The sequence below is a fragment of the Pholis gunnellus genome, assembly GCF_910591455.1.
Source record: "Pholis gunnellus genome assembly, chromosome: 18".
Taxonomy (NCBI): domain Eukaryota; kingdom Metazoa; phylum Chordata; class Actinopteri; order Perciformes; family Pholidae; genus Pholis; species Pholis gunnellus.
This window is the reverse complement of record NC_136545.1, coordinates 14179037-14234755: the sequence shown is the minus strand read 5'-3', so window position 1 is coordinate 14234755 and position 55719 is coordinate 14179037. Positions and strand designations below refer to the sequence as shown.

Here is a 55719-nt window from a genome sequence, read left to right as displayed (position 1 = left end):
TAATAAAATGCAGTTCTACAAAATCACAATCATAACTTTAGATCTATGTTTAATATATTCTGGGTTGACCAGATAAGACAATGCTATGACAGGGGCAGCAGCACTAATGTTGCACGGAAAAAGAAAAAGAAAAAAGTCCGGTGGGAGGGGTACAAAAGTAAATCTGCACCGCCCAGGCAGCCCAAAGTTTGGAAAGTCCAGACATCGTTACATCGGCCACATCCTCGCCCGTGGATTATAAAGCCTACTTTATTCAAGAAAGCCACCCGACCTAAAAAGTAAGTTTAGAGGTTCGTGACTTTGTTTTAAGTCTGCCTTATTTCCACAGGGATGTGTGGTCCATTTCATTTCCGTGGTAGCCTAGAGGGCAGTAATGAAGCCATGCTCTGTCTTTTAATCCTCGGCCAGTCCGTGTCTGTTTTGCGATGATTAGCCGATGCTTAGGTCAAATAACGAACTGCTTAGTATTAGATTTGTTTTGGCCAACATGTCGATACTCGTATAAGGGATCTACTTTCACATCACTGTTTTGCCTCGTTAATTCCATCCGTAGCAGTTTAAAAGTGTTTATTGGTGGACTCTTTTTTTTGTTGTTTTTGTTTCACCAGTTCAGCCTATTTATGGATTTGTAAAGGACACTTTTAGTGATTATGCCGCTAGTCAAAGACAGTTTTCTCCTGCAGTAAGAAGTGCGGGGAAATAACGGGACTGTTTTCCTTTGGAAGTGCATAAACAGTTTACACAGGCTCTTCCTTTCCCTCTATATGAATCATATAACAAGAGCAGTCTCCTCCTTATCTGATCTCGGCATTGTGATATTATTTAAAGAAAGCGATGCCGTAGTGCTTCCTGCAACAGTGGTTCCAGAAGTTAGTGACCACCAGATAACCCTTGGGTTCAGACCCTCATTGTGCACCAGGAAGGCGTAAAAGAATTATTGTGGGATTGTCTCAGGAGGAAAATCCTGTCATCTCACTGGAGGAATTTCAAACATTTAAGCAACACTTCCTCCACTGTCAGTGTTGTATAAATGACCGATGCCCTGTGTGCTCTCAATTACGTTGTTGCATGACACTAATAAAATATGTTTATTGATGGTAAAACTGCACGTTTTATATTCATGTTCAATACTTTTGCCCACATGTGTGGCTAATCTGCAACAGGGGACATATGTGTGTTGGATAACAGGAGATAGATGTGCTTACACTGCTTGTTTTCACATTGTATGCTGAGTAAGAAAGTGACATAAGATTGGCAGCTGGTGACATCCTTGTCAACCTTCATATCTCCTCATTGAATTCCGGCCTCTTTTTTTTTTGTTGCCTGACCTCTCTGCCTTTTAAAGACTGGAGTTGTCTGCTCTTCCGCCGCCACAGTCACTGCTGCTCTGCCACTAGACGAGGACTCTTCAGCCTCTGCCCGAGAAGCTTCACACCCCAGAGACCCAGACTCCGCTTCTGCCGACACCTCGAACTTAAACTTAACAGAGATGGAAGGTCACGTGGCGCGGTTTGCACTTCTTCTGTGCATCACGGCTGCAGCCTCTGGTAAGTGCACCAGCTGATGTTCAGCATTTAGATCTTATGTCACTGAGTTATAAAATGTGCATTTATTGAAAAGGGCATTACCTCAGACAACAGACCACAGGCCGCTGGGTTTAGTGGCTATTGAGCCTCCGGGGCATATTTCTGTCGAGCCAAAGTTCAAAGGCAGATATTAATCTTGTCCCGTCCTCTGTTCTTCCATAATTTCATACTGAAGACTATTATTTTTCTTCTTGTTTTAACTTGCACAATAAATCAGGATTTTACTGCCGATCTGCAGAGAGAGGTTATGTGCAAAATAGTTGTTGTGAAGTCTTTTGGCTTGAATGATGGTTTATCCTTACAACAGCTCAGAGATTATATAGTGCACAATGTTTTTGATAGAGTAGGGAAATAAATCCGATGATACTCAGACTATTGAACCTCTGATTCATCTTGGGGAGCAATTGTTTGTGTATAGTTGTTCAGGTTTTAGTGATGAAGAATATGTTATTGATAGACGGCCCGGGCCCAAGGCACAAGGCACAAGGAAGCATGTGGGGAGCTTACACGTTTCATAGGATCCTCCTCTGCTGGCCCCCTCTAACACTCCCTCCACGGGCTGCCTGTGGCTATCCATATCGAATTCAAACCTGTAATCCCTATACGGTGGCAAAGAGATCTGAAACTATCCCTGTGCCCTCAGGCCATAATCCAGCCTCTCACTGTTAACAGTGCTCTGCACTGCAGCCTCGGGGTGTTTGGGTCTCACTTCCCTGCAGTAATCTGGCATCTGGGGTGGTCGCATGGATTCAATAAATAAAACAATGCTAATTAATGTATTTTATTACTACCCTTTTGTGCAAATATCTTCAATATATACAAGTAATGTATGGTATATAATGTTTTTTGTTAAACATTTTAAATACATTTTAAGCTATTCAAGATATTCGAGATGAACTGGTCTTTTCGACCCTATATGTCTTATGCTATATAGGTTTAGACAAACTGCACCACCATCTGAGAGTGACAATTATGAAACAAGTATCAATAAAGATGTACACTCTCTGTTCTCAGCAGCTTTTTTTATTTTGAATGTTTAGAAAAAAGATCCCCTCACACTCTAAGTGCCATAAAAGAAAGCATAATGCACACCGCTGTTATGTAGTAGTACTGACACGGACTGTCAGCAAAATAAGATTGTCCGCATTCATTTTCCAATGATGCACTCCAAGCTGGCACAAACACTTCAGTGCCAAATAACCTTTTTTTACACCCTGTCTCTATAAACTAAAATAATAAACTGGCATTTCCAACTTACTTTTAAGTGAGGCAAATTGGCCCTGGCAGGCATACATCACTGTTATGATCGTGTGCCAGAAACAACATGCCTGTCCGCTAAATCTGTCTTCAGCGCTGACCTACTGCATGTCAAATCACAATATTGCCACAAGTGTTAAAACACCCCCTCAGCATGGGGTGCTAATGGCAGGGATACAGAGGTATACTTTTGGCCAACTGGCAGACCTGCGGAGAGTTGACCTCATGAAGCTTCCACCGCAGGGGATCAGTCTCCCTGTCTGCTGGTGGAGTCGTCAAGGAGATGTTCAGTTTAGCCTTTAATTGCCTGCGACACATAGACCTGAAATCGCAATCGTTTTCTCTATTTTTTGAAAGAGGTTCCAAGGATTTTTCCTTTTTCCTCTATTCATTTTCTCTTAATTCTTTTTCCGGCAACATCATCTTTAGAAGAAGACCCAGACACTGTTCTCAGACAGCAGTGTCCTCTGACCCTGTGCACTGAATGTTGAAGCGTTAATCAAAACATTGCTGTGACATGCATTCATTCCCCTATCTCAGGCTTTGTGTATTTGTCATTATAAAGTTCAGTATTGTCACATTCATTTGTAATTTTCTCTGACATTGTCTCCTGGGCTCAGTACTATTGTTGTTGTTGAACAAATGACGCACAAACATCAGGTGTGACTCACTACGGCCAAGAGTATACTCCATACGAAATCAAATGTGCACGCTCCCAGACTGAGTAAGGTGCTGTGAAAATTCACTGAGATTTGAGGTTTGTTTATTTAACAGCATCCTCGCCAGTTGCGAATCAGTGTGGGAGCAGACAAGATGTGAAAGGTTTTTTTTTTTGTAAAAAGAAGAAGTCAACACAGAAAAAGTAAATCAAAAATAGCCTGCAGCTTGCAACAAATCCCATGTCTCTCTTGGCCAGTTGCAGGCAATGGTATGGTGTCTTACTTGAGCTTTAGCTTTGTTTCTTCTGTCAGCTCCTTGATATCAAGCTTATTAAATCCTTTTGTGATGTCTGAAGCACGGTTTGAATGTACAGCAGCTACTGCGCTCACGATTTAAGAAACCTGAACACTTATCTACTTTATCTGTTAATATCCTAGATACATAACGTGTGTGTGTATATATATATATATATATATATATATATATATAAATACCTTGCCAAGTGACTAAGTAAAGCCAGAGGACCATGTCTAAGTCTGAGACTTGTATACTTACTTATCTGCTTAATTTCCTGAAACTGGAACCTTGATTCTCCGTTAGAGCAGCCCACTGCCCTGTGTTCTGCTGTCATGCATTTATTTATATTTTTGGAGAGATGCCGTATCATGACTGGCCGATTAATGAGGGAATTGGTGTTGTGCAGTTTAAACACTATCAGATCACTTGGCAATAGTTTTACAGACTTTTTGCTTCATTTGAAATGTTCTGGGGTACATTGTTAAGTTGTTCTAATATCAGCCAGTGGAAGTATCAGTACTGTTGCAGCAGCCCGAGATAAGGTATCTTACAGAAAATCATTCTGACCAATTTTGCAAAATGTAGAAACTGTAGTTGATGGAAATTGCTGGATGGTTCACAGCCTTCTCCAGCGATTATCGGAGTAAAACTGCGGTTATGTGATTAAGTCCACCAGATCAACTTCTTAAGTTCCAACACTCATTTTCTGTCTGCCTTTCTAAAAGCGCAGGCAAAAGAACCCAGATACAGCTCTTAATTCTACCCTGGAATTTGACATGAGATCCTGTTTTTCATCAGCTCTGGATTATTTATAAAATCGCCCACTGCCTATTTCTTTTAAACCTAGAAAAGCTCATCCTTGCTTACACCTTACACCTTGATTATTAAAATCCCTGATGTGCTGGGATCAGTCAGGCCTCTCTTTCTTGTCTACAGCTCATCCATAATCTCTGGACAGTCCTCTGTTAGGCGCCAATAAAACAGACAACGTCACAGCAGTCTTAGTTTCACTACACTGCCTCCCTGTGAGGTTAATTGTGTTAAAAATGGAGCTGCTTGTTTTGAAGTTCCTACATGGTCCAGCCTACGGGTTTATCTCTGAGTGCCTATGGTACCACAATTCGTCTAAATCCCGTTAGTCATTTAACTTTGGTATTTGTTTGTGGCGAGATCATGCAGGTGGCGATGCCTTTTGAAATAGTGACGTTAATTCTCCCTGCATGTTTTGTCCTTGCTTTGTGATAAAACATTAACGGCTTAGCTTTTCTACCAGGCTCCTATCTGTGCCTCTTTCAATTTTGAGTTTGGACATTAGTCTTTTGTTAATCTTTCTTTTTGCAACTGTGTTGTTTAAAGAATGTATTTAATTCGCCACCTTTCCTGGTGGATGTTATAACATCTGCCTCAGACAGGACAATGCACATCATTTTTACACACCTCTTAAGAGGGTTACTGCTGAAATGTAGTATTTGTCGTGCATCAAGTTGGGGGATAGATTGAAAAAGAGAGCACAGGCCAAGATATTCCGAGTTATAGTTGGTTTTATGGTGCAAGACACAACACTACAGTGACTCACTATTGCCTCTAGAGGTACAAGTGGTATTGCAAGACTGGACAGGCCGGGGCTAGCCGGTCTGCACGCTCATTTCAGTAGATAACTCTGCAACACAATAGCCTTCAACATAATGTAAATACTGTTACCACTTCACATTCATTTTCTTTTTTTAATGTTTTAAACAAAACTTCTGGTCATATCTTACAGTACATATTACACCTTTTTTTTAAAGAACATTACGAGAGATTCTGTCTGGCCTAGCTGCTTATTACATGGGAGTTAGTTATATAAGATGTTTTTCAATTTTATATTCCCAGGCCGTTTTAGAATTGCAAGCACAATAACCGCTACCACTTAAGCTGCCTGTAGCAGTCGGACACAAACAATTATCTATGCATCTGACTGAAGTCTTTGTATTTTGTGATTTTTATCCACTGTGTGCCCGGCGTTTCCTGGTGGGGAAGTAGTGTTGAACATGCCCCTTTCTGCAACAACTTTCCCAGCGGGAGCCAGGCTTCATGATGTTAACTTCCAGACCTCCTGCTGCAGTTCTGCCTACCCCAGAGTCTCCCTCCACGGGCTAAAGGAAAAGCACAAAAGTGATTAGCGAGCCGCTGGAGAAGGAGGGAGGGCCGTCTGAAAATGAATCATAAAGAGGGAAAGAGAGCGAGACAGACAGACAGACAGACGGAGATAACAGAATTCATAAAGACTGATTCATGGAGACAGTAAGGGAGTGGGGGGTCAAATTTCTGTGACTGTCAAAGAGCAGATAAGTGGTTCAGAGGAAAGATGTGGGGAAAGAGAAGTAAGTAGCTAGGGGATTAAAAAAAAACACAGATAGGAGAAAGGACAAGACGGAGATAAAGACCGGGAGATATGGAGACCCAGTTAAATGATAAGTTAGAAAAAGTGAGGATAAAAGACTAAGTTGTTCAACAAAAGATGTCGAAAAATACGAAACAAATAACGCATGTGTTAGTTGACAGAAAGGAAGTGTGTTGGATTTTTAAAAAAACGATGACAAAAGTTTCTCAGAAGGCAGGCAATACTGGAATAGGCTTGAAGAAAAAAGGAAAAAAAGTCATGTTAAATATGGCGTTGAAAGTCAAAACAGTCCACTTCCCCCGTTTTACTGTAGTTAGCCAGCTCTGCCTGCCGTCAGACTGGGTGGCAGGGAGACGCGACCACTTGTCGCTGCCTCTAGACCGATTTCAATCTCCTCGAATGTTATGCCCCTCCCAAATAACAATCCATTTCTGACTGCCTAGCTTTTCCTCTGTTTGAAAATACAGTGAAGGAGAGCCTCACTAACGCTATGTTCCACTCTGCTGTTCGCTCCCGCAGGCTTTTCACCAGCTAACACTGTTACTCAAGATGGCTCTAGCGTGCAATGTGGCATGATAGTAATGATATTTGTGGGATTAAAAAAAACACAACTAAATGGCATTGCATGTATAAGTGACAACATGGATGATAAATTATACTCTTTTTGATTTAAATTCTCTTTAGATTTGGTAGGAAAACTCAGAAATTCTTCTTTTATTTTGAATAACAGAAAAAGGTGAAAATCAGATAAGAATAATTAACCCTGCTTGTTCATTATTATTATTATACTATACACATTTTAATATTATATATTAAACATATTAATTATTATTGTTCTAAAAAAAATAAAAAAGCTGAAAACCATAATCCTTATTTACTGTATATAGTATATAGTCTTAACCGCCACTTTCTGTTACAGGACTGGATCCCTCTTATTCTAAATGGCACTCCAGCATTGCTTTAATAGTCATGCCTGCTTTTAAATAATTTAAGTAACGGAAATAGTTTAGTGTGAATGAGGAGGTTAGGAATCTATGCTCATCATTATAGCTCTTTAAGGCTTTTTGCTGTGTTACTGTGCGACTACAAGGTCTCGCGCCGCCTGGTCCGACGCTTTTCCTCATGCAGTCGCATGAGCACTGAATGGCTCATTAGTGGTGGGCGAGATAAACGCCTCGTCAGCATGGCGACCACTTGTTCATATCAACATGCCTGCGGTCTGTCCAGATAAGGCATGGCATAATGTACTCTTATCTCTGGGTCTGTCTACCCATGGTCAGTCCTGGGGTCTGCACAAACGCAGGAAATGTACCTGGATAGAAAACTCTCGGTGGCTCAGCTGTCTCACCTCTCACTAACGGTCAAAGTTGGGAAGGCTTCGGGAATGGGGGGGGGGAGCATTTTACATCATATGTCTTCATTTCTTTCAAACTTTATTCACCAGTGACTTTCATTAATGAGTACCCTGAGCTGGGCAGAATCAGCCCCTTAATCGGTTCCCAAATGGCTATGAACAAAATGTTCTTAGCTAAAATGTCAGCTCAAATGCTTCATGTCATGTTTTAGCCCGAATGAAGGGCCTTTGCTGTTAACCTTTTCTTTTGGCCTAAAGGAAATTCTGACAAAACCCCAAAATAGCATTTTAGTACATGGCATTTTTTTGTTCGAAAGTATACTATATTTCTGCAGACCCTAAAGTGGTCATCACTGTCCAGTGTGTCGTATAACCTCTGATTCAAGCACCGGGTGGGTAGTTTTCCTGTTGATTCAGGTGCCACACCGGTCAATCTGTATTTAGAGTGTGTGTGTGTGTGTGTGTGTGTGTGTGTGTGTGTGTGTGTGTGTGTGTGTGTGTGTGTGTGTGTGTGTGTGTGTGTGTGTGTGTGTGTGTGTGTGTGTGTGTGTGTGTGTGTGTGTGTGCTGTGATGGGAGAATCCTCACTGGATTTGGACATTTGCTCATATTTCTGCAATATGTTAGAAAGCAGACTATGTGACTCAAAGCAAAAGCCTCGAGACATCTGACAGATTATTTTAATCTGCTCATATACTATAACTACAACACATTTTACAGTCAAACCCCGGATACTTAATCTTTTCACAGACGCTGGAGGGAATAAAGTTACACTCGTTCAACAACTCTCCCCAGTTCAGACACTTCCATTAGTTATATTGTGAAAATTATATCATAAACTTGAAGTGTTCTCAGAGCTTGCTTAGATAATTCAGAACCTTTATGTTCTTTGAGGCCCAATAGCATTTGTGTGACCAAAATATAAGAAATACAAAAGAAACGGGCTTCTCTGACGTTAACATATTTTAACATCAGAAAACAATATTTGGTGATTGTTTACCCTGGGATCATGGATTGCACTTTTAACTTCCCTCACTTTCAATATGTACAAAAAAATAACAGAGCCTTCATTACTATGCCACCCTCGTATCGGAAAGCATTAATATTTTCTGGCAAAAATCAGTCAAGAATAACGAGCTAATCTCTGTTGGTTCTCCACGAAGCATATGTTGTGCAAAGCTACATCAATCTTGAATGATTGGGGGCAACCACTGTGCAATGAATCTCCAAAGCTTCAATCTGCTCTGGTTGCACGCAGTTAGCATGAAACTTGCTAAATTAGTCTGTCTATCCACCAATTAACACTCGGATGATTAATTGTGTTTTGCTAGTGCTTTTTCTGTGTATGGGGGGGGGGGGGGGGGGGGACTAACTATATATGTGAATGCAAAAGACGTGCTCTTCCCAGTAACTGATGGTGTCTGGAATATAACAGATCACCTGAGAGTATATTGGAAAATCAACATAAAACTGATGGCATATATTTAATGTCCGCAGCTGCTGCATGCTTAGAATAACCACAATCCAGACCATCAGATTCATCTCCATCAAAGAATAAGGAATGCCTAATTACTGGCAGCAGACAGGGCTTTGAGTGAGTGAGTGAACAACGGAGGAAGTGAGCCGTAGACCTTCCATACGCCACTGTCGGACTTGTTGTTCCGCTGGCTTCCGACATCGACCAGACAACGGACGAATGGCTCCCAGAGGTGTAAACAGAGCTAGTGTGAAGACAGGCTGTCTCCAGACCCGCTATCACATCCTCCAGCAAACATTGGACGCAGGGACTTGGCACACACCAAAAGTATTTTGCCATTATGCTGACGAGACTAATCAGCACATTTTTGGGATTGAATTTCAGGACTTATGAGGGAGATGAGATGGTCAGGAAGCGTGTGTGTGTGTCGTATGGAGTGTGTAACGTGTAGTATGCAGGGGTGAGAGGCCAGGGGACAGTGCAGGCCCCTGCAGAGCACTGATAAGGGGTTGTTTACCTTCCTGTGGATGGTCAGGCCTCGATCAGCAGTTGCGGAAACGCCGGGACAATAGGTGTGTGTGTGTGTGTGTGTGTGGCCTTGAAGCTCTCCTTTCCCTCTCCCGACAAATTCTGATAGGACCGCTGACCCCTCCCTCCCCCTTCCCCATCACAACCGACCCTGGACACAAACAGTTTACCCTACCCCGAGGGACCAAGGGAGACAGTTCGTCTTGACGTTGTCTGCCGGCAGGGTAACCCCCCCCCCCCCCCCCCCCAGCCGTGCACTGTAGCCTCAAGTACTATTAGTCCTCCATCTAAACTCTCAAGTAGCTGGTGCTCTTTTACACAGTGACTTACAATCAGGGAAGGCATAATAGACAGGGCTTGAAATCAAGTCTGTCTGCTTGCTTGCCCGAGGTAAGTGAAAAGCCAGCTTGTTATTGGGCCGCAAGTACTCAATCCCTTGAATCTAAATCAACATTTAGTTGTGATAAAAATTCAAGGCCTCGCCACTGCCTGTCAGTACTCTGCAATGTCGGCACAGCATGGGCGCTCAAAGTTGATGCAACAGTGTTACACACAGGCAGGCAGAGCTTTAATTTACAGGCAGAAGCAGCTACAACACTGGCAGTAGCACTGACAACGAGCCATTTCCACCAAATCCACCATTTCTAAGTCAATATAGAAAACATAACCGCAAAAACATCTCAGCAGAAATCTGCTAGCTGACCATTTATCTGAATCCATTAAATCAAATGTCAAAAGACATTTGATTTTTCTTTTCAAGAAGAGACTTTCCTCTGGCTGTTACCTCGATTACCATAGTTCTATTATTTCTAAATTAAGATAAGGTCAATTTTAAATGATACTGAACTGACATCTAGATATACAGTCCCAGTGAAAAATGAAGAATGAAGCTTTTTCATTTTTTTGTGCAGAAGTTAAGTCAGGCGCCACAGTGCCATTTCCAAGAAATGCAGCATTTTGTCATATATAAATTGCTTGTATGGTGAAATAGTGTTCATGTAAATAAGTGGAGCGACAACAATTTCATCTCATTTACAATTTGCCACTCCACTCGTTGCCACTCTAGGTTTTTCTACTTGCGTCGCTCCACTTTCTCTCCTCTCGCAGTAAGAGAAAACACATTCCAGTTTGGTTGGATGGGTTGTAACAGATTGATTTTTTTCTAATCAACATAATGTTAACATAGTGTGCAAGTGTGGTGAATGCTACCCTAAAGTTGTATTATGGCTGTCAGCATAATGTAATGCTTGTGGGCTGGAGCCGTGAGTGCACTGCTCACATACCCTGCAATGCCCTTTCGGCCTCGCCAATGCCTCGATGACCGCCCACATTATGACAACTTATTTCCCGGAGCAGTTATAACAATATAATGTAATTTGGTCCACCCAACTTTGACATATACATGTTCTTTTTAGCATTCAAGAATGCTACTTAACGTTTGTTGCACATTTTCTAATGATTGCAATGTCAGTGAGTCATTGTGTTCCTCAAAAAGAAGTTGTGCATGCTAGCAAAGTGGCGTATGCGCTGCCATTGGCATGTCATGACAGTTGCTGTTATCGGGACTTAAAGCGTTCGTGTTCAAACACTTCTGAGAAAAGGCAGAAGAAGATGAAGAAATACTGATTCGGGCTACTTTGACACCTAATAATGATGAGTCAGCTCAAAGTCTCCTGGAGCGCCCATAGCACAGCCACGTAGAAAGTGAAACTGGAGGTTCAGGTTGACATTTTGAATTAATTGCCTTTTTAAGCGCCGTGCCAAGTCAATTGTCGCACAAGCAGTAGCCCGGCTGTTCACACCAGAAGCGCATTTCTCCACACCAGTCAACAAGCGTTTCTGCTCCTCTGTTATTTTCTATAGAGCTAATCTCTCACTCACTCACTCTGTCACTCTGTCTGTCTGCTTGTACGCGTATGTGTGCCTGCTCACGTCGCTCGCTCTCTGGTTTGAGAGTCGGTTGTATCTGAAATGTATGTCATTTAAAAACCACAATCACAACCAGCAGTTTCACTATTTTCTGATAAATATAGTAGTTTATCAGTGTTTTCTTCCCAGATTAGCTCGAGGATGGTGGCGCTTCTACATTCAGTGTGAACCCGGCGTAAGACTCAGCTGCACTTCAGATTCTATACTGTGCACAGTTCACACTTCACAACACATGCGTCTGAAGCGCAACGTTAACTCGAACTGGCTTACCTACAGCTAAAGCTGCCAGACTAAAGGTAAAACTGATAAAGTACAACTGAATCTGACAACGTACAGCAACCTGACGCAACGCAGCTTGTTGAGCTAAACTTAACAAAGTCAGCCTTCAGACCGATGGAAACAGAACAAGTTAATGTCAAGCTAATCCTGAGATGTCCCAAAATGGTCACAGTAGTGGTGCTGTCTTAATGGTACTATGCACAATTGAACACATGGAAAACGGATGTAGGTAATTTGTGAACTGGTCTCCTATCTTTTTCTGGAATACCCCTGGAGGCTAGGGAGCAGAGAGCAGTGAGGCCCTGTACACGGGGAGCTACTAGATGGGAGTTTTTGTTGTCCTGCAAACTTTTATTCTATATTCTTGTTGGTTGTGGCTCCAGGGTGCTGCAGACAAACCACGGGAATGCTGATAGTATTTTAAAGTGCATCATATTGTAGGTTTATTCATCGCTCCCAGATATTGGCACATTCCAACAAAATGTGCTTTCTCCAAAGGCTGCTGCGCTATCAGCAAATTGGCCATCATCGATTTTGGCTGCACACTCGTTGGTCTTCATTTTATAAGCATTCGATCAGTTTGCTATGATAATGTTTCCAGTTAAATGTGTTTAATACGCATCAAGTCTGTTAATTTGGCCATATAGTGTTGTTATTATGGTAATTGGCAGCAGTCTATTGAGGCAGACACATTCATTGATATCTATTTAATGGAATTTGCATCAAGAATTAACGCAAAATTAAGGTCAAATGTGATTATAAGCACTTTTCATGAAATTAGGCCATTTCCTGTCCTCCCTAATGCTCCCTAATGGTTTTCCACTCACATCTCCCCCTCATACCTAACATCTAAATGGAAATCATCAACATCCATAAACATGTCTGCTCATGGAATGGGAAACGGGGGGGACTGATATAAGTAGATGAAGAGGACAGGGAATGGAATGGTTCTTCTATACCTCATTTACCAGCAAACCGCTTAGCGAGGCCATTGGCATTTCCGGGGTCAAGAGGGCAAAATGAATGTTCTTCATATCCTATGGTGACTTGTAAAAAATGAGACCAGTGTGGCATGTACGTACGCACACTCACGTGCACAGCCTTACGCAGTCAGTGTGATTTATACCAAGACTGCTTGGGCAACAGTCATGGGCCGTTGACTCTGTCACAGCAGAACAAGAGTGAAATAACTTTATGGATGCGGATATTGAGCAACAGACATTAACACAGAGGGCCAGAATAACAGGAAACCAGCCTTGACCTCTAGGGTGATGGGGGGAGATGACAGGGGGGGGGGGGGGGGGGTGGCAAGGGATCATGGATGGCTCTCCATCTTGATTAGCTAAAAAAGCTGCAGTCCAAAGCTGAGCGGACTAAGAAACGGTGAAGAAGTTGTTCCAGGAGTGATGCAGCCCCCCTAAATCCCTGGATAGTGCCAAATGTGTACTTGATTTGACCCTAAAATAAAGAGCAGTGGTATGATGTATTACTCCCCCAGACAATAGGAGAAAAATAAGATTTTCATGGGACACAAACAAAAGGTGTATCATTTCCAAAATGTTCAACAAAAAGAAGCCTCTCAGATTAGCTATTTCTAAAAATGACATAATGTGATCAAATTAAAATGATATCTCATCAGCGGCTCTTTTCCCATCAGTGGTATTATGGGTCAGAGATGTTATGAACAAATGAATGGATTGAACAAATGACTAAGAGTCTATAATACCAACCTCATTTCAATGTGGGTGAAACAAAAAAACAGGAGAAAGAGCTGAATATGTTACATGTTCTAGCTCCCTTTTGTTCTGGCTGTTTTTCATTGCATTTATCACTTTCTATCCCATTTTATTTCCATCTCCGTCCTCCGTCCGTTCTCCTCCACCGCTGGGGATGACATTGCCTCGACCAGGGTCTTTGATTAGCGCTGCTTCTAAATAAGGCACATCCTGTTGACCTTCCGAACGTTGCAATTTTCTTTTCACCCTTTTCCCACTCGATTCCCTTTTCTTTCTCATCTCACTTGCTTTACTCCTCGTCTCCTCTGAGGGATTGAGGCTTGCTGGGTTAACAGACCAAATACATCATAAAAGTCAGTGGAGCGCTATGTCATGCAGCATTTGCTTACTAAATTAGTTGTATCTGTTATGATATATATATATATATATATATATATATATATATATATATATATATATATATATATATATATATATATATATATATATATCAGTCTTGCTCGCTTTCATGCTTCAGCGGCAACTGTTTTGGGGATGATTGAGGCATACAGAGTCGATGCTCAGACATATATTGCTTGTATTCATCTTACTGAAGATGTGCTTATCTAATGCTTAGGCGCAGGACAGAGTAGTGCTGACTGATCCACTCCATCGGGAAGTTTGGTGGCTTTAAGGCCTTGTCCTGACGAGTAAATCCAAATTGGAGACTGTGTCAGCCATTGTGGTCGCCACCAAGACTACAATGCCACAGGACTCCCATAATGCCCCAACCAGACCATTCTATCTCTAAATCGGCTAAAGGAGGGAGATGAGCCAGTAGAAAGACGAGTTGGAAAAGAAATCTGAGCCCCGACACTCTGTTCTCTACCTTTCTTCTAGAAGAAAGACGAAGTTTGCTGGAGTATATTTTGTACCTGCCTGATTGGGACAAGTTAGAGTGAGCGTGTACACACACAATATAACACACACACACACACACATAGCACAGGTCAAACACCAGGCATTTATACCCACCCTCATCCCTGACCGCACAGCCTCGGCTTGATTAATTCGGCTTCCAGAGACACGGATGCCCAGGTTAAACAGCAGGCTCATAGCAGAGAGCAGAGTGAGCAGGCTTGATGAATGACTGCAGACCGGTATCCTGACACGCCTGATAAACGTGAACCGGCAGATTTTGTTCTTAAACAATGTGGTCCTACCCACACATTTAACATCCATACTCGGAGACCAGGGAAAAGCTTTCAGAATGACTAATAACAAATTTAGCCTCTTTCCGGCAAGGAATCTGTTACATTGCTTCGTTCATCTATCTTTTAAATAGTGGTCTTGATTCATGTGCTGTTCCCGTCCAAATATGACAGGATTGTGCTGTGGATAGAGCCATAATCTCGCAACTTGGCATTTGACATACAGGACTGGATAATGCAGGAATTTGCGTATTAATGTTGGAGGCAATTATTTGGTGGAACCTGATTGAATGCTGCTGACACGGCTTAACCATTTGTATTTGATTTCTTTCAGCCTCAAGTCAGACGTGTGATCCAATGGAGGTTAATGACAACCCATGGGTCTACGTGAGTGACATTCTAATTGGCTGTTGGACCAGCTTCATCAGAGAGGACAAGGCAGAGGTCCACATCCTTAACCTGAACTTTACCACCACGGTAAGCATGTCAAGGTTATACAAATGAGGTGCTGAGTGCTAATTATATAAATGTAAAGCGGGGGGGAAATCCGCTTGGCAGTGAGTGAAATGTTAGAGGCTATGCTAGTAAAATAGCATTATTATAATGGGAAAAAGATACTCTAATTGACCTAATTTGTATACTAGCAGTACAAATTCAGTAGGCAAACAAAACCTGCTCTGTAGACCAGATGCCAATTGAAAAGCTTCACTGCAAGAGGGCGTCAAAATTTCAAAGGCTACACAAATCAACACCATAGCTATCTGTCAAGCTGACAACACAGCTGCCTTGTCATTGAAGTCCAATACCGTGGCCCGTCCTGGGTATGTTATCATCCACTAATAATCATCCTTTAGTGTGGACAGTCCAATTTGTCAAGTCCAGTCACACACTAAAAGGCAGAAGCATTGTGCCGGTCCAAGCATTGCACACGTCCGTCATCGTTACAAACGCAAGTAATCAGTTAGAATTCACAGTGATGAACGTATAGGTGTAAATAGAAATAATAATGGCTGAATTCCATTTAGCTTCTTTGGTCTCAGGATGATGGCATTGTGCATGCTTGTTCACTGTAACGCTGTCATGGTTAATGTTGTTGTTGTACAAACTCTAACCCTTGGATAAATAAGCCCCAAAATGTTCTTCCCACACTATAAAATGTAAACACACACACTCCATGTCCACATTTTATCAGCCAAATAACTAACTAACCCTTAACGGATGCCAGACATGTCGGACAGATAGGGTTTCCCCAACATGCTGCTTTTTTTTTTTTTTTACACTAAACAGACTTCAATAACAACCCGGCTCTGCTTGTTGTTCAAAGAATTTTCTTTTTCAGTTAAACGATCATACGCCATGATTTCAGATGGTGTATTATGTCATTTTTCTTTACTTTTAGCTTTAGGGAATGACACCGGAAAGAAACTTGTGCAAACTTTTAATCTATATGTTGTTATTGCTGTGCCAGACTCCCATTTTTCACTGTCCAACATTGTCGGTCAGCTCACATTAGTCATTTCTTTATCAGTGTGCTCCGTTTGTTTGCTTCTTCTGTTGGTTCTCAGAGTTCTTTATGTTGTACTTTCACATAACTTGTGTTAAGCAACTGCAGTTTGTTTGTTGTCTGTTTTTATTTTACACTCTGTTGGCCATGCTGTCTCATTTGGTGGCGAGTAGGAGAAGGGAAGCAGATGTGCTACAGTATGTGCAGGCAATACAATACTGCCTGAATCCATAACCTCTATACAAATTAATAAAAGCACTCAAGGTCCTTTCCGTCAGTTGCTTTTAGGAAAGCTGGAGAGAATCCTGTCATCATTTTTCTCTTAAGGGACACCTTCACCAGTAAGATAAGCTGATTTATTCAGTATAAGTGCAGAATTATTTTTTTTCTGAATTGATTTTTTGGGATCTTACGATTGATACAAAGTTAGTAGTTTTCATGTTACACAATCCATTAATACAAGTATCTCATCAATGTAGCTAGTTAGCCTCACAGATGCCTGTAAGAGATATGTTTCCCTACTCAGTGTTGTTTTGTAGGTGTGCTAACATTGTGCAAGAAGAAAACAGTCTTTGCCTCAGTGACAGGGTTATTGGCATAAATGCTGCTGAACTATTTTGGCAAGTATTTAGTCCCAGTTAATGGACTGCAGTGTTGCAGCATATTCAACGTACTGGAAATCTGAACAAAAAGCTTGTTTGATGACAAAACAGATTTAAAGCATAACGGGAGGGAAATAATTCCCCGTCTCCTCAATAAGCCCGAAGAGTAAAACCAGACAAATCATGTTGTGTGGGCGAGTAAGAAAAGTCAAATTTCATTGCAAAAAGTAGTTTGTACAAATAATGGTGCAATTGGTCTTAAAATAGTATGAATTCATGTGGCGTTTGTGGGAGGTCACAAAAGGAATTCGGCTCGGGATTTCTGTGATGCAATGGACGTTTCGCACAGTTTGCATAGCTCTTGTGGGACTACCAGTTTTTTCAAATGAAAGAAGAAAGTGGACACAAGATCTACTAACACAGACCCCTTATCTGCTCTCGACTGCCTGTTTAGAACAGATTCTTCTTGTAAACACGGAGGATGGCGGACGTCTTCATCTCTTGCCAAACTGTCCATTCAGATGGGAGGTTTGCTCTTGCCTCCCATTTCTTTGTGCTTTCATTATTCTTATCACCTTCTTCCCCATCTCTTTTGTGTTTCATACTGATTTACAACCTGCCAGGGACAGTTGACTCTCACAGTGTGACCGCACAGAGAATTATGGAGGGAGCATCAAGGGTCCGCACGGGCCAGGCTAATTCATAGGGAGGAGCTGCTTGCACAGGGCCCATTGATGTCACACACTGGCTTGGGTAGTCAGGGTCTTGGCACGAGGCCGAGACTACACCGACGGAGCCAATTCAAGTTAAGGGAGTGAGCCAAAAGAATAACTGGAAACGGCATCAGAAAAAGCCCTTCGAAAATGCTCTCTCTCGAAAAAAAAAAGAAAAGTCTGAAAAGGAAAACAATTGTATCTTGAAAGCGCAGGAAGAAAAGTAGAAAGGTGAGTGATCAGGGTCAGCAACAGTTATGATTCAGAGTTCAAAATAAAAGAATAGAAGTCACAAAAGGATGAAGGGGGGGGGACTAGACAGAGAGACAATGAGGCTCATTAGAAAGGGGGTATTTAAGGAAAGCACCGCTGAGTTATCTCTGTATGAAGCACAATGAACTCCACAGGAAAGGCCATTCATTCATCTCTCTGTGTACGTGCCACGTGATTCAGGTAAAAGGAACGTGCTTTTTTCTTGGGAAGACATTGTGTTACTACAATTCAAAGTCTCTGACTCTATCTGTGATAAGTGATATAATTACCGTCCGCTTATGTATGTTCCTTTAGTCTTCAAAGCGATCAGGGTATATTATTTTTGTGATAAGACTTTCCATCTTCAGTGCCTTTTATTAATCAACATTGCTAATCCTCCCCCCACCGTAAGATAGAACTTGTGTTTTGCCCGGTCGTGTCAATCCTGTCATGTCACCAAATGTATTAAGTTCTGTCTTGTCTAGTCTATCTAGGTATCTTTTTTACAGATTATCCTGGCCCCTGGTCCATTCAGAAACAAATGTCACCTCGTTTTCACCTGGGATTCCAGGTGAAAAAAGAAAAAAACCTGTTTTTGTTTGTGTGTGAGATGACAGATCCCTCTATCCACTGCACCATGTGAGCCGCTCTTTCAAATGTGTTTTGCTCATAGGAAATTTGTTGATGGTCTCAGACCTAATTTGTTATGTACGGGTCTAAAACTGTCCATAGCTGAAGCCTGAGCTCATCACAATTCCTTTGGATCCAGCTCTGGCAACATCAGCTAGCAAGTGAATGAATTTAATATTAGGGATTCACACTGTTTCCCCAGCATGCTCATTGTCTTCCCAGCATGCCCAGCTCTCAAAACAATCCACCTTCAAATAAACAGAATAAAATATTTGGTGTCAAAAGTTATCACAGATGGAGAAAAGCAGACAATTGTATTTATAAATATTAAATTCCCACAAAAGCCTCTCACCGGAGAGATCTTTCCAAGCTTTTTTAAAGCTGTTGTTCATTTCTAATGCATTGAGTCATAAAATTGCACTGATTTCAAATCCATGACTCTTTCCCTTTTCTAAACCCAATTGTCTCAGGGCCATAATAGAAGTGAAGGTAATTAGAACCACGATTTATTGGAATTAAGTCAGTCTTGGGGAAAAAACCCTCTAAATTCAGACTTATTATTCCACGGAGAAAAGGTTTACTCACCACCACTTACGTCCATAAAACTCAGCAGTAGCAGCTTTACCCTATGCACATGTGGAGCATGGTAATTAAGGCTGATTCATAGAGTGACTGTGGGGGTGATTAGCGAATCACATCGCCGTTGTGTTACCCTCAGCTGAAAATATGGGTAATGAGGTATTACATGATGTGTTACATTATGTTAATGAGGTTTTATATACAGTATATAACTACCACAGAATCAGCCACGTGTGGGAGGACACGAGGTTATAAGTTATAAGAAATACACAAATTGAAAATAAGACTACTGTACAATCATTTTGAGTGACACAGTAGGTATCATTATTATTAATGGCATTACTCACATTTGTATCATTACTCTAGGGTATCGTCACACTATTTTCCACAGTTTTAATGATAGTGAGATATACAGCATAACAATATGGAAAAAAAATGCAGCTCATTGCACATCGGGTAAATTATTGATTTTAATAGCTTTTTTTTACCTTGTGGACTCGCACTGCATTAAGATGTAAGAATAGAACCAAGCTACATAACCTCATTAATGTCTGTGTCAACACAGGCAGACAGCAAAGACAGCTTCTTGTCTTATCGACAAGCCCTGCTCAAATGACTGGCACGGCTTTTTCTGGAGAGATGCATGTGTTGACATTTAAAAGTTCCAAAAACAAGAATAATTGTCATATCCCCAACAGATTTTTGCAATAGGACAGCGATGGAATCAAACTTGTGTAGAATTAAACTGCAGTTGGAACTATTTTTAAACTTGGTGCCATAAGCGAAATGTCTCTCTACTCCGTCAACTTGAGGTCTGCTCATTTAATGGCACTGCATGCCAGATAGGGAGGCTTGCAAATTGGGGAATGGCTATATCCTCTTTTATACAGAAAACAAATGGAAAAACAAATGCTGGCTCTGAGTTTTTCAAAATTCTCATACGTCAGGTCACACTTTGTACAATGCTTAAGTGTGTGTAGGAATTGTTGGCTGTGTGGTTGGCGATTGCAACTAACTGAACAGCCCTCCGCTCGCGCCTCCCTTTCCCCAGACTGCGGTAACGTGAGCCGCAAAGTGCAAAACCGTCACAGTTCGCCTTGATCAAAAGCCATCCTACGACACTATGAAGTCAGACGACGGCTGGCGGTACCATTGTTTTGCAATCAGCGGTTTGTCCGTTCTGGGCTGTTAAAAGACGGCGGTGAAGAGAACCCGTTCCCTGAGTAGATATGAAGGGCACATTCTAAGCTAACAAAAACACAACAATTCTCAGTTTCACGTTATTATAGACTTTATGTCTCTAAATCATACATTCTGTGCCTTAAATCATACTGTTTTGATGTTTCAACTTTTTTTGTTACCTTGGCAGTAAAGTTTCCTTAAATATATACAACATTTGAATGGAGCCTGTCATGTGTTTGTAGTTTCCCAGACGGCACAGCTGAATTAAACCCAGCACTTTGCTGTATGATAACACAGTTAACGATTATGTAACAGGAGCAAGAGGCTTTGTTTGAAGTACTTGAAACATTTCATAAAGTTTTTTTTTTTTTGGTTGCACTGCACACACTCGGCATGGTAGTTAACATATGGATGGCTTCACAGTGTGAGTGCATATTCATGCCACTTGAATTCTTTGTCTTCCTGATCAGTCCCAGTGTTCTACCTGGAGATTAACTCGACTGCCAAACGTTCTCTGCCTTCAACACAATCCTAAACTCCAAAGTACTGGCTTTCACACATAATTAGAAGTAATTATCTCGTTATCATGCCCAAGCCGCATTGGATTTCCAGCGAAGTAAGTGGCACTGTAAACTTTTATCGTGTGAAGTGCATTGGGATTGCTTTAAAAGTAACTGAGTTGGAATATGTTGCTTTCTTTTCTTCTCAGGATAGCAGTATGTTCTCTCTGGAGATGACCAATGCCAAGCCAATGAACCTCATCCTCACCTCCCGAGGCAAGTCCTACGGTGCGCACGTCCTCAACACCGACGTCAACGTTTATGTGAGTGACGTCTTGATTTTTATGCATCAACGTTAAGGTTGCACTCACGGCTGGGTGGATGCTCAAATAGTGAAGGGGAAATAAAATGCTGATCGTGCAACATACCACATTCATGTGCTACTCTTTTGTATGTGATTCCATTACTCAAGCTTGCTTTTGATACAAGAGAATGTCAAACCAAGTGCTAAGTAATCCTGAAAAATGAAGTGTTGTTGTTTCAGTATTGTATCATTTTTAAATTTCTCCAGATTTACGGAGCTTCTATCTAGTGCCAGCTGTTTTACATGCAGTCAAACTGCCACAGCTGTGCTGCTTTTTGGAGAGAGAGCAGTTTAAGAGAGACAATGAACCATGTGGGTTTTCTGTATATATATATATTCCCCAGTTGCTGCTCTGCACGAGGCAGTTTGTGTTTTTGAGTTTTTATTATCCACGCTATAAATCAGTAAGACAAGTGGCCAGCAACGAGAGGGGCTGATGGCATCGGCTGTAAAATTAATGTTCCAATGAAATTGGAGATTCCCACTTTCACACACTGTCTGCCGATTATATCTGTGAATTAAATCCAGGGAGGCTAAGAAACAACTTTTATTCAGCTGTTTGAGTATCTAATCAAATCGAGGAATAATACTGTTATGGGGGAAAGTGTTGCAGCGGTTGTCACCGTTTGGTCATTGAAGTGTGTCAAACTATTTTGGTATTTAAATTGGTATTGGGGATGAACCTAATGAGGTGAATCAATCACACAAATCTTGTTATTGAAACAAACTACTGATGGCTTCAATTTAGATGTTGACGGAAAAGTCTTCTTGGGATATGTCACACTCTGTTATTACCAAATTAAATAGCCAGACAGGAAATTATATTAAAAAGGGACAGAAGTGTCCAAAGAAATGGCATTGCCTCAAACTGGACTATTCATTCTACGTATGTTACTAGTGAAAGACCTATTTTTTTGTCTTAATGAAAAACATTGATTATATTCACCTGTAGTGGAGACATAGAACTACTGTTTCTGTAGATTAGGGACCTAATTCTCATGGAGACTTTCAACTATTTAGCATCTAGATGTGTTAAAGAACCCAATTACTAATTATTTAGAGGTTCTATGTGTTACATTATTTATTTTCCTAATCTTTTCAGTCAGTGAATTGAGCAGTTTCAGCCTCCTGTGCTGTTCTGTTGCACCAGCTCCATATTACATGTACTGGTGTCAGATGTCGAAGTTGTACTCTGAGTAATATGTGTTTCTTATTTTAGAGGCAGTCACTGGTGTCAGTTCACATTAGTACAGCATGACAGTTGAATTGAGATTTAAAACTTCCCGAAGACAAACGCTCACAATTGACATTTTCTCATCTTTATTCCTTCCACAAACTGACATTCTAATTGTGTTATCTTGGATTGTTCAATTAAAGTTGTCTTAGGAACACTTGAGATTTGACAGGCGACTGCCAAACGGTAACCTTTTAAAAGATAAAAAGCTCCGACGTTCACATTTAGTCTATCGTGACGTTTGTAGCTGATTGTTTGCCTTCCATGTTTTGCACTTATGAGTACTCATAAGTGCAAATCAGTTTGGCAGCTGCGTGTCAGAGCTTTCCTCCTATACATGAACGCATCACTTGTCAGAACCATCAATTTTTTTACCGTTTCAGCACACAAATAATTTCACGCTGACAAAAAAGTAAAGATTAATTAATGTTTACTGTGGTCATTAACTAACCAGTATGTTAAATGTACTTTCATACTGACATGACATAAATTAAAACTACTGGACTGACAAAATATAAAAAGCTATATTTTTGTAAAAGGGCCAGTACATTATTAGCAAATATAAATAACGGGCTAACCCTTCAAATAAAACACATAAATAATTTAAATAAAAATCCCAGCTGACCAATCAGGGGGATGGCGTATTTACAGGAAAGTCACCAGTTACTGATATGCTGACAGCTGTGTGATACCACACGCTGTGTCATGTCCTGTCGAGAGCCTGGACAACATTGCCTGCGACTACAGGATGTTTTTGTGGGATGAGCAGTATCACTGGGGGATAATAGTGTTTTACTGCAGATTGCCGTGTCAGAGAAACAGCATCTGTTCTGCGTCTGAGAAAGTACGTCACCGGCTTGACAGCTTGGCTCAGTGTCACAATCGCAGCTCTCGTTGGCCTTCAAAAGCTTGCCTGAGTCCACAGTTGTTGAGGAAAAAAAAATGGACAGCAAGATTTGTGAGTCTAATTAAATGTTAGTCACGAAAGCATGTTTTTCACTGCAGTTCACACATGATGCAGTATAATATACTTACTGAAGATATGCTAACATCAATTAAATACATCATCTTTTATGGAAGAATCTAAGATATTGATTCGGCAAAAGGAACAGAAGGAGCCTGGCATTAAAATCGTCCATCCCTAGGCTGACTGATGGGAAAGAAGTATCATTAGAACTTTATGTTCCTGTAGACTCGGATGTGCTTTTCTCTCAAAACGTCTTTGAGTTCCTCGAACTTTACTGCGCGCCTGCAGAATATCAAACTGATTTCACAGAAACTAATCTGAGTTAAATTCCACTGTAATCATTAATATGTGTACCATTGTTATTTCCCTACCTCAGCCCTGGTTCTGTTGTGACTGGTTTCCCCTCCTTTATTTCCATAGTTTCCCTTCACGCTGTTTTTGATCTCGCGTCAATCAAATATTCATGTAGAAAGACCAACGACTCCCTCAGGCTTACTTGGTTTTCACCATTTGTTTCTGTCTCGCTTCGTGACACACACACACACACACACCATCATACACACACACACAAAATCACACACTCACACACAAGTAGTCATTCACACTAGACAGGCCGGGAGAGGGATTTTCATTATTTAAACAAGCATGCTGATGCTTTATAAACATTAACACACTGATTTGCAGAAAATACAGTTCTTTCTAAAATAGTTTGAGCACAAGTGTTTACAAAATCAAGAGGTACAGTGCATATACAGATCTTTGTTTTCCACTACAGCCTTTGGTGCTTTGAAGAAGAGGAGGACAAAATCTGTTGACAAAATCTTATTTAGTGAGTACATTATGTCTAACTGTCTAGAAGCCTACTGAAGAAGAAGAAGCACTCCGCTGCCTTCTTATTCACGCACAGCTTAATGTAAACTCCATTATTTCCCATTGGCCCAGACAAGGAAACAGCGGTGTCTAGTCGCTGGGATGGATGTATATATTTATACCTTGTATGGAGCCAGATTCTAGCCGACTGTGGTGACGCACAAAGCTAAAAAAGGTCCCATTTCCTGGCCCCAGTCAGGAAGCAAAGGAAAGACCATGGCTCCAACGGGGTTGTGCAACTGGGCTCGTGGACACTTAACCATAATAAACATTTTTTTTTAACAGCACCCTGCTCAGAGAATAGAGGGAGTGTTGGCTGGAGGGTAAGGAACCGTTATAGCGGAGTGTTAGAGGGATGGGCAAACATGTTTGATATGACAAAATGTTAGAAGACATGAGGTAAATATAAATAGATCTAAAGCTGACTCACTAAATTCTATGGTGTTGCAGTAGACAGACTCATGCCTTCTAAGACTTAGGTGATTCTGACTGTGTTCTTTCTGGAAATAGTATTTTAATGAAACTGATTGGCGTGACTTGGGCTCTACTTTCCAGATTAACAATGACTCCACAATTAGTCTTCATGGTAATCAACATAGAAACAACATCCACACGCAAGACTTCCCGACTGAAGATGAGGAGCTCGTCAAGTGGGCAACACAGGAGTTTGGGGGTGTGACTTCATTCACCACAGTCAGAAATCTGAGATCCATGTCATCGACGGGAGCAAAAGGTGAGAGTTGCTTGTTTGTTTCCAATGAGGCGCTTTCCACATTTTTTTTTTCCAACTAGAAAATATGTTACCCAGCATGGAGGATCAGATGATGGCTATGTACAGAGTTGACTCAAAGAGTGACAGCGGTCACCCCGCAAAGCTGCATTACATACAGAACCAGACGCCATGCTGTTTTAAAATACGGTTTGGGGGCCAAGCTCCAGCTGCCGTATGGCCATCCTCCTACAAAGGCTCCTTAAACCAATAGGGGAATATAAGTCGACTGAAATATATTGCGGTCAAGTCTATATACTTAAGATGCTGAATGCAATTCTAAAAAATCAAACATTGTCGCTCTTCTACTTTTCACATTTTATATGTACACACCTGACTGCCCATACTAATTTGGACAAGTCTCATGTGGGACCATTCTCGACATTTCCAGGGGAGCGCTTTGTGTACCAACCGATCCTTTATGGTATACAGCAGTGAGCTAAATGTCCGCATGATCAATATCAGAAGCAAAAAAAACGGATTTAATACCTAGAGAATCCGTGTAGCCTTAAACAACTCTACCTCTAAAAAGTTGTATTTATTTTACCATCCGCATGTATTGAGCAGCAAGCCATGTGGAGTTTTGTGTTTGCAGCCAAACCCTTAAGAGCTTTATACTCAATATTCCAAAATATACAGCACTACTAAAGCTCACTTAACTTTTCTCAATACACAAAGACCTGAACATTGACAGGCCACTGATGCTGAAGAGGGTCGCACAAAAACACTCTGATTTAAAAGTGCACTTTCATGTCTGAGTAAAGGCTGGACATAACGAATATCATTGGTTGCTATTGCCAGCAGCAGTAGCAGCGGGGTGCTCGATGCAAGCACATATTTTTGCTAATAAAGCCTTTCCTAACGAGTTCTGGGCAAAAAGATGAGCTTTGACATGGGTTTAGGTAGAATAAACGGTGGTAATGCTGCTTTTATGTCCAGCGTCTTTTCACAGTATTTTGGATGATTTAAGTTCGAATCCCTGTCATTATAATTTCCAGTCCTTCCCCCATCTATCAATTATAGGGTGCTCAGTGTGGCAATGCCATTGTGCTCTTTTCCCATTTCATATCATTTCAACCAGTCTTAGTTTTAGCTTGTGTTTTTACTGACTCATAGGCCACCAAGGCCTTAACATTATTCAAGCAGTGCAACGTTTTTTGTTATTTCGTTGTTCCCCATGGCCTGTTTTGAGGTGTGAACTTGCGTAGGCCTTGTTGTAGGCGTTTTTTAAAAGTCTGTGCAATGATTACAGAACAGTGTGTTGCCAAGTTGAAATCTTGCTTGGGAGAATTATGTAAATGTCCCTCCAGGTTGCTTACATTTCTCACACTGATTTTAAATGTAATGCTAATGCTAGTGCAGAAGAGGCTTGTTAAGCAGTGTTGCACTTTTAAACTTGTAGTAGTTGAAGTGATGTCGCACTCAAAATAATAACTAGCCACAAATAGTGTACTTGTCCGCCTGTGTCCAAGGACTTTGTCAAAAGCTGCTAGTGTCCACTATGCGATGACGGTAGCGGTCAGCTTGAATTCAAAACTCAATATACTCTAATACTCTAATTTAATTTCACAATGGAAACAATTCTCAAACCACGCACAACCCCAGTATATTCCTCGTAGTCATAGTCTTGTCAACGTTTGGCTCAAATATGCTGATTGTGTCTATTCACACTGGTCAGCTATTAGTGTGACAGGATATACAAGGTGCTGTGAGATATATCACACCCATTTATAGCACAGTGTTTTGAAACAAATTGCGCGTAGCAATTTAGGCACTGCCCCAGGGTGCACCTGTAAACCATCAGTCACCATTATTTGGTCAAAGGCTGAGCATAGCGTACTCTCATGAGATTGCTCATGGAAGATCTCCCATAGGGGGAAAGGCGAGGTAATGTGCCTGTCCCCACCAGTTTGGTCTTTTGTTGCAGATTGGGCAATGGCTCCCTGGTGCTGGCTACAGTCAAACACTGTAAACTGCACTTCTGTTATCAGCCTCACTGAACAGAAATGGTCTCTACTGCCCCGTTGAATAAATGTTAAAAACAAAATGTAATTGCTTATTGCAGCCACTACTCCATTTATTTTCAATCAAGCATTTAAACAGAAGTGCTGGCTGTCCATTTTCTTTCAAGCTGTTGTCTTTATTATGAGATTATGCATGCAGGAATAATTTTATTTCTCATCATTTCCCCTGGAATGTCATTTTTGTTTTGCAACCAATGAATGAACAATGACGCAAAATTAATGGTTTTACAGGAACCCAACCTGGCTCTCGTTCCTGCATACTCAGAAATGAAGATGCATTAGAGAAGCACTTTATGAAGATTGAAACCGCACGCCGGGCTTCTTTCTTCAAATTCTGCTCCCCACAGCAAGAGAACCCCGGTGATAAAGCTGAGCTTCACATCATAAACATCCCGGATAATTCCATCACTCGGTAAACTTTGAGATTTACAAGACATGGCATCTTCTGGAATTTTTTTTCCAATCTTTGTTGGAAAAAGAAATTCACTTTGCATTTTTGGTTCTTCATATTGCAGCAACGTATCACTTCGCATAGACACCGAGAAGACCAGCGTGTTCCTGAGAGGCCCTCAGGGCACCACATGGACCATCATCAACCCACAGCACGCCAAATTTGGTGTAAGCTTACACTTAAAAATAGAAAGTTAGCATATTTATTGTCTCACAACCACATGTGAGATGACTGAATCTGACATAGCTTACTTAATAATGGGGTTAACAGTCTCTAAGTCACCACTGATTTATTTAAACTCGTCTTCTCTTCCTACAGTCCACCAATGACATCCTGCTGCCCACATTCACACACAGAATCCTACCGTTTGTTACACTGGACAGCGACAATGCGGAGGAGGTGCAAAAGAAGGCTTTAGATCATTTCAAAGCCAGTACTTTCACCAGCTACACTGAACTCAGACCAGAGGACTCTATGGTTTCACTGGTTCTTCGAAAAAAAGACTCTGGAGGTAAGACGATGAAAGGTAGAAAAAAAAAAAAAAAGTTGTTTTCAACTTTGAGGCATTTTATACAAAGAGAGTAGATGGAGGACGGCAAAAAGACACAGCCCACGCATGGTTATTACATGATGCTAGCACTGAGATGGAAAATTTGGGAGGATAATGACTGCTAGTCACAATTATCATTATTACATTCAATTTATTATTTTACATACGCAATGTGCAATGCTGCAATTTGAATGACCCCGAGTTGTTATTCTTTTAGTTATTTTTCAAATCCTTTGTATAAGCCTTTCCTGAAAAGCCAATCCTGAACAACTTTGAAAATGTTCTCTTGAGGAGGGTATCGACCTCAACAGGAGTGGTATAATAGCATAGTTTTCTACCCCCATATTAAGTTCAATAGAAATTGATCAAAATGGATGTACATGGTTTATCTCTTGTAATTTTAGCCATTTTTCCTTTCAGTTGTAGAAGCAGCACCATCACCAGTCACTCCCATTACAACTAATGCCCCCCATCAGATGCCTCTGCTGATGCAGCTATACACCTCCCCAGACTACCGTTCTCCCCTGGACCCGACCACCAAGGTGCAGAGTGACAAGAGAATTTATGCCGAGGTAAGAAATCATTCACTTTCTTAGCTGTATTATCTCTCAATACAGCTCCTGCACAAAAATAGCTAAATATTTAGTGGATGATGTATGAAAAAATCACTTGTTTAGCACTTAATATATAATATTGGTCTTACTTTAATGCGCATTACAGTTTTTCTTTCTGAAACGCAGCTATTCATACGATACCACACTCAGCTGATGCCCATTCTTGTGCTTTTCAAGTTCTGTTAAAAGTTGATTTGATTTTTTTTCTCTGTTTCCTGTAGATTTCAGTACACACTTTCGGAAATATCGCCTTGACCATCAAGGTGATCAGCTGCTTTGTGCGCTCCACGGGCTCATGCCCTGTTCTGAAAGAGCTGCCCTTCATGCCAGAGGCCTGTTCCTTAAATTCTTGTCCCAGCAGCACCCGACTCAGCTTCTCCTTAGATCAGCTCCAAGAGCTGACCACATGGGACCTGGAATGCGCCGTCAAACTTTGTCACAGTGAGGTAGGAGTTTAGCAACTATTTTTACATAGCATTTTAAATAAAACATGGCATGCAAGGATGTAGAATCTGTGTTCCAACTTTCCCTCGGTTGTCTAGAATAATTCATATGAATGTGTAGATCTGTCATGGTGAGAGCGTTTTTTATGGGACTTGGCTTCTCTTCATATGTAGCAAAAATACTGAGGCTTAAATGACGTTTTTTTGACACACTTGTGACAAAGTGACCTTGATAAGTGTTTCTCTTTCCCTACCTTGATAGAAATGTGGAGATGGAGGAAGAGTGAAGAGGAGTCTGGAGGTTGCCCAGCCGTGTCTGCAACCACCAAGTGAGTTCAGTATAAACTCCAAAATATGGATCAGTTCACTTTTTTGATCCAGCTCAGATGCTGATTAATTAAACCCTCATTGGACCAGATTGGACCAAATCCTATTATTATGGACGGCTATTAATACGGCTGATTGTCTCTTCTTTCTTCTCTTCCTACAATAACTTACTCATCAAAAGTTTCCTGACATAAAAATAAATGCATTACAAAGCAATTCAATACTACATGTTAGATTATTTTTATCATAGTTTTTTTTTTTTTTTTCCTGTAGTCATGATGTTAAAAAAATGTATAAATATTATATAATGTATACAGTAAATAGGCAGTTCAGTGGAACAAGAATGTTCACAACCCCATGTAGATGTGTTTGCTTCAGCAGCACAATCGACAAACCAACAAAAACCAAACCAACAAAAGTTTCCAAAATGATTGATTCTCTAAGAATAAACTCTCCAAACTGAGGTGAAAAATGTAAACTTTTGAATCACTCTTTTTGTTCTCAGGACTAAATTACTAGTCTAGTGCTTGGCCAGTGAATTACTAATGCTGGGCGGGCGGTTGTCATAGCAGTGGACTCAGGATACGCTGTGAAGCCAGTAAGAGGTTGCCTGGCTGGGCCTCGTCCTTTAGGAAGGTCTGCAGGCTGACCTTGTGGCCACAATCACAAGTAATGACCCCCCCCCCCCCCCCCCCCCCGGGGACGGGGGTGAAATCCTTTGTGTTTCCAAGGGGGTCTGACTGTGTTGCTGTCCAAACGCAGCCACTGGGCCTGGTGCTATTCAACACAGTTGACTCAAAAAATATGTTTTTCTTCAAGGAAAAAATAGTCTCCAGACAGATGACTAATTTCTAGGAACATTTCAAATGATTTAACTTCAATAAGACACAAGGAAGTGGAAGTAGTGATTAAATGGTGAATCACCTGAATGTTTGTCAGACTTCTTTTTTAAGCCTGATAATAGATTTGTTTATTCTTTAAGCTTCCTTCATCCTCCATTTCCTTCTAGAGGAGAAAGATAAAGTGTGGTATGTCAGTGCTGCAGCAGACTAAACTACTCATCCTACTTTCCTGTGTCCTGTTTGTCCTCCTCTTTGCTGTTTTGCTTTAACTTATGCAATTAAAAATGTTTTTCCCTGGATACTGGGACCTGGAATACAGGAATACATAATGCCAGTTGTTATGGAACATGTTGGTTTGGTAGGTGTGTTTATGTGGTTCCATTCATTAGCCAGTGTCAGAGATACAAGGGTTATATCAGCTGGCCTAGCAGACTGCATTCTGTCACGAACCCTTGCTCAGCAGGACTGAGTGCTCCATTCAGCAATCATTCCTGTTTGGTACGTTTTCATACAGAGGGCTCAAGGGAGTCACAGCACAGGCCTGCAGTCTGCCTCCTCCTCTCCACCTGCACTGGAGCTTCTGCTTCCTGCTCTTGTTTATTCAGCTTTGCTGTCAAAGCCTCACTTGTACAATCTAGCACAGCGACTGATTTGGGCAGGGGGGAGGGGGGGGGGGTCTCAAGAGAAAGCCTGCTCAAGTTGCTGTGATGTTTCTGGCTCATTCGGGGTCGTGGAATGTTCCTCGCTGACAGATCGTCAAACTGGGTTGGCTGTCTGGGATGCAGTCGGCCCAAATGCCCACAAGATGTCCCTGTTTCAGCAATCTGGGTCATGTTTAAGTCAGTAGATATTTGTGATTGTTTCATCAAAATCAGAATGATGGCCTTTAATTAATGTAGTTTTCCTCATTTTAATTATAAAGAAAGCGTAACAATGTGCGATGCAAGTGCCTCTGTAACGAGCCTAGATCAACTTAATACTGATATCAGAACACATGACATTTCAACTGAATTGCATGGACATTAGGGAAGTACAAAGTCTGATATTTTACATGCGACGCCATAAGGTTTCACTTGTTTGCACATATTGAAATACACATGATCCGCAGAGTGGTGGCAAGTTTCTACAAAACAAACCCACCGTCTTCTGTCCTTCATGTCCTCTCTGCAATGTACTTCAGGGAAAGGGGAGCTGTATTGTATGAGGCCTAGTATTGTACTTAGCCAAGCACATTCCACCAGGAGGCAGGAGGCAGCCGAGGCAGGTGAGAGAAACTCGTGCAAAGGTGATGATTAGTTTCTTCCAAATGTTCTCGAAACTTGTGGGAGGATCTCTACAGGTAGCAGAAGCAACGGAGAAGGAAAAGCAAGTGTTTGTGCATTTTTTCTCTTGATATGCAACACATATGCACACTTATGGCTCTGTTATTGGTGTAATTTGCAGAGTCAAACTATATTCCTAAATTAATAATAATACAAAAATAAGTCTGGTAACAATTAATATAATTAATTCAGCCAAATACCAAACCCTCAAACTGCTTTCTGCTTGAAAATCGCTAGCAAAACTCCATGCTGAGTAGGTTAATAGGTTAAGGTGAGAACTGTCAAACATCTATTGTGCAGCCTTTTTGGAATGACGTCAATCTCAAGGTAATCAATTCACGGGCTTGCCAGACCACAATAAGCAAAGCGAAATTGGAATGGCCTTGCCAGGCTAGTAAATGGATGTCTGTGCCACAGTGTCATGGGCTTAAGCAAGTTTTAGTCTTTGAGGAAATAATATTTTTCATAGCGACTGGCTCAGATTCTTATGTTTACCAGCAGTGAAGCACGTTGTGCGGGTCAAGCCAGCACACAGAACATCACCAATGTCAAACTTGGTTTCATTAATTAGAACAGAGACAATGAGCACATTTATTTTATCAGTTCGGCTGAGGTCTAACCCTACAAAAGAGATGACTGTTATATTTACTGCAAGGGCTTTGCTTTTATTGCCATGGTAACTAGGAGGGGGGGAAGCGTGGTGTTGAAGGACCATACCGTAGCTTGGACAAATCGCATATGTTTTTCAGTACTGTTGGGCGTTTTAGAATCTATGCCATCAGCTTTAAATTAACCTTTGAGGCAGCTGTTGGTTTTGACTCATGCTACAATGAAAATCAACTGGCAGAGACTTAAAACTTGCATGATGTCTTTTCATCACAGTACACTTACAGTCAAGTCTTTCTTTGTCAAAAAAATGTATTGTCATTGCATGCTCAATGCAGGATTTAAAAGAAACAAAAACACCGTTATTGTTGCATGCCAGGAAACTCGGGGAAATGTTGTTGCCTGAAAACATATATTCACTAAACATGCCAGCACAATTTCTGCGTGGGTGTTCTGTTACACTGCAAGAAAATTTGGTGCTGGCAACTTGTACAATCTTGTTTGCTACGGTTCTCCGGAGAAATCAGCCAATCTCATAAGGTCGCTGAAATCCTTGAACTTCTTGCTGTTCCCAAGTGAAACGTATTGTGTAATATATCTCTGGATTTGTACATATAGAATGAAATCTCACCTCTGTTACATGGACAACTTGCATCATCACATGAAAATAATGTCGCTGTGACAAATGTATAACAATATCAGCATGTTCACTGCGATTGACCACCTACTGGAACATCTGCAAATGTATTTTTACATTGTGTTGGCATGAACAGTAACCATCAGTTCTGCCTTGTGATTGCTGTGATTGCTGTTGTTTAACTGAAGCTTGCCCACATTGTTTTTACATTGTTTTCATGTATATGTTTCAGCCCCACCGTGCTTTGATTTTGGCTTACCTGGTGTTCTGGGCATTGCATTTGGAGGGTTCCTGATTGGAGTATTACTTATTGGAGCACTGTGGTTTATCAAGATTAAAACAGGTAAATGTATGACTAACAATATAGTGTTTTTGGTTTAATACAGAGCTGAGCTGTCTGGATTTGAAATTGTCTTATTTTGCTTATTTCAGGGTACCCAACTGGACTGGACATTAGCTCAACTGCAGCAAATCTACCTGGTAAAAGATTTTTCTTTCTTTTTTATTCGTTCTTTTTTCCCCTTTTCATCAGGTTCTTATTGGCTTCTCTCTCATCTCTCTTCAGGATGTCCCTGTTCAGGGGCAAAACGACAACCTGTCTCCACCAACCCCTCCCCCTCTGAGAACAGCAGCGCCAACGCAAGCATTGGAAGCACCCAAAGCACGCCGACCAGCAGCATGGCATGAGATTATGGTAATCTCCACCACCAGCAGAGCCACCGTCTCCCTTCAAAGTCACCTATATGGGTTTTGTGCTTTCGTTTTCTTTAATAATGCTTAAAAAGCATTTCTCCCTTCCCCGCCCCCTTCAAATCCTCATTTAAAAGCACAACCCACATCTTTGACTTACCAAGCCTGGAATGGACGTGATCTGGGAGTTTGTAATGGTGGATCGAAGGTGGAGTGGGGTGGGTGGGTGGGGGGGGGGGGGGGGCTGGGTGACGGATGACAGAAGTCTAATCAATGGCCTCTGACGCTCACTTCTGCAGCCTCTCTGTAAAGTCAAGCTCCTAGACAGGAAGTTAAAGAGGGCAAGAGAAAAAAAATTGGCTCCAAGCAACAGGAAAAACAAACCATATCCCCCAAGAGCTAACAGGAAATTCCCTGCATTCCTTTCGGTGAATTGTGCTTGTGTGACGGCAGCACAATAATAGTTAGACAGGAGACAAACCAGTCCAAAGACCGGCTTTGAAACAAAAAACAGATGAAAAATTGTTTTGCATTCACATCTAAGCTATAAAAATATGGAGGGTTTGTGGACATGTCAGCCAAAAAAGTTATGAACAACGTCTCTGAGACTGAAAAGCTCAACATGTTCGGATCTCAAACCTGTCTATGAAATGCTCACTTAAAGGGGTATTCGTCTTAATTGAAGTGCAAGGTCAATAGTTAACAGCTACCTCCTATTATTTAGAAGTCTGGAGTTAAGTTTAAACTTAATACTAGATTTCACTGGTGAACTTTCTGCCTTTATTTCAATTTTTGTTGTATTCTGTGTCGCTTTAGGTGAATCTTGTCGTTGACCTCTGGGTCATTTGTAGCTCTCGACAACAACGTCATGGTGCCATTTTCATACTATCCCATATCTGTATCAGGGCCTTCATATCAAAGTCAAGTTTTATCCATCCAGTCTATTGGAAGTTCCAGAGAATATACACATGATTTCCTAATTACTCAACAAATCCAATCCAAGGACACAATAAATAATGAACCATTAAGAAAAAAAGTACTTCTATTTATGTGAACTGAGAAATATTCACTTTTGTAATGTACAGCATGCAGAGATACATGGCTGTATCCAGAGCTGAGTAATGTGCCATTAATGAGGAGTTAGTACAACAACTCACATTAGTCCTCATACAGCTACGCCCACAGGGTGGAGTTTCCCCAAAATAGTCTGTCTGGAGGTGGAAATCCAGTACTTTTCCTTTGCACAATGTGCATTTTCAGTCCATCACATTTGCCTGGCAATTAGTTGTAACCGTCTATTTTGTTCCATTCATGCCATTTCTGTAACATACATAAATACAAAAACACATTTTACTGAATATATTGCATTCAAGTATTTTTGGACAGATTGAATCATCCCCCTGATGAACTAAATGCCAATGCTTACGGTGTATAAACCGTAATACTCGTAATACTCCAATATTTGAAGATCAACACTTTTAAGAAGTATAAAGTGCCCAACCTGCTTTCTCATGTTCAATGACTATCCATGTAATATGTAGCCAGCCTCTAAGATGAGTGCACAAAAGGAAAATCCTTTTTAGACCTGTGATGGATGTTATGGGTCGATGTAACCAAACTTTAATTCCTTGTGGGGGAACTTTTGGTACAAACAATATATCGGCTTTCACAATGAACACATTGATATGTTTATTTCTTTCACAGAATACAGATTTGAAGTGAATGTTTGTTTCAAACGGATGGCCTGTACACATGTGGGCTCTATATCAGTTTGACTTTGAGTTTTAAGTTTAACACCTGCAAGCCCACTTCTCCCGAACTTCATCTTCCTATATATAAGTCACCAGCTCTGAATACAGCCTGTTTGGACTCCAAAGTATAATCAATAATAACAACCGTATAAGAACACATTTTATATGCACTGTTTGCAACAATACATTAGTCATTCAGTTGTGCTTTAACCCCATGAAGACTGCTTTAAAATATCAACTCTAGATTTATTTCCAGCTGTCACATGTGCCTAATGATATGGAGACTGTCACTTGAGAGGGATGAATTTCTCATTCAAATTATTTACTTCTGCTCTCTACATTTGATAGGCTGCATCAGCCGCTGCAGTGCTAATGCTAGACAGAAGCTGCATAGATGCATAAGGACTCATGAGGGCTACAACTGTAGAGTGACGGTTGATCCGTGAACCCAATATTTGTTTCAATGTACAAATGTAAATGTAATTTCATTTTTTTTTTCTCACTCCGTTACCTCTTAAAAAAAATATTCCCATCACACGGCTTGTGGAATAAGTAACACGTTTGTATCCACACTACAAAGCTTTGACACAAGCGCCACAATTGTGATGTTAAAACATTTCTTTATATACACTGATTACCCTTACATGCATATATATAAATATATATTCACACTCCAAATAGTTACTTGCCTTCTGATTTTGTTAAAATAATTTATTCACCTTCAAACCCTAATCTCAGTATTCAGCGTATTCCAAAACGACTGTTGTGTATGTAATCTGTCTCCTCATTGTATGTGAGCTATGTAGCCTCTTACCCCCCCCACCTCTATCTCAGTGTGTGCGTGCATGTACAATCCTTTGTGCATGCCTGATTTTCTTTGTGTATTTGTGTAGAGACAGAGAACAAAGAGGGCCAGTACAAATTGCCACTTGAGTATTTGTGCAATATGATGAGGTAAACTTGTATGTCAATATGCAGTTTTTTTTTTTTTACCATGTATTTTTGTGCAAATATTGTATAATTTTCTTACTTTGAACCTTTTTCTTAACAGACTTTGTTCTTTTACGTATTTGGAGAACTGGGACAATTCCTGATCAAGGCACTCGTCAAATGCATAAATTAGTTTTGTATTGTTATTTCGTTTTTTTTCCTTCTCGTATAGATTTGGGTTTTGATTACAATGTAGTCACAGACAGTGCATGTCACATCACGCGTCAAAGACGGAGAGATGTTTTTTTTTTTTTTTGACTTTTGCTCTAACCCAAAGATTCTCCTTCTGTCCAAAAAAACATGGCATATCTCTGCCGATACTGACATCCTGACATTGTATTGCGTTCATTGTACTATCTTCAGTGGGTGTGATGGGGAAGTACATTCTGAAAGACAGAATGTCTCGCCACAGAGGAAAATCTAAAGGAAATATTCAACACTCACAGACTTGTCGAGTGCAGGGAACATTCAAACTTAAAACAGCAAAAATGTGGTGGTTATTGAGAAGTTTTTCATGTAATTTAAAGATTTTATTTTTTAATGTCAGGTATTCTGTAGCTGTGTTAAACCAGCCACAGTGACTGACAGATTCTGTCTGAGCACTGACAGTAAAATCAGACAGGCTGCCAGTTAATTCACTTGTTAACCCTGCAGATCCCTTCGTTACCTCTGACAACAGCTTCCTCATCCACAGTCTACACAGTTAACACAATATGTGTGTGTGTCTGTGTGTGTGTGCACACATACACAGTATCTGTGTCTGTGTGTAGGTGTACAATAGAAACTATGCCTACATTTATGTGAGCGAATCCTTGCGCCAGTCTCTTAACAATGTCCATATTCTGAATCCTTACCAAAGAAGCTGAAGCCTTAACAACACGTCAGAATGTCTGCTTTGATTTAATCGAGTATAAAATGCAGTGTTTCCTTTTGTACCATTGGAAATGGGTCCATTTCTTGAGATAGTACTAATCTGATGTAATTCTACGTTGTCTCCGAAGAAATATATGTTTTGTCTGAAAGTATCTTAATAAAGTGAATATGACAATTGCTCTTTGTGTTGTCTGGTGTCTTTATTACAGCCTTGTGGCATTGTCCTGGGTAAACCTATAGCAATATGTTGGAATACACAAACTAAAGGACAAGTAATATCATTTAGTAGTTATTCAACACACTTGAGAGCAGAGCACTCACACAGAATAAAGAGCATGAAATAGACGACCTCTCCTACGGTGTGTGTGAGCTTCTTCTGTTGACGTCTGTCCCTGACACTTCCACATTAGCACTGGCATTGTAAAGAGACTTCTCATAAAATGTAAAAAGTACAATATTTCACTCTGTTGTGTAGTGGAACAGCAATAGAATTAAATGGAAACACTTACATTTCTACTTGGGTACATTCCACGGAGTAACAAGCAGGATGTTCTTTCCTTTTTTCTTTCTTTATGTCACAATGAGATTTTCTCCCAGATTAGTTGTTAGAAATCAAATAGGACAGAAATTGTTTGTTTTTTTAAATCACATAATGCAAAAAAGTTCTATTTCTATATGTTACCATTATATTCATCTGATTCAGCAGAGCTTGCCTTATGACTTACCTGAAACACTATCAGCTTACAGAATCGAAGACATCATACTATAATGACGTTATGAGTGATATATCACCTTTATTGTTGGGGCGAAATGATGAAAATAATGGTGTTTTTCTTCCATCTATGGCCTTTCCATCTATGGAGGTTTCAAGTTTTCTTTCTTATACACAAATTCAATTTATTTTTCAGGACTGGAGCCAGAGCCCACAATACATGTTTATGGGCTGCCGTCATCTCCAAATATGACCATGGAGCCATTTGGCCTTACACAGGATATATTATGTGACGTGTGTGTCTATGTGTGTGTCGCCATGTGTGTGTGCTTGCTTTAATTCAGGTTGTTTACGTCTCAGGAAAAACATTTTTATTTTCTGCAAAATTGTGCATGTAACAATGACCTCATGGCAAAACCAGTCTTTGCAGCTCTGTTGTTTGAAAATTAAGGTGTAAATCAGCAGAGAAAAGGATTTTCAATATTTTACTCTGAGGTGTAGTGGAATAGATGTTTAAAGTAGTATAAAATGGAAATATACAAATTCAATCTCGTTTTCAGGACTGATGGCTTTATACAGTCTTTGTTTTTATATGTGAATAAAGAAACAGATGCCAGAATTGTGTGGAGCTGTGAGCTTCAAAGGTATATCTTCTATAAAACCTTCTGTCTTTGCAAATTGAATGTAAGAGATATAATTGAGATGAAAAGGGGAACATTTGCACTTATTGTTGTCAGGAAGTTGCTTCCATATACAACATCAGAGTGTGATACTAATATGCTAATGTGCTGTAGATGTAATTGTTAGCAGTGTTTGTCAGAGCTTGGCCTTGCCTGCTAAGGAAGAGTTTTAACTGAGGTTACTGAATAAGTTGGAATGTAGAATTGGAAATCTTCACAAATGGTAAAGCAATTCTTTTTGTCAAAATATGTATCACCTTATTGCTTCTGGAGCTTTCTTATCATCTTTTTTTTTCAAATGGGAATAGCTCTTTCATTTCCTATTGCTCAATAATCAAGCTAATTTATTCTGCAGACTGAAATTGTCGAGTGTACTACATTTGTCACTTTTTCTATGTCAATCCATTGCATATTCATAACTGTAAAACATGATTACGTAGCACAGAACTAGGATACAGCCAGTGTTATGTCTTGTGAACACTGTTTGAAGGGTAATAACCTTTTCTTGCCATGTGTTTTTGACACTCACATGTTGTAAAATAACAATAGCCAAGCAGCAACACCGCCTCTAGATATTCTGCCTACTTTTTAGTAGGTTCAACATCATTTGATGACATACAACAACATATAAGATGGCCAGTAGAAAAAATTACACCAAGAGGAAAGAAACTAGAAAAAGGGGATCAGATTAAGAGAGATTAGCTGAGCTGGTGTGAAGAGACAGATCTTTGGCAAGTGAATGGCAGCAAAGGTATTGTATTGTTCCGTAACCTTCAATACAATTAACCTCATATATATAAAGATGAAGGAAAATAATGCCTGATGTCTATTTACACAACTCTCTAGTCTGGATTTATATTGAACTGGGGGGGTTCATTCCCAACTTAAAACATTGTATTAAATGTATTATGTTGTGACGCCCTGTGCAATAATATCCTGTATTTCTATGGGACACAAAAAAAAGCTCTTTACAGACATCAAGACAGAAAAACACAGAGCAAATAAGAAATAGAATAAAAGTAAATAAAATGTATAGATATCCAATCGGGAGAAAATGTGACTCTTTACATTTTCTGAGTTTAACAATGACCCCAATATGGTTATACACAGTAAAGGTCAAGTGTTTAATCGTATGTCCCTGAGCACTACGTAAGTACTCAACAAACTGCCAATTGTGTAGAGTTGACCTGTGCCTATAATGAAATTAAAAAAGATAAACTATCCCAGCATAGCTTTCATTATAGTGTGAGATTTGCCTCAAACGCTGTGTAATGAGTGGGTGCAGGGAAACGTCCCATTACATTTAATTACTCTGATGAATGGATTACCACTGACCACCACCAGATGGTGCTATATTTTTTTATTTTCTCTGAACACACAGACTGTACAGCAAACAGAAGAAGACAATGAGCCTCATTGTACAGCAAAGCCACCACGCACTTTTGAAATAGTTGAAATGAAATCAGCAATGGCGTAATGAAGCAATGCAGTGCAGAAGCAATGAAAGCATTTAGGATCAATCCGCTAACCTTTATAAAATACATTTAGGCCGGCACACGTAAACAGTGGCAATGAAATGATCTGATTTGGACTGAACAATTCTATTTCCACACCTTGTTTGCAGTACAAATTACCATGTAGCTATATTTAAAACCATTTCTTTGAATCAGGTTAACAAATCTGTAACCGATCCTGACATGAAGCCTATAAAGCCGCCAGGGCATGTTGAATTCAGGGAGCTACATGAGAGCATAACTGAAGCTGCTCGGAGTAAGCCGCCTCTCCCTCAGACTTTCACACCCTGAGGCGATGTGCTGCACACAAGGTTGTTTACAGACACCGACGCTGTGTCCAGGCTCTGCCTCTCTCCCCATTTCTCACCCACACACAGACATTCACTCTCTCACAAAGCAGCCGTACACTTGCCCACACCTCACTGAGCATCCACAGCCTGGACCAGGGTAATCTAACTTATAGGCAGTGCCGTGCGCTCGAAGCAAATCCCGCCCCTTCAAAATGCAGACACCTCTGGAGCTGTGGCCCAAACACCTCAGAGGTGATATAACATAGCTTTGTCTCCTTTTATGTTTTCTCCCTTTGCGCCAGTCCTTGCTCTACTACATGTAAATAACACTTAAACATGTGTAATAGAAATTTCTAGTCTGCAATGAGTTCTTGTTATAATAATTTCTTGTTTGCGGGCTGGATATGTGACTGTTCACTGTGATGTGGTAACAGCACACAGGCCGTACTATATAATCATTAGCATAACAACACATTAGCATAATGCAGATTTGTCATGGAAGGATCAATTTAGTGTGCTACAGTTTTCACAACATTGAAGAAAACCTTGACCATAATTACAGGTCGTTATAGATCTGGAAAAGGGATTTTACTGAGCAGCAGGTAGATCGTTTTCTCGCATGTGTCCTGTATGTGATTTGGGACGAACTGCACTTGCATCAACATGATCAAAGTGTAAGTTAGAGGGAAAACAAGTAGGCATGTTCAGTTTTAGGTATTCTGGAAAAGCATACCTCCCAACTAAGGCCTAGCCTCAGTCTAGATGCAGGTATTTTAAAATATATATTTCTTTGTGGTTGTGGTTGGAGAATTACTCTCTGAAACCCAGAAGCTCAAACAGCTACAACTGGATGGGAGCGGACAACAGACCGCACTTCTATGAGCAGCTTTGCCTCCACATACCCTTGCTTGTCTCCTCATCTAAAAAAATAAAAAAATAGGTTGTCAGGTTGGCGCTCCAACTTCATGTTCCAAGTCATTTTTTTAAAGTGAGATATCAAAAAAGTGGTGCTTGAAGCTATACATTTTTAATGGAATAAAGGTAAGCAAGGTGAGCAAAGGGGGGGGGGAGCATTTTCTCCTTGAGCTTCTTTCCTGGAGATCCAGCTGATGTGTAATAGTCCGCAACAAAAAGCTTAACAGGTATTCGTTTTTTCCTCTTCTAGGTTGGCTCTTACTGCCACAACTCATAGTTTTTTTTCTTTATTGTGTTGCTATTTCCTTCAACTGCTAATGCTGGTCTCTCTGAGAGAACTTCTCAAGTTTACCACTTTCCCCGAAAATGGGCTGAGCACAGGACCAGACTCACTGTAGTGTAGGAGTCGAGGCAGTGTTTCTGCTTGTCATGTTATGTAACTTATCACAGCCAAGCACGACTGAAAACTGACTAGTTAAGTAACCCCTTGACTCTGCGTTCGGTTTCGTTGGGTTTGAAGAATGACAGATGGTCGGCTCAGACTCATATCTCTGGCACTGGGAAAGTTACACGGTCAAAATGACGAAACAAATACAGCAACATGAAAATATGTACCTGGATCAGAACGGGCCAATCCCAGTACACTATAAAATATCAAGTTATTTCAGCACAATGGCTAGATAGCTTGTTTGCAGAGTGCACTATTTTACATTATATGACCAATTTAGCACAGTAAAATGCAATATAACATTTAAATAGCACTAGTACCTGTATGTCCACACAAAGTACATACGACCTGTTAGCCATATGGTGCAAGCAATTAGAGAGGACATCCCCAAAAAAGTAGTAAAAGAGGGGGGGGGGGGGATTTGATTAACCACAATGCTGTCAACTGGGGTACCGGCAGACCCCAGAGGTATACTTTTTTTGCCTTATAATAATCTGGTCATTTTTTTCAGATGACATTATTCACCTAACTAATTATGTTTTGAGAAGAAATAAGTTCACATTTTGCTATGATGGTTGTTGTTATTGGTGACACCTGCTGGAACCTCTTTTATAGCCGCTCTTGGTTTATTTCCCTGTTAAGACAGGAAGTTGTCATGAACAAGGAAGACGCCGTGTCTGTAAGTAATTCAGTTTGATGACATCCTCTTTATGTTTTGTGTTATTGAGCAGGATTGTGATTATAATGAGAGTATGTATCCAAACAGAACTATCACTTACCTCCATTGTACTTGTATGGTTTGTATATAAATGTGTACTTTTTATATTGAGGGCATGTTTCCCGGCTTAACACTGGCTCATGATGTTTTGAAGTCAAGCATTCAACCCTTGGCACAATGTTAACGATAAATTAGGTGAAGACATTTCGCTTTTGACAGTCTTGTTTGTGTCTTGTTAGTCGCATGAAATGATGAGAGATGATGATATCGTCTTTTCACTCATCTCAGTTCTCTATGTTTTCGTAACTCTTTGAAAAGTCCTCTCTCTACTTCATCAATGCAGGGTGGCACAGATTGCATTGTGCCATGCTGCTGGGTGTTTGATCTCAACTACATGAAGTCCTCAAGAATATATTCAGGATCTGATATTGTCATTGAATTTGTCCGCCAAGTTATTTTGCTTATTTTTGTCAAGACCAAAATTCTTATTGACCTCATCTGATATTACTGCTTTCCATGCAGGTCATGATGTTGTTGCATCACCCTTCAATCTCTCAAAACCGTGTGCGCAACAATGCTTTTGTGGTGCTGGAACAGCATGTGTTAGTTATAGTTTAAATGTAACTGATAAATTTCCTCTGTGAAGGCAACCTAGCCCCACAGTGGCAGATATGGAAATAAGTGGAAAGGAAAACACAAATGTAAATTAGTGTAAGCAGTAAGTGTAGCTCCAGATAAACCCCTGACTGGCTGTAAAGACAAGTGCCTCCGTGCACAGAATGCTGAGCACAGCGAGCCCCTTGTAAACAAAGCTTCTGCTATTTAGTTTCAGTTGGCTTAATTAGAATGAATGAGGGGGGGCTTGTGCAAAGAGGACAGTTTTCTGTGGGTGGAGGGAGAGAGGAATTGGCCATGGTGGAGGGAAAGCTGGACCGAGAGATAAAGTTACTAGCGGGTGGCACAGACCAATTGGACAATGACAAACAAAGCCTCCAGCCAAAAGCGCCACCGTAATGAATTTAGGGGAACAACATACATGTTAATGTGCGTACAAATCAAATTATTATGATTATTCTTCACGTTTTATCTATACATCAAAGAGAGAGAAACTGTGTGTGTGTGTGTGTGTATTGGAGGGAGAGAGAGAGAGAGAGAGAGCATTTGCAATTGTGATTTATTTTTGCAGATATTCAGCATTTAAGTCGAGGCACTTCGCCAGCAAGGGGAACAGATTATTGTTGATCATCACTTTTAGTAGTGTAATGGAGATCACACAAGCAATATTTTCGCAACAATCTTGCATTGTAGCACCTGCTCAGTGCCTTTTAACTATACATTTCATAAGTTGACCGCATCATTAAGACACTATACTTTCACTACAAGTGCAACACAACTTAATGGGATTTAATCACAGATTCAAGTATGAACACAGCAAACGATGCATCGCACCATCTGTTGTTTTTTTCTCCTAAAGGCAGAGTTATTGTTCAGGGTCACTGAACATGACTAGAGGTTTCTTATGTCTACCAGGGTTTCTGTTCATATATTTCTTTCTTTGTAAACTATTTAACATCCTAGGATTCAATCAATCAAAAAGTTGAAGCGTGACATTCTTCTATATTTGTTGGTCCAGCCGTTGGTAACTGTACCTCTCACTAACCTTTGACATGGGTGGGCTGTCAAAACTTTTGAGCTGTAGTCCCACCGTAAAGCTTCAAAATATGAGATTAAGGAAAGCATCAGTTACATGTCCACTCAATAGCATGACAAATTGAGGGTGACAGGTCACGTAGAGAGAGAGAAGGTATTAATGACCAATGTTTTGGACAAAGATGGAGACTGGAACCCAATCAGGTATGTGTCACACCGAGTCCTGTCAACCATATAGCCCCGGATGATCGAGTACCTAAATGTAAACGCTTGAAACAAAATCCAAGAAACATAAAGGCTGAGAATGTTAATTTTAAGTTGTACGGGGATAGACGAATTAATCTGATAAACACAAAATGTACTACCTCAACATTTGACATTAATGAATACACTAGATTTTGTCAGTAATGCATCCGAACAATGGTGATTAATCAACATCCATCGCCGGCCGGATTCTCTCCCCAATAAGTTTGGTGTATAAACAAGAATAACACAGAGGTTACTGTGTGATGTGTTCAAACGCGAACAAGTCACCCATATTGACTTTGTGTCACTCTACCACTTGGCCTTTTGTTTTGGTGGGGATGTCCTGTCACTGAGATGGCAGTAGAAGGAGGGACGATTTCTCTGAGGGAAGACGGCAAGAGAAAGGTCATGGTGAATAAAAGGCTTTTAATCTGAGTACCCTGTGTCGTGTGCCTAGGGAATATCAAGTCATTCCAATTCTAGTGAGGTCAGACCAGGGCAGTCTCCCTGTTTGTCCACTGTTTTCCTCCGTGTCTTTGATGCCTAAATACCCAGAGATGGCGAGTTTTAAGAAAAGGTTAGAAACAGTACGATGTTTTGTCTCACTGTCTTTCTGCCAATGTCTGTGTCTCTCTCCGTGTGTTTGCGTGTGCTTCTGTAAAGCTCACTGCATAGAGATAAGATATGCAATGTTGCTGCGTTCGGAGCTTAACGTTTTGTGATGCTACCATTCTCAAATAGGAGGAAGATACTGTATGTGCTTGTCATTTTGTTTGAGAAAGATTCTGTAGCTTTGCCTGATTCAGACTTAGAAGCTATTACATTTCTGCAGGGTTTATATCAATTCTGAAATATATTCTAGATTTAAATTCTGAAAAAAAATCTCATTTTTAACACGTGTAGGCTATATGCTTTTGTTGTACAATATGCTGCGAGAGTTTGCCTGACTGAGATAGATAGTAAAGCTAATTTGATGTCAGCAGTGTTGTCAGCCTGGAAAAATGTCTGGGCCTTTATTTAGGAACTCTAGCAGTCTAGGGGATGGCTTGCCAGTCCATTAGGTGTGAAGTGGAATCACGTTTTCCACAACACTGGCCCCGAGCATCCATCATGTCACACATTCACAACTATTCAACTCCACCATGGTGCACTCTGTGATCCAAACATAAACAAAGGCTGAGACCCACTAAGAACCAAAACACAACAATGGAGAAAGCAATCACTTTAAAACTGCCTGACAGCCATAGAAGAACAAAAACATCAGATCAGGACTCAGGTCAGAATGGTGTAAGACACAGTTCAAAATGTCCAAAGCTTAGACAAAGCGTATATGTGTTTGTGAAACTTGAGAAGGCGACTAAAACAGGAATGTTGTTCTGCATTGTCCATGTTCTGTGTGCCCAGTCTGTGTGCCCAGTTTGGTATTCAGATTCACATTTATAGGGGTCATTTCTTTTGGCCACCATACTCAGGCCATGCATATCAATCGATATACTGCTGCAACTTGCGAGGGATTGCATGGCGTGTCTTTTTAGCACATTATGGATGTGTTAATAAGTAGTTGACTTAGATCACAGTGGTCACATTGAAACCTTCAGATGATCCTGATTTGGCAGACAGTGTTAGGTGGATTTCTCATCAGAATGAACCAGTCAGTGCCTTCGATTGCCGGAAGATTCCTCAGAGGAGACACTGATACCTGATTACTTAACACTGATTACTGACGCCTAAAATCCTAAATTGGAGGTGCACACACACACATTTTAAGTAGACTGTGTTCAATAGTTGTGAAAACTACATTTCCCAGAAATGTGATTTATCGCATGTATTATGCGAAATGTATGCCTGACCAAGCTTAACTTCGTTAGTGCTAATATGAAGAACAGCGGCGTGGGCGTTGAGTGCACTGCAATGATGGCAGAAATAAATGCAACCAAAGAAAATCAATGATAATGCTATATTTTACTAGTGATTTGCATGTTTTCAGTTCATGTGTTGCACCTGTATACATTGTATAAGTCGATAAGACAACTAGTAAATGTTCATGTACCCTTTTATTGAAACGTATTTTCAATAGTTTTTCCCATTACATGACAAACAGATGTCCGAGGCTAAGATTCATGCTGATATTTGCAGCAGAAAAATCAATAAGTGGACATGTGGAATGTAATAATCCATGTTCATTTATATTAACCACAGCACCCTGTAATGGAGGGTTTCAAACAGCTTAGCATCCTCCTGAGTAGCACTAAATGAGAGAAGTCAGGGATGACACGTAGGTCAGGACTAGTCAATGTCTGAGTGACCGTTCAATGACTATTGATCCTGACAACGAATTCCTCTCCTCTAGGACCACTTTCAGCCCTAGTCAGCATGCCAGACTGCCTTTGTCAACCACTAGTCCAAAAAAGTATGTTCAGACACAAATCAAACAAAGCAACCCCCCAAAAAAAGGTAGGGTTATGGCAACAACAAGAAGAGTAACAACAATAACAGGAGTATTACATGTCCCACTTGGTTTGCCACAACCACTGGTTTTATTAAATAATCTGGACAGGCAACAGCTTTTTTTTTAATGCTATTTATTTGTTTATTGTAGGTACAGAGCATGATAATGAACATCAGTATAAATATACAAGATGTAAACATGCCGGAGGTAGCAAGAATGCTCATTTACATCCATAGCCCTTGGGCTCTAGACTAGGATTAAGTTCCACATCGCCAGCCAGTAGTAATATTCAGCCCATTATTATGGCAGGTTGTGTAATAGCCACAAAATGTAATCAATTGTTTCAGTGTACACGGACACAATTTCTTTTATTTTTATTCGTGTGGCTCAGGATGAAAATAATGCCAATGGAAAGTCAATTAGAATCCTTTTTCATGGTGGACACAAATGAAATGCATTAACGTGACTAAGCAACAGTCAGAGCAAATTACATAATATTTTTTATACAAAAAGACCACTTATGGTCGGTGGGATGGGAGGTGGATGGGTCCAACAAACGCAGGACTTTCAACCATGAGACACTGTTTTGTGGTAAACCTAACTTTCTCTTTTTAACGTCGTTCTGAGTCGTTCTTGTAATAGTTCCGCAAATTAAACAAATCTCGGACACGGGTTAGATGATAGTATCTCCTCACGCAATGGTGTGGCCATTGTTTAGGAACTGGGAGAAGAAAAGATGTGGGCTCCTCATGGCCGGGAGAAAGTTAAGGTCACCGTTTTCTTTTATAAAGTAACATCATCAAATTTGCGAAACAAAGCAATTTCGGGAAACAATCACCAGTGCTGGGTTTTTAAAGAGAAGAATGGTCGTCTTTAATGAGATTGGGATAAGATGCCCTTATGTTGAGGTCAGCGAGATGTATTGACAAGAGCTGAGGCAGCAGAGAAACTCACCGTGGAAAGACCATTGTGCGTAAGAGCACTGTGTCTGATGTTGTGGATTAGATATCATGGAAATGCAAAAATAGAAAAGCAGCTTTTGGACATGAGCGCCAAATTTTAAGATCAATGATGGCCGATTGTTGTATGTAATAAAATGTGTTGGAAGTGATGTAAGGTTGCAATGCTTCACCAGAATAAAATGCATCTCGGACAGGTTGACCTTTCTTGTTGGGTTCAGGCAAGGCAATGGCAAGACATTCACGGGAAATTCCATTACACTTTTATGTCCTTCCTCCTCTTTGGAGAAAAAAATGCATTCATCTTCCATAACTCTGTAGCTGCACAGGGGTGTTCTTGCAGGGGGCTGCTTTCTGAGTGAATATATTTTTTTCTTCCCCTTATGCTGAATGAAATTATGTGACTCTAAATCCTGCCTTTGAGTAGCTTTCAACAGGAGCAAGGTTTGTAGCAAGAAATATTGGTTGGTGATGTGCCAAGGCATTGATTACCGTGCTTGCCCTTGATAGCCTGCCATATTAATGGACCAACTTGTGAAGTAATTTAACAGACATTACTTTGCATTTTTGCAAAGAAATATCCAATGGCAAAATGCAGAGTGGAGGTTGGTGCAGCTGAGGGATAGATGATAGAGGCGAGCCTGACCAATGCTTCAGAGGATGTGTCTGCCATGCTGTGTTTGATTAATGGCACCACAGGCCTGCTCATCAAGCGGTAATAATAATAATGTGAGGGCACAAGTCAAGCCTCAACCTAGGGTTCTTGCAGGTGTGCAGGTCTTCAAGCACAAGCTTCTCCAAGGTAACCCAAACCATCAGATCTATCTCCATCCTCAATTTCTGATGCGTTCAACTCTTCCATACCAAACATTAATGTCAAATTGCAGACTTGTAAATCATTTCTAGCTTGTCAGAATATGTGTTGCTAGATGGCAGAAAAAGAAGGCTTTCAACCTGTTCTCATAAGGAATTGAGGCTACAAACTCAATGCTTTGTCTAGATTTCCCAAGTATTACAAAGTATCTCCAGACGTTTTCTCCACAGAAACAGACTGGCCAAGAAATATGCTGTCACAGTACGTCATGTTAGAAGATGGCAAATCCTTACAGACAGTCTTAAAAATCCAGTCAGTGGAAATCTCTCCGTGGCCCCAAAAACAGCTTCCTCCAAGAACTTGATAGCAGAGTATATGTGACTGAAAAATAGAATGAAGTGTGCCACCAGAGCTGCTTTTCAGCTGAAAGCTTTGGAAATCAAGAAACAGCTGAATCTCAAGTTGTCTTTGCGATGGGCCACAGTTTTCCTTGCCACTGTTTCTATTTACCAGTAAGCAACTCAGTGTATACATGTTTGTTACTTTATTTTATTTACATATATTGTATATTTGTCTACGTTGTGAGTCTTGTATTGAAGGTTGGCTTATACATTATTTGCATTCTGTAAGCGCCTCCTGTACTACTATATGTTAGTCGACTTGGGTGTCGGTGGATCCCAGCAAATATGTTAATTTGATGCACACACAGGGAATGATCGCAACACAGATACGCAATACTGTCAAACACTGAAGAGAGCAGCTAGTGGAGACTAAGCTAAGGGATAATGAGACAGTAGCTGAATAATATAAAAAAGAAGACGATCTACTGCTGATGTACCCTCTTAATAAAATACTCAGCACATTACCAGTTTAACTATGATGGTTTGTTAAACCTGTACTTGCTGTGTTTGTTTCCAAGTGAATCTCTAGGTAGAGTAGATGCTGCAAGGCACAATGCTGCCCGCTCCTTCAATACTTTATTCTGTTCCAGAGGAAAGTGTGAAATATTGATGTGACAATCAGACACTACAAGTGTTACCAAATCCACCAAAATAGAACCACGAAACAATCTTTGAGACTTGGATAGCAAATGGAAATTCTGTACACTTCACTTTAAGGTAATTTGTTCAAGTCTGTTCTTTCTTCACAAAGCCAGAGACAGAAACAGCAAACACTGCAACAATTCGCTCCACTGGTATTGAGCTGTGATTTCTATCACAGGCTGTGCTTGTATTCCCTTAACATATTGCAAGTGTCACTATCTTCATATATGTATCTCAGGCTTCATCCTGTTTTACCTATGCATATGTAAGGCCCGATATTATTGGAGGCATTATTACAGCACTACATTGGTTCTGGAAAGCATGCAATATTACTGGAAATACCACCATGAATCATGTGTTGAATTTCCTGTTTACAGAGGGCTTGTGATAGTAAAAGTTGATACTGTGCTACTGAGAGATCATCCTACAAGATATTGGTGCTACTCCTTTGCCAATTTCTTCCTTATACGGCTCCCAGCTCCTAAAACCGGAAGATATCTTTTCATTGTTCACCTTATAAAATAATCACATTGAGTTTGTTTTTTTCCCCTACTGTTTTTTTTCCCCTACTGTGACCTTTGAAGTGTTTGTTTATTAAGTTTGCCCCCTCACTATAGTTGATACATATTGACATGTCTGGCCTCTCTTTGAATCCAAGTCAATTTGGATAATTGTTTGTAGCAGATACAAGTGTCAGTCATCTTTTTGAAGGGCAAAGGAAGTCTGCCAGATTGTACAGACTAAGCAGCAATAGTTTCAAACTCATATGTCAGCTGGACAAACATGTGGGAAAATAATTATTATAGTCAGAATAATTAGATTTTATATTTATGTGTATTTTTGTACTATTTTATTTTATTGTATTTGTACAATTTTCGGGTAGTAGTACATATAATGTAAAACTAGGACCAAGTAAGATGCATTTTATGTAATCGGCATTGAGCCTCAAGACTGAATGGAAGTTATTTTTCAGCATTCACTGACAAAAACACTGCAAAGAGCTCAATGTCACTGAGTAGTTGGCACAAGAAACCTGTTTAAGTCTGAAAGATTAAAGTAACGATTTAACAATTCAGGAAGCTTTTGATTCCATAATTACTGAAAAAATGCTTGCTTTATGAAATCCAACTGCATTTGCACTGAAAATAGATTCATTTCGCACAGTTAACTGTGTGGGCACCTTCTAGTCAACAGACCTTATAGCAGGCAAGCATATGAAGACAGCACTGCAGTGTGTTCGAATTGTTACAATATAAAATCACGACAGAGAGGGAGATTGATATGCTCTCTCTCATCCGATAGACTGTAATGGGCTGCTGTCCGAATGACTTCATGTCAAGCTGTCACTCCAGGCTCCGCTCAATCAAACTGATGCATCTGTGTCTAAAAATGGCATTGTTTTAGGCAGTAGAAGCAATTAAGCAAGAGTTTAAAAAAAATGTCAACTTAAAAATGCTCGCAGGGCAGAGTTACAATTTTGGCGCTTTAATGCTTAATTGGTGGGTGGAAGACTGTAAAATCACATATATTCTCCTAATTATCACTCAAATGAAATGCTATGTAATTATATTCAGCTATACTCATGTTCTAGAATCTAGAAATACATGTTATCATTTTTGCTGATGCCTGAATTGAGGGCTGTAATTTTCTGTCTTTTGCTTTTAAAAGACTATCCATCCCAAATAGGTTTATGGAATTTGACTGATCAGCCTTCTCCTCAGGAAAGTCAGCGCCTGTCCAGGTTTGCCTGGGAGGCATGTGAGGCATATATTTAACCTCACATTTACAGCTATATATAAAGGTGCCTGGTTGGTCCTTAGTCCTTAGTATGGCCAACTGTTCTGTTGGTGATGAATGCTTCGAAAATGACCCCTTACAAAAAGCGCTGTCCTGATAACTGAACTTGGTTTATTTGATGGAACGTTCTATTTTTAGAAGTCTATCCAGCTCACACAGGTGTCAGGCTAATTAAATACGACCTCAGAAAACCACAAGCTTGTGAAAAGCAGTTTCCCTGACAGATGCTAAAAATCTGTTAGAACGTCGAGTTAGAGCTGCTATCAGGCCACCTGATAAATGTAAGACTTATGTTCACTATTTTTAGCTCTGTATTTGGTCTCCACCACCTTCCAAGAGAAATATTTGTTTCTTTATCTGCTAAATGCTCCACTATGTCCACCAGCTAGTCGCTTACTGTGACTGTCTGCTCTTTGGTGTTTAGCAGTCAGTGTATTGTGGGCTTTTATAGCTTTTTCTCTGAAAACAGCTACCTGCTGAGGCCGAAAACAACACTGTAAGAGCGGTTAGAGTGAAACTTTAAAATTGCATGCCAGGCAGCTAAACAATACGTCGAATATCACAGTAAAGCTCTGTAAGGCCAAGGGGAGCTTGAGCATCCATTTCACATTGTCACATTGTTTTCATATTGACATTTGATACATTGTTATTATGAAAATATTGATTGCAGCCGCATTAAGCTCAATATGTTTTGACTGTTGACCTATTTGTCTGTCTCTGCCAGCTGCCACTAGCAAACATGAGGTAGGAAGAGGTTTGCTTAGGAGCTGAAGCAGAATGTGCTAACTGCTGCGAAAATGAATCCAAACAATATCCCAGTTGTAATGCACCTCAGTGCCTGCTCCCTGAAAGACCTCTTAAATTATGGAGACTTTTAGCGAAATCAGATTAAGTCCAAATTGGATGACAGGCTTAGTGTGAACTCCCTTAGGATAGTGGTGCAGATACATGGGTTGGATAAAATAATAGAGGAGCACATTACAGTATATTATAATGCCATGCAATAACACTAATAAATACAGCTGTTGTGAAACTTTGTCAGGATAATGTTGATTCCATGCTGGTGAATTCTGTGGCCATAGTGTGTTGTGATATTAATAAAAAAAACAGTAATTGTCCTTCAATGAGAGGTAGTGTGGGTCTATTTGTCAGCAAATAGTTTGTCTTTGGCAGTGCAGTATTGTTGTGTTTTGCACTTAACACATTACATTATTTTGTAGTGGTCGCGACCAATGATCCAACAATATATGACAATGAAAGAGGTCAAGAGGGGACACAGCTTATTAGGGATAAAATAAGCTGTTTACTCACCGTGTTGTCTTAAACACCTAAGGAATGGGGAAATGATTCCCATACAGTTTAGGTTGACAGCAACTACTATGTTTACATACTTTTTGTTCTAAAGAAGTATCTAACAAATCTGAAAATGCCAAAAGTTCGTTGAAATTTTGTCTGGCAAAAATATCTCGAGACAATCTTGCGAGGGGATCACAGCCGCGACGCAAAATCGGACCAGGGGCGTAAAGTGTGGTAGTGTAGTATTTATCCACCACCAGACACTGGCATTCATTCTTTAAGTCTCAGTAACACTTAAGAGCTTATTAATAAGGAAATGAAAATATGCCATCTTCTCGGGGACTCAAATATTAAACTCTTTAAAAGTGAAACTCTTTCTCCAACAGAAGATTTCATAAACAAATTATATGCAAGTTATTTTTATCCCACTATTTCCAAACAAACAAGGGTAAGAAACATAATCTGCTACTAATTGATAATGTATTACATAATACTCTTAACTACGTAACTAAGTTAGGACTTTTGTTTTCATGTGTCAGATCATTTTCCAATGTTACAAAAGTTTCCACTAGATGCACATAAAGTAAAAACCATGAACTGTAGTCAAATTCACTCCAAGTAATAAATCCAAATTTTACAGAAATGTTGGAGAAAGTGTCCTTTTAAAAAGGTGTATAGGGAAAGCAATGCAAACTCAGTTTATCAAGTGTTTATAGAATCATTTTATTCAATTTTCATAGAATGTTTTACACTGGCTATGCGCTCTGTTTATACTTTAAACATAACATAAAAATCCTTGGTTTTCAGCTGGATTGAAGTCTACATATAAATATATCTCAATGCCAATTCCCCTATAACGTATAACTCGTACAACAACAACAACTGTATTCCTCCCTTTTAGAACATCAAGACCAGTTTACAACATCTGAAAGCAAAACCAAGGCTTGATGAAAAAATATTAATCAGTTACATCAAAGGGAAAAAAAGCCTCCACACAATTTCCTTTAAAACGTTACAGATGAAAAGCCAACCTTCACTGATTCTCTTGTTGATAGATTGTAAATTCAATAATTTATTTTTAAGTGTTGGTCCATCCCTTGCCAGAAAGATAGTTGATACAAAAGTTAATCCAGTAGATTATAGGAGTTCTTTTCCATGAGTAATTTTGATCTGTATGACTCTAAGGATCCCCGCCACCTTAATGTGTGTGCCCCAGTGACCCTGGGACCTGTGCTGACAGGAGCAATAGCTCCTGGAAGGGTTTCTTAAAGCAGTCTCCCAAAGTGATCTCAGGGGCGGAGCCAGACCAAGAAGGATTCACCAACCCCATATGAATCGGCCAGAAAAGAGTTTCGGCACCTCGCCCAGAAAAGGGAAACAGGGGTCCCTTCTGGAGCTAGACCTAAGCGGGGAGCTTGTCGCCAGTGAGCGTCTGGTTGTTGGGCCGAGCCCCAAGCTGAGTGCTGCTTTGTTGGCGTTTTCCCCGGCGAACAAGAGGGTTGCCTCTATGTAACTGTGATTCGCTGGGAGGAAGTCTCTGACTGTTGTTTTTTGCTCCTTCGCGTCAAAAGGGCCAGCTGAGGTGGTTTGGGCATCTGATTGGGATGCGTCCTGGACACCTCCCTTCAGAGGTTTTCCCGGCACGTCCAACTCAAATAAGGAGAAACGATGATGGATGTGGATGGATGGATGGATGGATAACTTTATGTTGGAATTTTCTAAAATCGGTTATGGGTAATGATGGAAATTCCACCTCTCTTATCAAAGAAGCCAGCACTCCTATTGTGAGCCTTTAACGTTACATTTTACATGATCTGTGGAAACTGCCATCATACTTTCTGACCTAAAAATGTATCAGCAAGTCACACTATTTAAAACGAGTTATCCAGGATCCTTTACAAACTATCTTTTTCCTTACTGCCGTGTTTTTCAAAGATTTTGGAAAAAATTGTGTATAAAAGAACCTGGAAAATTTAAAACAAACACAATATTATTTATAATCATCGGTATGGATTCTGTGAAAAACAAAACTAATATGGCACCTTCAGAACTTACTGATTGCGTTATATAACAATGAATATGCAATAGGTAATGTTAGACCTTTCAAAACCATTTGACCATATTTAGCTTTAAAAATGTAGAGATATGACTTTCATGGTAATGTTTATAAGTGGCTCAGAAACTATGGTCTAAACAGAAATCAATATACTTTAATAAATGAGTTGCAGAGAATTAGTGTCTTCGTTTTCCTTTTGTACAAAACCTGTGGTACATTTTTTTGTTATATTTGATTTAGAGAAAAATCACTTTTTGAATTCATATATATATATATATAACAGGTTTATACAACAAGCTAGCTTTTACAACAGTATAACTGAACATACTTATTAAATGTTTTATTACAAAATGGTAATTTTATGGTTGAAGAATATGAAATGGTTTTGGAAATATTACCAGTGTGATAATTATATTACTAATAATAAGTATTACTGATAATACATTTGTAATTTTACTTCAGTATCATTTTGAATGTTGGACCTTTACTTGTAACTGTATTTTTACACTGTTGTATTGGTACTTTTACATATGATCTGAGAACTTCTTTCATCACTGGTTATAGGTGGTGATGTGTCTATTAATTATTTTGTTTGTTTTCTATCTTTTTGTTGTTTTCTGAAAGAGATTGTGTGTGCGTGTATGATCACCATGAACACACCTCAAACACCGATGGAGTCTGCCGATCCTTCTGCCTCCAACTCTACCACCGAGGCAGAAAGTGAGAGCCAGCTCCGGTTGTTTGTCACCCTGCTAACAGTGAGAGCGATGACCAAGTGTCACTCTCTCTACAACCGCAGCCAAGAAGATTGGTTCTCCAACACAAAAAGACTGGTAAACCAGACGATAGAGGGACTCGCTGTCACCGAAAGCTTCAGCCCGGACACCAAGAAAGTGTGCAGGGAAGTTCTGCGGCAAGAGGATGCTGCAGTCTTTGATACAATTACAGGACAGTGTCCAGTCGTCCAGTGTTTGCAGGCTCACATCACCGAGCTGTCTGCTCAGCTTGCAAAGCAGGAGCCCTCCCACTGCTGGTGGAAACGTCTGCTCCAGGTTATGGCTACAGCAGGTTTAATTGATGCGTTAGTTGTAATCACACTCATCCCTTGAAGCAGCACAACAACAGCTGCAGGTGGGAGAGGTGTGTAACATAGTGGCTCAGTGGTTAACAC

The 55719-nt window shown here is 40.3% G+C and overlaps 1 protein-coding gene across 1 annotated transcript; it reads left to right on the top strand.

Annotated features, from left to right (window-relative positions):
* Positions 1-243: 243 nt before the first annotated feature.
* Positions 244-33456, top strand: eng (endoglin). Its single transcript, XM_079179297.1, has 14 exons — positions 244-278; positions 1377-1547; positions 15010-15152; positions 20856-20960; positions 24628-24805; positions 27097-27277; positions 27381-27483; positions 27635-27827; positions 28287-28438; positions 28702-28926; positions 29186-29252; positions 32890-33000; positions 33090-33137; positions 33223-33456. The coding sequence occupies exons 2-14, from the start codon at positions 1490-1492 to the stop codon at positions 33342-33344; spliced, it is 1686 nt and encodes a 561-aa protein (XP_079035423.1). The 5' UTR covers positions 244-278; positions 1377-1489; the 3' UTR covers positions 33345-33456.
* The last annotated feature ends 22263 nt before the right edge of the window (positions 33457-55719 follow it).

Coding starts and splice junctions, on each gene's coding strand:
- eng (XM_079179297.1), top strand. CDS start 1,490: ATGGAAGGTCACGTGGCGCGGTTTGCACTTCTTCTGTGCATCACGGCT. Junction 27,828..28,286: donor TCGAAAAAAAGACTCTGGAG/GTAAGACGATGA, acceptor TTTTCCTTTCAG/TTGTAGAAGCAGCACCATCA. Junction 28,439..28,701: donor ACAAGAGAATTTATGCCGAG/GTAAGAAATCAT, acceptor TGTTTCCTGTAG/ATTTCAGTACACACTTTCGG.